At 42.0% G+C, this 60,948-nt stretch overlaps 1 long non-coding RNA gene across 1 annotated transcript; it reads left to right on the plus strand.

The window, feature by feature from the left end:
* The first annotated feature begins 33,280 nt into the window (after positions 1-33,280).
* On the plus strand, positions 33,281-40,470 carry LOC133556340 (uncharacterized). Its single transcript, XR_009807496.1, has 3 exons — positions 33,281-34,784; positions 39,103-39,320; positions 39,646-40,470. It is a non-coding gene; the product is annotated as an uncharacterized LOC133556340 (long non-coding RNA).
* Positions 40,471-60,948: the final 20,478 nt, after the last annotated feature.

The raw sequence follows: 60,948 nt of genomic DNA on the forward strand, positions 1-60,948 counted from the left end.
AGTGCACGGCTGAGAGTGGAGTCGGCTCTCTTGGTTGCTTTATTGGGTCTGCTCCTGTCTCTGGCCATGCTCCCTCCATCCCAGGAGACGATGGCGTGGAACACCATAGAGGCCACCACAGTGTATATGTTTCTTTTACTTTTTATTCATAGCTGTATGTGGAAGTGGCTGGTTGCATCAGCTTTGCTCTGCCTCCTACTCGGATGATGTCATTATCCAGAGTGATAGCTGGGCGGAGCATATGCAGAGGGTGGAGGCAGTGCTCCAGTCCCTGACGCAGTCGGTGCTCACCACCAACCCGGCGAAGTGCGCGGCTGGCTGGAGAAAGGTACAGTATCTGGGGTACCACTTGGGAAAAGGGCAGGTATGCCCATAGGTAGATAAAAGAGCAGCAACTGTGGCCTGCCCAACTCCCAAGACGAAAAAAGAGGTGAGGCAGTTTTTGGGACTGGCAGGTTACTACCGTAGGTTTATCCCCCGGTTTGCGGACCTGACTAGCCCACTGACTGACCTCACCCAAAAGGGTGCTCCAGATGGACGGACCACTGCAGGCGGACGCGTCGGGCAGAAGGCTGGGAGCTGTTTTGTCCCAGCAGGTGGGGGGCGTCAACCGCCCCATTCTTTACATTAGTCAGAAGCTCTCCGACCGGGAGGTGGGGTACAACACCGTAGAGAGGGAGTGCCCCAACATCTGGTGGCCGGTCGGTGCCCTCCGTTACAACATCCTGGGGCGCTCATTCGGCCTCTGCTTGGACCACAAACCCCTCTAGTGGCTCCACTGCATTCAGGATGCCCACGCGCGGATCACCCGTTGGTATCTAGCTTTACAACCCTACAACTTTAGAGTGATCCAGAGACCAGAGGCGCAGATGGCCGTGGCTGACTTCCTCTCCCATTCCCACACGGGTAGGCGCAGCCGGACGGCTTCCCGGCCTGAGTCTGGCGGTGGAGGTATGTGGAGGGTGGCGTGGCCTGCAGGCCTGCTGCAAAGCAGGGTGTGCCAGGGCCGGCTATGAAACACAGCTGACAGGTGATTAGATTGCCCAGCTGGGAATTGCTATCTAGTCACCTATTGCTGTTATTAGCAGCAGCCAGGCAAAGACACGTTGCTGGGAGTTGAAGTTACTGGTAAACGGACGCATGGACACACACACACTGGACAGACACGCAAGAGAGACTGGAAAGTCGCAGAGGAGGGTGCTGTTGCTGTGTGTAAGCAAAATGAAACAGTTGTCAAACCTGACTACCGGACTTACAAGAGGATCTGTCGTGATCAGGGGACCCCGCGTGAGGGCAACCTCCACACAGATTTTTTCACATTGATGTGAACAGTGCTATTCAGAATTTTTCATATCTGACCCAGGCTTCTTTTGTATGTGAAAATAAATTGGATATACAATACAGGCCAAAAGTCTGGACAAACCTTCTCATTCAATGTGTTTTCTTAATTTTCATGACTATTTACATTGTAGATTGTCACTGAAAGCATCAAAACTATGAATGAACACATAAATAAATGATAAATGGGTTGTACTTGTATAGCGCTTTTCTACCTTCAAGGTACTCAAAGCGCTTTGACACTACTTCCACATTTACCCATTCGCACACTGATGGAGGGAGCTGCCATGCAAGGCGCCAACCAGCACCCATCAGGAGCAAGGGTGAAGTGTCTTGCTCAGGACACAACGGACGTGACGAGGTTGGTACTAGGTGGGAATTGAACCAGGGACGCTCGGGTTGCGCACGGCCACTCTTCCACTGCGCCACGCCGTCCCACATGTGGAGTTATGTACTTTAGATGAAATAACTGAAAACGTGTTTTAGTTTCTTCAAAATAGCCACCCTTTGCCCTGATTACTGCTTTGCACGCTCTTGGCATTTTCACGATGAGCTTCAAGATGTAGTATCAGGGTTGATTAGTGGAATTACTTGCTTTATCAATAGGGTTGGGAACATCAGTTGTGTTGTGAATGAGAAACTGTGTCCAAACTTTTGGCCTGTACTGTGTATGCAATTCGTACTCAATGGCTCCGTTTACACTGCACACCAAGTCTAATTTTTTTTGCCCTCAAGTGACACAGATCTGATTTTTTTGCCAGTCTAAACGCTCCGAAGTGCTTCAAATTGGATCTTATTTGCATCAGATTCAGGCCATACCAAGAGGTAGTCAAAATCCGATTGGAATATGATTTTTTCAAATGTGACTTTAGTCTAAATGCAATGCAATGTGACTTTTTCGTCAGCTATGGGCGACCAAAAATTTGGTGCATCACTTGTCAATAGTGTACAAATAATAGGCAATATGTACTATATGAATATATATTTTGTTTACGAAGAAATAGCGATTGTTGAAAGACCGGAATTGATGTTGTGTTACATTTCTTTACCTGTGAGTTGAAAAATAAAGCTCCCTTAAATCCACGCTGATGTCTGCGGCTCCTCTGCTTAAAAAACAACCAAAAACCAACATTAAATGCCTGTGACCTTCAAGCCCTGAGGAACAATTCAGAAAACCACTGTCAGTAACTACAGTTAGTCGCTACATCTGTAAGTGCACATTTAAACTCGACTTTGAAAAGCGAAAGCCATTCATCAACAACACCCAGAAACGCCGCCGGCTTTGCTGGGCCCATGCTCATCTAAGATATACTGATGCAAAGTGGAAAAGTGTAGTCTGACGAGTCCACATTTCAAATTGTTTTTAGAAACTGTAGACGTTGTGTCTGCCGTACCAAAGAGGAAAAGAACCATCCGGACTGGTATAGGTGCAAAGTTCAAAACCCAGCATCTGTGATAGTATGGGGGTATATTAGTGCCCAAGCCATGGGTAACTTGCACATCTGTGAAGGCATATTCAATGCTGAAAGGTACATACAGGATTTGGCGCAACATATGTTGCCATCCAAGCAACGTCTTTTTCTTGGACGCCCCTACTTATTTCAGCAAGACAATGCCAAGTCACATTCTGTACGTGTTACAACAGGGTGGCTTCGTAATAAAAGAGTGTTGGTCATGCACCTGGGGATAGGTTGATTGGCAACACTAAATTGGCCCCAGTGTGTGAATGTGAGTGTGAATGTTGTCTGTCCATCTGTGTTGGCCCCGCGATGAGGTGGCGACTGGTCCAGGGTGTACCCCGCCTTCCGCCCGATTGTAGCTGAGATAGGCGCCAGCGCCCCCCGCGACCCCAAAAGGGAATAAGCGGTAGGAAATGGATGGATGGATGGATGGTCCTAGACAGGCCTGCCTGTCATCCAGACCTGTCTCCCATTGAAAATGTGTGGCGCATTATGTGCATTTTAGTTGTAGTTTTCAATGTCATATACAAAACATATAACATACAATAGGTCAGGAAAAAACAGGAATGAAAGTAACTAAGTTAGGATCTAAAAGAGTATCGGTAAAAGCAGTTCAGGTCAAATGTGGATTTATTCACTAATACTAATCCGCAGCATGTCCTAGACAAAAATATGTCAATTAAATATGGAGCCATTCTGTTTGTTCGAATGTTGTTGTTTTTTATCAGGCATGCCTGCTTTGTTGGCAAGGAAAATTATAGCATTACCTGTAGGCAGTGCGACTAAGTACGATCTGAGTGCTGCTTGAGTAGTTGTTACCCCACAAAGTGTTTGAGCCGGTCGAGTCTGCAACCAAACGTGACACTATATCAACAAAACAAAAACAAGTATCGAATGATATTGGCTTGCATCTAAAATCTCTGTTACCAGCAGTCCTTTTCTTTTAATTTAGTTTAGTAATTTACAAAAGGTAAATATGGTCGGCTGTAGGCAAATAGGAGCGAGCAGCTGCAAATCAGCTGAGTACACAACCGTGGACACATGTGTCCTATCATTCAACCTACTGCGTCATGATCTTAACTTAATGAACTATTTTAACCGTTTATTGTCACCAAAAAAAACCTAATAAACACTCCACTTGAAAAGCATTCACCTGAATAATAATAGGTTATTTGTGATATTATTTAAATATCATCGCCTGGCATTTGATTAATTTTTCTACAGTATGGCACAAACTAGCTTGTAATTATACAAAAAAACGTAAAGTTAGCTAAACAGTTAGCACTATAATCAGTGTTGGGACTAACGCGTTACAAAGTAACACATTTCTGTAACGCCGTTATTTTCGGCGGTTACTACTAGTCTAACGTGTTATGTTTTATATTCAGTAACTCAGTTACCATTACTACATCATACGTTACTTAAGCTACTGTAAGTTAACTTAAGTTAAAGTACCAATGATTGTCACACACACTAGGTGTGGTGAAATTTGTCCTCTGCATTTGACCCATCCCCCTGATCACCCCCTGGGAAGTGAGGGGAGCAGTGGGCAGCAGTGGTGCCGCACCCGGGAATCTGTGTATGTCATGTGTGCCTTCCTTGGGTGAAGTCAGCTTTACAGCTATGTTGTTATTATGCTGTTTGTTATTTGTGTTGCAGCTATTAAAAATATTTTTGTCAATTTCTTCCGGCCTGAAATAAATTGGTCCTTTGTAACATATCTTTGTCTTCGTGTGTTGTATGTAGACCATATTGCTTATCAGAGTTCAGTGATGCAAATGCATGTCAAGTTGATCAACAGATTGTATCATTCTCCAGTGCAACAACAGTACTGAAATGAAAGCTAAAAGGGCATTAATGGGGGCTTTAAAAAAAAAAAAAAAAAAAAAGTAAATAGTTACTTTTTGCAGTAACACATTACTTTTTGGTGTGAGTAACTGAGCAAGTAACTGAGTTACTTTTGAAATAAGGTAACTAGTAATTGTAACTAGTTACTGGTTTTCAGTAACTAATCCAACAGAGCGGTGACGTGCAGTGAGGTTTATAGCTGGTGAGGCACTGACATAAACAGAATCAGATTTACAAATATACAGTATGCGCTCTTGCACTTACAGATGTAGCGACAAACTGTATTTAGTGACAGTGGTTTTCTGAAGTGTTCCTGAGCCATGTGGTGATATCCTTTAGAGATTGATGTCAGTTTTTGATACAGTGCCGTCCGAGGGATCGAAGGTCACGGTTATTCAATGTTGGTTTCTGGCCATGCCGTTTACGTGGAGGGATTTCTCCAGATTCTCTGAACCTTTTGATGATATAATGGAGCGTAGATTTTGAAATCCCTAAATTTCTTGCAATTGCACTTTGAGAAACGTTGTTCTTAAACTGTTAGACTATTTGCTTATGCAGTTGTGGACAAAGGGGTGTACCTCGCCCCATCCTTTCTTGTGAAAGACTGAACATTTTTTTGGCAAGCTGTTTTTATACCCAATCATGGCACCCACCTGTTCCCAATTAGCCATCACACCTGGTGGAAAAAGTTTAGACACCCATGACCTAAAATATTAGAAGCTCTCAGAATTCAAATAAAATATACTTAAAATATAAACAATGATTAGTTAGTTAAAAATAAAATATTAACTTATGAATAAATATGAACAATTATTACAACCATAAGGCAGCACAATGGTAGAAGGGTTAGTGCATCTGCCTCAAAAGACGAAGGTCCTGAGTAGTCCTGGGTTCAATCCCGGGCTCAAGATCTTTCTGTGTGGAGTTTGCATGTTCTCCCCGTGACTGCATGGGTTCCCTCCAGGTACTCCGGTTTCCTGGAGACATGCACCTGGGGATAGGTTGATTGGCTACACTAAATTGACCCTAGTGTGTGAATGTGAGTGTGAATGTTGTCTGTTTATCTGTGTTGGCCCTGCGATGAGGTAGCGACTTGTCCAGGGTGTACCCCGCCTCCCGCCCAAATGCAGCTGAGTTAGGCTCCAGCGATCCCAAAAGGGACAAGCGGTAGAAAATGGATGGATGTATGGATTACAACCATAATAAATACCGTTAAATGTGTAATTGAACATTCATATTTTTGTAGAGGCAGAATTTTTTTTACACACTAAGTTACACAATCATATAATCAATATTTTCATTATATTTTTAAATGGGAAAAAAAGGACAGTAAAAATGTAACAAAAAGCAAAAAATCAGCATGTAATGAGAAAAAGTTGAAATGTTCTCACTTTTAATCTTTGATAATTCACTTATGTCTGTTTTAAGCATTTAATTTTTTATTTTTTTTAAATCAATACATCCGCTGAATACTATGACTTTTCAGTATGCGGCACTTGGTAGAAAAAAATTGGACACCCCTGAACTTAAGTATCAAAAGTATCGATATTTTTTTATTAGACAATTTTACAATAAAGCATAAAGACCTGCTATCGGCGGTATGTCTATTTTACCATCGATCCGCACATGACTGCTAGATACTAGATTCATCAAATACAGAGTTGAATATAAATGAGATAACGCCTTCATTTGTATTGTCCTGTGATTTTTATATCGTGTGAAGATGATTCCCTAAGAGCAGCAACATTTCAATTACACAACATAGTCCATCCTACGAGACCCATTGTGTATATTTGCACCAAGTATCATTAATGGTGATCTAACCCCCAATTCCAACCCTTGATTGCTGAGTGCCAAGTAGGGAGGCAATGGTTCCCATTATTATAGTCTTTGAACTCCCAACCTACCGATCTCAGGACGGACACTCTAACCACTGGTAGTGCCGCTGGTAACGCGAACGATCGCGCATTTTGTGATAAAAGCATGAAATTTGGCACACTTGTAGCCAAAGGCATTCTCAAAAGATTTGGAAATGGAGGCACCATGAATTTTCAAAATGGCGCCCATGGCAGCCATCTTTCAAAATGGCTGTCATAACAACTGTTCGCTTATGAATGATGGATATAATATGATGTTTCAGACTTAATATTTTCCATACATAGTACTTGGTAAATGTCTTTTGGATAATCTAAATGTGTCATTAAATATTCAAGATGGCTGACATCTTCAAGATTGCAGCCATCACTTTTATGACTGTCTGATATGGGTGATCTCGGTGTCAAACCAGTATTATTTTTTATTTCCTTTTCTTTGTGCATAATTCAAATTTGGAACTTTACAATTGGCCAGAAGTTTCCTTCTAACTCAGAAATGGTGACCACAATAGTCACACTTGATGACCACTGGTCACCTACAACAAGATGGCAGCCATATTTCTGAAATTAAATCACTATCATCTATTTTATTGTAATTAAAATGTTACCCAATGAAAAAAAAAAAAAAAAAAAGTAATAGAGTGGATGGTGAAGCACAACCAGGGCACAATGGTGACACCACTGCTGTGAAACTCAGCACGGGGTTCAGTGCCAGCTAAATACACTCCTCTTATGTGTTTCCCAAAGGAAAAAAGCATGGACTTAGCCTACGCACGTGCCCATGCATCACAATGGGCACAAAGCACGTGCATAGGCTAAGAACTTGCTTTTTTCCTTCGGGAAACCCATCCATTGCCCTTTTCTGTATTTAATGTGCTAGTTGTGGTGTAAGTTAAGTGGTAGTGTAGTTTAGTTTCCTAAATGCTATCTTAATTCTAGCCCCACATCTGTTTATCTTACAGAGTTAGATGTAGTTAGATAGCCGCACCTGAATGGACAGGATGTGCCAGCGCGGGAGAGCCGAGCCAAGGGTAACAGGGCTTTATATGATTTTCATTTAGTTACCCGGATGGTGTACAGATTGCACAGGAATTAAATGGTACTGGATGAACGATCGGGCTAGGTGTAGGGTAATGTTATCCGAACCTAGTTGTATCCCATACTTGAATGTGTTTCCCTGTAGTAAAAGGTGGTAAAAGGAAAACCCCTCGGCCTTTACTGCAGACATTGTTCTTCTTACCTGACAAAATGTCGAAGAAGTTCCAGCTTGTGAATTTTGATGGTCAGAGACCATCAACAGCTTGCACAGCCAAGACTGACTGGGATCTCTGCATTATATGCCAAGAGCACACAGCAGAGGCATTGAGATGTCCTTTGCAGTCCACGCGAGCAGACAAGAGGAGTGGATACACTTCACTTGCGGAGCAGTTAATCCAGTTTAATGAACTTGGTCAGCTCCCTTCAAAGTTGTCATCGATTGGAAGACTGGAAGAGGGCCATGCTATTGAAGCTGCCATGATTGCAAACAAAGCACAATTCCATCACACTTGCAGGCTGAATTAGAACAAAACCAAGTTGCAAAGAGCAAAAAAGCGAGCTTTGGGTGAATGTCCTGATCAACAGTCAGAATCGGAACTCAGAAGGTTCCAACCGAGCCGGACTCCTGAAATGAGACAGGAAGACATCTGTTTGGTTTTTTTTGTAAACAGCCTGTTGGCAATGTAGGCCTTCATGAGGCTGCAACCTTCCAATTGGACAATCGGGTGCGCGCTGCTGCAACACTACTCCAAGACATAGAATTGCTTGGACGACTCAGTGCTGGGGACATGGTGGCTATAGAAGCCAAGTATCATACCAGATGCCTAATAGGTCTCTATAATTTTGCAGGAGGGGCAAACTCAGAAAGTCTTCAAGGTAATGGCCAGGACATGCAGCGTCAACCTCTAGTGTTGTGTTTGCTCAGTTGGTGCTTTATATAGAAGAGACCAGACAGCAAGATATTTAAATTAGCTGAACTTGCCCAGCTCTACAAGTCACGGATGGAACAGCTAGGTGTAGAGGTTGATAACAGAGTTCACTCTACACGGCTGGAACAGAGACTTCTTGCAGAATTCCCCGATATGCGAGCTTACACCAAGGGGAGAGATGTCCTAATGGCCTTTGAATCTGACATTGGCACTGCTCTTGCCAAAGCCTGTGAGCAGGATAACAACGAAGATGCTATGAACATTGCACGTGCTGCACAGATTGTCCGACGTAACATCTTCGGTGAGGCCAAACCATTTAATGGTTTCCCTGGAAAATGCCAAGAGGACTCTGTGCCACAGCTGTTGCTTACCCTTATTAACATGATTTTAGAGGGACCTAGCATCAAAGACCAGATGGAAGAAGCAGCATCTTCTGCAGCACTTACTATTGCTCAGTTGCTGAAATTCAACAGTGTTAAGCACAAGCGGGCATCAAACACAGCAGCTTATGTCAGACACAATACTGCACAGGAGACACCAGCTCCATTATACATAGGACTGATGCTGCATGCCCACACATGTAAAAGGGAATTTGTAGATAAAATGGTCGTGATCACGTACGACCGCCAGACACTTCTGGATGTGGACATATCGGGCCGTTTTGGACTGATAGACGCGTGCGTGCTAGACTTGCTAACTAGCATGGGAATAATTCGGCGGCTACATCCAGCGGCCTGTGAAGCAGGGGAGTCTAGTAGCAGCAGGGGCCGTCTACGGAGCAGACGCCAGCGGTGTGATCGGAAACGCGGATGCCGAGCGGGGCTAAAAACAAAGCAGAAGGCTAATCCCCACAGGACACCACTTCCCTCCATCCTGCAGGCGGATTAAATGGAAAATGCGAGACTACTGGTCTGGGTAAGGAATCAGTTAAATTAGAACAAGTTAAGGAGTCAGTTAAATTAGAAAAAGTTTTTTCTGCTTCGAGTGTTTCAGAGTTGGACATGTGTTTTACTGAGGTGGCTAACTATGATGTGTGCAGTTTATCAAAGCAACAATCAAACAATCGGAAAATTCCCGTTACTGAGGTGGTTAACCATGATGCGTGCAGTTTATCAAAGCAACAATCAAACAATCGGAAAATTCCCGTCGTATCAATTCCTAGATATGGTCGTAATTATACTAAATGCACTGGGCATAATAAACACAACATTATTAATATTGCTACTACGGATAATTTGATCCAAAATTCCCTAAAACAGCCCACTACCTATAATATAGGTTTTTTTAAACATTAGATCATTGTCTCCCAAAACGTTGTTAGTTAATGATATCATCAGAGACAAAAATCTTAACGTCATCGGTCTCAGCGAAACCTGGCTTAAACCAAACGACTTTTTTGCGCTAAATGAGGCATGTCCTCCTAACTTTACACATGCGCATATTGTCCGTCCGCTTAAAAGGGGTGGGGGGGTCGCACTAATATACAACGAAAACTTTAACCTTAGTCCTAACATAAAGAATAAATATAAATCGTTTGAGGTGCTTACTATGAGGTCTGTCACACCGCTGCCTCTACACCTGGCTGTTATCTACCGCCCCCCAGGGCCCTATTCGGACTTTATCAATGAATTCTCAGAGTTTGTTGCTGATCTAGTGACACACGCCGATAATATAATCATAACGGGGGACTTTAATATCCAAATGAATACCCCATCGGACACACCGTGCGTAGCGCTCCAGACTATAATTGATAGCTGTGGTCTCACACAAATAATAAATGAACCCACGCATCGCAACGGTAATACGATAGACCTAGTGTTTGTCAGGGGTATCACCGTTTCCAAAGTTACGATTCTCCCGTATACTAAAGTATTGTCCGATCATTACCTTATAAAATTCGAGGTTCAGACGCATGTTCGTCAAACTAATAATAATAATAACTGCTATAGCAGCCGCGACATTAATACGGCCACAACGACAACTCTTGCTGACCTACTGCCCTCGGTAATGGCACCATTCCCAAAATATGTGGGCTCTATTGATAACCTCACTAACAACTTTAACGACGCCCTGCGCGAAACCATTGATAACATAGCACCGCTAAAGTTAAAAAAGGCTCCAAAAAAGCGCACCCCGTGGTTTACAGAAGAAACTAGAGCTCAGAAATTATTATGTAGAAAGCTGGAACGCAAATGGCGCACGACTAAACTTGAGGTGCACCATCAAGCATGGAGTGATGGTTTAATAACTTATAAACGCATGCTTACCTTAGCTAAAGCTAAATATTACTCAAATCTCATCCACCGTAATAAAAACGATCCTAAATTTTTGTTTAGTACGGTAGCATCGCTAACCCAACAAGGGACCCCTTCCAGTAGCTCCACCCACTCAGCTGATGACTTTATGCAATTCTTTAGTAAGAAAATTGAAGTCATTAGAAAGGAGATTAAAGACAATGCGTGCCAGCTACAACGGGGTTCTATTAACACTGATACGATGGTATATACGGCGGATACTGCCCTCCAAAATAGTTTCTCTCGTTTTGAGGAAATAACATTAGAGGAATTGTTACAACGTGTAAATGGAATAAAACAAACAACATGTTTACTTGACCCTCTTCCTGGGAAACTGATCAAGGAGCTCTTTGTATTATTAGGTCCATCAGTGCTAAATATTATAAACTTATCACTTTCCTCGGGCACTGTTCCCCTAGCATTCAAAAAAGCGGTTATTCATCCTCTTCTTAAAAGACCTAACCTCGATCCTGACCTCATGGTAAACTACCGACCGGTGTCTCACCTTCCCTTTATTTAAAAAAATCCTCGAAAAAATTGTTGCGGAGCAGTTAAATGAACACTTAGCGTCTAACAATCTATGTGAAACCTTTCAATCCGGTTTCAGGGCAAATCACTCCACGGAGACAGCCCTCGCAAAAATGACTAATGATCTATTGCTAACGATGGATTCTGATGCGTCATCTATGTTGCTGCTCTTCGATCTTAGCGCTGCTTTCGATACTGTCGATCATAATATTTTATTAGAACGTATCAAAACACGAATTGGTATGTCAGACTTAGCCCTGTCTTGGTTTAACTCTTATCTTACTGATAGGATGCAGTGTTTCTCCCATAACAATGTGACCTCGGACTACGTTAAGGTAACGTGTGGAGTTCCCCAGGGTTCGGTCCTTGGCCCTGCACTCTTCAGCATTAACATGCTGCCGCTAGGTGACATCATACGCAAATACGGTATTAGCTTTCACTGTTATGCTGATGACACCCAACTCTACATGCCCCTAAAGCTGACCAACATGCCGGATTGTAGTCAGCTGGAGGCGTGTCTTAATGAAATTAAACAATGGATGTCCGCTAACTTTTTGTAACTCAACGCCAAAAAAACGGAAATGCTGATTATCGGTCCTGCTAGACACTGAACTCTATTTAATAATACAACTCTAACATTTGACAACCAAACAATTAAACAAGGCGACACGGTAAAGAATCTGGGTATTATCTTCGACCAAACTCTCTCCTTTGAGGCACACATTAAAAGCGTTACTAAAACGGCCTTCTTTCATCTCCGTAATATCGCTAAAATTTGCTCCATTTTGTCCACTAAAGACGCTGAGATCATTATCCATGCGTTTGTTACGTCTCGCCTCGACTACTGTAACGTATTATTTTCGGGTCTTCCCATGTCTAGCATTAAAAGATTATAGTTGGTACAAAATGCGGCTGCTAAACTTTTGACAAGAACAAGAAAGTTTGATCACATTACGCCTGTACTGGCTCACCTGCACTGGCTTCCTGTGCACTTAAGATGTGACTTTAAGGTTTTACTACTTACGTATGAAATACTACACGGTCTAGCTCCATCCTATCTTGCCGATTGTATTGTACCATATGTCCCGGCAAGAAATCTGCGTTCAAAGGACTCCGGCTTATTAGTGATTCCCAAAGCCCAAAAAAAGTCTGCGGGCTATAGAGCGTTTTCCGTTCGGGCTCCAGTACTCTGGAATGCCCTCCCGGTAACAGTTCGAGATGCCACCTCAGTAGAAGCATTTAAGTCTCACCTTAAAACTAATTTGTATACTCTAGCCTTTAAATAGACTCCCTTTTTAGACCAGTTGATCTGCCGTTTTTTTTCTTTTTCTTCTATGTCCCACTCTCCCTTGTGGAGGGGGTCCGGTCCGATCCGGTGGCCATGTACTGCTCGCCTGTATATCGGCTGGGGACATCTCTGCGCTGCTGATCCGCCTCCGCTTGGGATGGTTTCCTGCTGGCTCCGCTGTGAACGGGACTCTCGCTGCTGTGTTGGATCCGCTTTGGACTGGACTCTCGCGACTGTGTTGGATCCATTATGGATTGAACTTTCACAGTATCATGTTGAACTTTCACAGTATCATGTTAGACCCGCTCGACATCCATTGCTTTCCTCCTCTCCAAGGTTCTCATAGTCATCATTGTCACCGACGTCCCACTGGGTCATTATTGTCACCGATGTCCCACTGGGTGTGAGTTTTCCTTGCCCTTATGTGGGCCTACCGAGGATGTCGTAGTGGTTTGTGCAGCCCTTTGAGACACTAGTGATTTAGGGCTATATAAGTAAACATTGATTGATTGATTGATCTGGGCTTGAGCGTATCCTAGGATCGTGTTTTACGGCTGTCAACTCAGATGGGGAACCATGTCTGCCAGCAGTTCCATAAAGAGCAAGTGGTATGCCCTCCACAGTTGTACAATCATGTGTTTTACCACTGCTGCTGTTTACAATATTGATCATAACCCCAGTTCAACAACAGCTAGGGATTATTTCCATGGCACGGCAATCTCTTTAATCCAGCTTCCGTCTTTTGTGGGTGAAGGAACTGACCGAAGCCTTGTTGTACTCGGTGGCCCTGATGGAGGATGTTCCAGGACCATTGACCGATAGCCAGCATACTACACTGAGGTTCCCCCTGTTGGTAGCAATATCAAGGTCTCACAGGTTCCAGAAATGAAGGTACAGTCACTCACTAGAGATGGCATCGGCTAGCATACCAAGGAAGAGTACCAGTGGTTGGATAATGCAACTGAGGTAATTGAAAAAAAGAGAACTGCACGTGATTCATTGGATACCTCTTGGGCTGCCTTCTATGCTAGCAGCCAGACACCAGGAGTTTGTGCCACATGTTCCACTGTTCTTCTTCCACTTTTTCAGGAAAGTGCTCATACTGTGGCTATGATCAAGCATTCACTTGATGTCATTAGTAAGTTGGTGGAACACTTGAATCCTGGCCAGAGTCCAGTCGTCACATTTGACCAACCATTATATGCCCTGGCAAAACAAATCCAGTTTAAATGGCCAGAGAAATATGGTGAAGATAAACTGGTGGTAATGTTTGGTGGACTACATATTGAGATGGCAGCTCTGACGAGGTTGGGGAACTGGTTGCAAGGAAGCGGTTGGGTTGTAGCACTAGTGCAAGCTGACATCTCATCTCCAGGCATAGTTGACTCCTTCCTCAAAGCAGCCCATGTATCACGCACCAGGAGAGCCCATCAAATTACAGCAGCATCTCTGAATGTTCTGCAGCACTGAGTTTATGACAACAATTGTGAAACTCAAACAGATCAAGTTCTTCTGACTTTTGAAGTTTGGTGCAGCCAGAGAGCAGAAAACATCCCACAGTATCAATACTGGTCTATTGTTCTTGAGCTAGAGCTACATGTCCTAGTATTTGTGCGATCATTGCGTGAGGCATCTTTCTCCATGTACCTCGATGCATTAACAGAACTAGCCAAGTGGTTTAATGCAATGGATCACACTCATTATGCAAGATGGTTTCCAGTTCACCTGAGAGACATGGCTGAACTACCAAGGACACACCCTAACGTAGCTCAGGTATTCAAGGCAGGCAAATTCACTGTCCAGAAGACCAAAAATGTGTTCTCTTCTATAGCCGTTGACCAGGCCCATGAGCAGATGAATGCTTGCAATAAAGGAGATGGTGGTGCTGTGGGCCCTACTGACAACCCATCTGCACTATTGCGATGGATGGTAGCAGGACCAGAAGTTGCACGATCCATACATGAGTTTGAGATTGATTCCAAGAAATCAGATAACACACGTCACCATGACCAAACAACAAGTGTCCAGGTCTCATTCATCAAAGATGTACAATATTTGGTCAGTGCAATGGAACACTTTGTAGATCCATTTGAAGAGGAAAGCAAAGACCTGTTCTCCAATCAAAGGAACTTGCTGGACCTTCAGCTGCTGAGGTAGTCAGAAAGGTGAAGCAGATAGGAGAGCAACAATTTGAAGCTTTCACCAAAGAACGCCTTGTTGAGAGTAAAAAGACAGTGGACAACACCATACCAAGAAATAAGCTTCTGGTGTTTGGCACTTCAACCGTGAGGAGAGTATCAAAACCGAAACAGAAATCGGTCTTTCTCAAACAGGACATGGAGCTCTTTTCAAGGTTATTCATTGCTTGCCAGACCCGAGATGGAAACCTAGAGGAGTTCTTTCGACACAAGAACCAACCATGTCCACCAGCGCTTTCTGACGGGGGAGGTCTCCGACTGGGGGTGAAGAGTGATCTGCTTCCATGCCTAGAACAAGTTCTCAGTGCATACTTTGACCGTCCAAAGGTTGCCTGCACCATTGTTGATGGGGCAGCCATCATCCAGATGCTGAAACCAAGATCAGTAAAAACCTTCAATGACTATGCCCATGTGATCTTCATTCCATATCTGACCAGAAAGTTTGAAACTGTATCCAGGCTTGATCTGATGTGGGACCGCTACATGTCTGACTCTCTGAAAGCTGCTACGAGAGCAAAGCGTGGCACTGGAATTCAGAGATGTGTGGTAGTTGATGCAGCCATTCCCAGGAACTGGCAAAACTTTCTTAGAGTTGACAGCAATGAGACTGAGTTGTTTGCCTTTCTCTCGGAGGCTCTGCTCAGATGGTTTGTGCAGGAGGATAAAAACTTGTCATCACAAGTGAAATGGATGTCTTTAGCAAGCCACCTCTCCCAGATAGGACATCGATTGCTCCTTGCACGCATGAGGAAGCGGATAGTCGCATGTTATTGCACGTAGCCCATGCAGCAAGAAACGGCCACCACAAAATCATGACTCAAACAGTTGATACTGATGTTGTGGTGCTGGCTGTGGCAGTGGTTCAGACTCTACTGTTACGTGGGGAACGCATGGCGATGCGCGGAGGTGTCGACCTCTCAATGGCAAAGGACCGGAGCAGGCAGGAGTGAAGGTAGGAGCAAGTTTTAATTATAAATACAACAAAAGAACACTAGTACAAAGGGGTAAAATTAAAGTGTGCCAATGCACGGATAGCAGGAAGTTAAAGTTAGCAAGGGTAGAGTTCACAAGTCCAAACAATAGCGCGAGCTGAGCGCGCGAAGCTAAGCTAAAACTTAGCAGAGTGCATACAAGGAGACATTACTCACGTAACTGTTGCATGAGCAAACAAACCAACCAGCCAGAACTCAGGTAGTAGGTGGGCTTGAATACAAATAATATAATTACAAACAGGTGTGTGAACAGAGTGCGCGCGGGAGGCGTAATTAAGTAGCCATGGTGACGAATGTAAACAAGGAAGTGCGCTAACAGAGGGATCGGCAGAGCAGAAGTAAACAAAACAGGATTTGACATGAACACAAGATGTGATCCGGAACCTGATCACAACATCTACAACCAGAGGATAAGCTTTGGTTGGCTTTTGGTACTGGTAAGAATTTTCGATATTTGGCAGCCCATGAAATTGCAGCAGGGCTCGTGCCCGAGAAAGCATGTGCACTACCATGCATTGACCGGTTGTGACACCGCGTCAAGCTTTGCTGGCCATGGGGAAAAAATGCATGAGCTGTATGGTCTGTGCTTCCAGAACTTACACATGCCCTGTTTAAAGTGTCTTCAGCCCCAGATGACATACCACAGGAGGTAATGGCCACAATTGAGACGTTTGTTATCTTAGTCTATGACCGAAACAGCGCATGTACAGAAATCAATACGGCAAGGAGGAAGTTATTTGCAAAGAGGCACAATGTGCAAACAATCTTTCTTACCAAGGCTGCCCTACAAGAGAATGTTAAAAGAGCTGTATACCAAGGAGGGCACGTGTGGGGTACAGTCCTGGGGTCAACACCAGAATTACCTTCACCGTGCGAATGGGGCTGGTCAAACTCCCCTGAGGGGAACTATGAACCCTTCTGGACATGCCTACCAGATGCAGGCCAGTCAAGTTATGAACTTGTCTCATGCAAATAGAATAGAATAGAATAGAATAGAATAGAATAGAATAGAAAGTACTTTATTGATCCCTGGGGGAAATTCAGCAACACAGTTCGCTCACAATAAACAATAATAATAATAAATAATATATGACATATATTATATATATATATATATATATATATATATATATATATATATATATATATATATATATATATATATATATATATATATATAATATATATGAATAATATAAATATATTCTACATATTTACTACAAATGCAAGAAGGGTTGTGTTGGGCAGTGTAAGTGCAAAAAATCCCACTTCAATGCACAACCCTTTGTGTCTGTGAAGGCGAGTGTGACTAGTCTTCCTTGTGATAGACCCTAGGTTTGCCTTGCTTAACATGAGTATTTTGAGAAAGAAAGAAGATTCTTAGAAATTCCAAAGTTCCCAATTCGAATTATGCATCAAGATAAATGTATAATTAAACATAGAGATCATCCATATCTAACCAGTTGGCGGCCATTTTGAATTTTCAATGAAAATGTTCCACTATCCAAAAGACATTTACCAAGTAGTATGAATGGTAAATAAGTCTGAAATATCATATTACAGCCATCATTCATAAGAAAACAGTTGTTGCTGGCGGACATTTTTAAAAAATGTTGAAAATTCATGATGGCGCCACATCCAAATCTTTTGAGAATGCCTTTGGCTATAAGTGTACCAAATTTCATGCTTTTATCACAAAATGCACAATTCCTTTATATCAGGTAGCCCGTAAGGACCAGATGAGTAGCCCGCTGGCCTGCTCTAAAAATAGCTCAAATAGCAGCACTTACCAGTGAGCTGCCTCTATTTTTTAAATTGTATTTATTTACTAGCAAGCTGGTCTCGCTTTGCTCGACATTTGTAATTCTAAGAGAGACAAAACTCAAATAAAATTTGAAAATCCAACAAAATATTTGAAAGACATGGGCTTCACTTGTTTAAATAAATTCATTTATTTCTTTACTTTGCTTTTTATAACTTTCAGAAAGACAATTTTAGAGAAAAAAATACAATTTTAAAAATCATTTTAGGATTTTTAAACACATAAACCTTTTTACCTTTTGAATTCCTTCCTCTTCTTTCCTGACAATTTAAATAATTGTTCAAGTAAATTTCTTTTTTTAATTGTAAAGAATAATAAATACATTTTAATTTAATTCTTCATTTTAGCGTCTGTTTTTTCGACGAAGAATATTTGTGAAATATTTCTTTAAACTTATTATGATTAAAATTCAAAATAATTATTCTGGCAAATATAGAAAATCTGTAAAATCATATTTAAATCTTATTTCAAAGTCTTTCAAATTTCTTTTAAAATTGTTGTTCTTGAAAATGTAGAAGAAATAATGATATGTCTTTGTTAGAAATATAGCTTGGTCCAATTTGTTATATATTCTAACAAAGTGCAGATTGGATATTAACCTATTTAAAGCGTCATCAAAATATCTAAAATTCCAAAAATTATTTTTTTAATTTTTTCAAAAAGATTCGAATTAGCTTGTTTTTCTCTTCATATTTTTCGGGTGAATTGTGAATTTTAAAGAGTCGAAATTGAAGATAAACTATGTTTCAAAATTTAATTTAAATTTTTTTCGTGTTGTCCCCTCTTTTAAACCGTTCAATTAGGTGTTTTTTTCATCATTTATTCTCTACAAAAAACCTTCCGTAAAAGGAAAAAAAATGTACGACGGAATGACGGACAGAAATACCCTTTATATATATATATATATATATATATATATATATATATATATATATATATATATATATATATATATATATATATATGTATACATATATATATATATATATATATATATATATGTATGTATATATATATATATATATATATATATATATATATATATATATATATATATATATATATATATATATATATATATATACTTATTTATTAAAGGTAAATTGAGCAAATTAGCTATTTCTGGCAATTTATTAAGTGTGTATCAAACTGGTTGGTAGCCTTTCGCATTAATCACTACCCAAGAAGTAGCTCTTGGTTTCAAAAAGATTGGGGACCCCTGCTTTATATTTTGGAACTAACCTCTTGTACTACAGGCCACTGCGTTATTTTCAGGGGGGTTTTTTATATAGTATCGGCCAAAAACAGAGAAGATCTGAGTATGTTTTACTCCGCTTAGTACTGCCTCTGCCTCTGCCTCTGTCAGTACATCTCTGAAGCACCCAGCCTTTTCCCACCCACAAAACCATCTGATTGGTTACACGCAGAGCGGTAACAGCCAATCAGCAGTGCGTATTCAGAACACATGTAACAAACTCATTTTGCGGTGTGTGTGTGTGTGCATGTGTGTGTGTGGGTGTGCTACGGACAGCAAAGCCCTGTCTGTCTGATTGAAAGACAAACGTTATTGGCCTATAGTTACAACTAAGTTATTTCACTTTACTATTTTTTGTGTTGATTGAGCTGTGTTAAAGCAGCAAAAAAGAACATTTTGTTAAATGAAGAGTTTCTGTAACTGACAGTTGATATAATAATGTAACTGCATCATAAAGCCTACATGAACTCCATGGTGTTCAGGAATAAATAGTCTCTCCTATTGCTATTGTACTATTTTTTCAGCTATAGTTACATTAATCATTAGTGATGTAGCAGCCTAGTTTTGAATGGCAGGGTCCCTGTGATCACATGTTGATAAAAAATATAACATTTACCTAATAAAAATCAACTACAGGCTTCCCAAATGCTGTAATAGATTAAGCATGATGAGTTGAGCATATGTCAGCATGTGGCCCCTCTTTTAACTTTTTTTTTTCAAAAGGCTTATTGAAAACGCTTACATACAGTAAGTCATTAATTTGACTTATTAACAGTGTTGGGACTAACGCGTTACAAAGTAACGAGTTACTGTAACGCCGTTATTTTCAGGGGTAACTAGTAGTCTAACGCGTTATTTTTTATATTCAGTAACTCAGTTACCTTTACTACATGATGCGTTTTTGCGTTATTTGACATTATTTTTGTATGCAGTATCGGCTAGAAACAGAAAAGATCTGAGTGTTTTATTGGAGAGCTGCAGTGTCGTACTTCTGAATTTTCGTGTGTCACAAGGGGGAGAAGAAAAGAAGCGCGTGGGGGGGCGGGGGGTCGTCTCTGCGTTTATTAACAAGACATCATTTCGGAGCCAAAGTCGAGTTTCTTAACATAGAGATATTCTCACTACTTTTCTTTTGTCGGGCACAAAGAAAATAACATTTTAGTTAATGTAAATTGTGTCTTGGATCAAATATCCTATCTACTGCCCAAAACAGCAGTTCAAATCTGCTTAAATAGCTACAAAAGCAACATGCTTCGACGAAGCTAGTAAAGACGGACACACTTCACCTCCACTTCCACCTAAGCAACAGTGGCTGGATTTTTCAAAGGGACTGTTGGCTCGGACAACATTGGTGGAGCAAGTGCTAAAAGACCCATCCATCCATCCCATCCATTTTCTATCGCTGAATCCCTTTTGGTGTTGCTGGGTGCGCTGGCGCCTATCTCAGTTACAATCGGGCGGAAGGCGGGGTACACCCTGGACAAGTCGCCACCTCATCGCAGGGCCAACACAGAGAGACAGACAACATTCACACTCACATTCACACACTAGGGCCAATTTAGTATTGGCAATCAACCTATCCCCAGGTGCATGTCTTTGGAAGTGGGAGGAAGCCGGAGTACCCGGAGGGAACCCACGCATTCACGGGGAGGACATGCAAACTCCACACAGAAAGATCCGGAGCCTGGGATTGAACCCAGGACTGCAGGACCTTCGTATTGTGAGGCAGACACACTAACCCATCTGCCACTGTGAAGCCCTAAGACATGCAGGCTATTTCTACAGTGGAGTCACCCGCTTTCAGGCAGCTAATTAACATGATACCGGGCGTCAAACGGTAAATGGCACCTGGACATTGAGTACATAAAAATGAAAAGCGAGCTAAAGAAAACACTCCAAACTCTGCCTCTGCTCATCATTCAGCACTAAGGGTACACACAATCTGTCGATCCTCTTATTTGCTGTTGCTCTTTCATTCTAGACTTCTAGAGTGTTTGATTATCACATCACTCTAAATAACTGATAAATGGGTTGTACTTGTATAGCGCTTTTCTACCTTCAAGGTACTCAAAGCGCTTTGACACTACTTCCACATTTACCCATTCACACACACATTCACACACTGATGGAGGGAGCTGCCATGCAAGGCGCTAACCAGCACCCATCAGGAGCAAGGGTGAAGTGTCTTGCTCAGGACACAACGGACGTGACGAGGTTGGTACTAGGTGGGGATTGAACCAGCGACCCTCGGGTTGCGCACGGCCACTCTTCCACTGCGCCACGCCGTCCCTAAATGTATACATTATAAAGTTTACAATCATATAGAGGGATCCTAGTGGGCCAGGCCAATCTTTCCTTATCTCTAAACTAAAACTGGGGAAATGCGTAGAGTGTTCTGGGCTTCAGTACAGTGTTGTTCTCTTGAGGACATGATTTTATTTCACAATTCCTTGAGATAAAAAAATGCCTGGTTAGGCTTTGTGTGTGTCATGTGTGCCTTCCTTTGGTGAAGCCAGCTTTACAGCTATGTTGTTAATATGCCGTTTGTTACTTGTGTTGCAGCTATTTCAAATAGTTTAGTCAATTTGTTCTGGCCTGAAATAAATTTTCCCTTAGTAACATGTCTTTGTCTTCGTGTGTTGCATGTTGACCACATTGCTTAGCAGAGTTCAGTGATGCAAACGCATTTCAAGTTGATCCACAGATTGTTTTATTCTCCAGTGCAATAACAGTACTGAAATGAAAGCTAAAAGGGCATTAATGGGGGCCTTATAAAAAATAAAAATAACTAAATAGTTACTTTTCGCAGCAACTATTGAGTTACTTTTGAAATAAGGTAACTAGTAATTGTAACTAGTTATTGGTTTTCAGTAACTAACCCAACAGAGCAGTGACGTGCGGTGAGATTTATAGCTGGTGAGGCACTGACATAATCAGAATCAGATTTACAAATATACAGTATGCGCTCTGCCATTTGATTGGCAGCAGTTTACGGGTTATGTTTAATTTCTGCATTCTTTACACATACACACTGTCGCCCACAAAATATTAAAAACGAAACAAAAATAATGTTATCGCCGTCTTACCTTTACTCATAAATGAAGTCCATGCGCCGGTCCTTCTGGGTAAAAATAGCCGTCACTTTCTGGTAAAAGTCCTCCTTCACTTCCTTCAGTTCTAAAAGTCTTTTAAGAGTTCAACATAGTTACCGCTATTAGCACAGCTCATACTCTCATCATTTCCACAAAATGATAGCTGCTGTTTGGCGAGGAAGCAGGTCGCATTAATGACATCTTTTAAAATCTCTCGGTTCTCTTTTACCTTAGCATTGTGGACACTGATGTTGAGTCACCGCTGTTCATCTAAAGCCAAGTCTATCCTCGTCATCCCCAAACGTTTTTTAGCGCAATCTGAATATGAGCGGCCGAACGCTCATGTTTGGTGAGGCTTCTTTGCAAATTCTTTAGGTCACAAAATCCCATTTGAGTCCACCCAGTTCCACAGTTTGAAAAAAGAAAGCAAGGAAAGCAGAAAAGGCGGTTTCTTGCATAACATCCACAAAGCCAGTCTTTTCACGTATACCACTCCGTTTGGAAAGAGCGAGTAACTTTCCGTCCTGCTGATTAAAACAAACCATTCAGCTCCGGCGTTGGTCTTCCTTTAGTAATTATCTCCTGCTTCGCTTGAAAGTCCACTTTAGAAAACAATTTAAGTGCGGAAATGTAGTCATCCATGTTGAAAGTCGGGGTTCACGAGATGGAAAAAATAAGTCGCTGCGGCACTTACCCGCTGAGGATAATGAGCGCCCCACCCTATCGTGAGGCAGGAGAACTCTTTGCCTCACCTCAGACTGCAAACTGTTGGTACATTATGGCTACGTTGACAGTTCAAAACGTTAAACACTGACATATTCATTCTATGATTAAAATATTTACACTTTTCAATGTCGGAGGTTGTTATAAAAAATTAGATGATAAGTCCGCTTGTACTCGACAAACGTCGTCAACGGGTACTACCAAGTTACATCGAAGCAACCACAGCGGTAACAAGATGGTAATCTGCTCTCAGCGCAGCGAGAAGTTTTACGAGCGCGTTGTGAATACGTCAAAAAAAATTTAAATATTTCTGTATAGTGTATATTTTTCTTTAAGAAAATAATACGTGATTTGATGTAACAGTCTCTAAATTTTTAAGGTATTGAGTCTACATTTCATGTGCAATCCGGAAGTGTGGAGACTTTTTCTCTTGGCATTGAGTTGCTTTGTTGTTGTCCGGCGAGCAGCACTGAGACTATTTTTTGAACTTATTTAATCAGAATCGGAGATCCACTGGAAGCTCTACTAGTGTGTCAACATGTATGTTATGTGTTTTTCTTGGGTTTCTTGTGTCCACCATGAAGGTAAACTAAGTATTTTCGACATAGTTCTGTAAGTTACACCTGCTAATGCTAAATAACCGAAATGCTAACACATTAAAGTAACTAAATTGAGATCTTGGCAAAAGCAAAAGCGATTTGTGGGAACTATATATACCATGAATTGATTAACATGGACCCCGACTTAAACAAGTTGAAAAACTTTTTCGGGTGTGACCATTTAGTGGTCAATTTTACAGAATATGTACTGTACTATGCAATCTACTAATAAAAGTTTCAAATCAATCAACTACTTTTTCTTCCGCCGAGGCAAGTGTGTATTGCTCTAGCGGCACGCTGCTGTGCTGAGTCATTCAGTCCGTCATATGTTAATTTAAGAAAAAAACTAGAATTAAAAATTAATCATTGATTTTTACAAAACAGCAAGTGTATGTATCATTTGATTGTTGACTATTTGGAGACTTGTGATGTGTGATACCATTGATCTTCTTTCCAATCCGATACCAAATAAAATTCAAACTGGTATTGGCTATACTGATCCAATACTGATACTTAGTGCAAATATACCTAACGTGCCTTCTAAAATTTAAAAAGTTGTGTATTTTCAAATAATATATCCATCCAAAAAAACAAACAACAGTAAACATGTAAGAAAAAAAATCTGCAAATAATTGGAATGTAATGCACATTTTAAACCAATAATTATTAACATACTTAGTCATCTGTAACACAAAGATGTGTCTTTAATTATGTATATCTGTTTTTAGCATTTTTTCTGAAATGAAAAAATATCAAAATAGTCCGTCATACAAACCCCGTTTCCATATGAGTTGGGAAATTGTGTTAGATGTAAATATAAATGGAATACAATTATGTGCAAATTCTTTTCCAACCCATATTCAATTGAATGCACTACAAAAACAAGATATTTGATGTTCAAATTCATAAACTTTATTTATTTTTTTGTGCAAATAATAATTAACCTAGAATTTCATGGCTGCAACACATGCCAAAGTAGTTGGGCATGTTCCCCACTGTGTCACATCACCTTTTCTTTTAACAACACTCGATAAACATTTGGGAACTGAGGAAACTAATTGTTGAATCTTTGAGAGTGGATTTCTTTCCCATTCTTGTTTTATGTAGAGCTTCAGTCGTTCAACAGTCCGGGGTCTCCGCTGTCGTATTTTACGCTTTATAATGCGCCACACATATTCAATGGGAGACAGGTCTGGACTACAGGCGGGCCAGGAAAGTACCAGCACTCTTTTTTTACGAAGTCATGCTGTTGTAACACGTCCTGAATGTGACTTGGCATTGTCTTGCTGAAATAAGCAGGGGCGTCCATGAAAAAGACGGCGCTTAGATGGTAGCATATGTTTTGATGATATTATGGACCGTAGATGTTGAAATCCCTAAAGTTCTTGCAATTGTACTTTGAGAAACGTTGTTCTTAAACTGTTTGACTATTTGCTTATGCAGTTGTGGACAAAGGGGTGTACCTCGCCCCATCCTTTCTTGTGAAAGACTGAGCTTTTTTTGGGAAGCTGTTTTTATACCCAATCTTGGCACCCACCTGTTCCCAAATAGCCTACACACCTGTGGGATGTTCCAAATAAGTGTTTGATGAGCATTCCTCAACTTTATCAGTATTTATTGCCACCTTTCCCAACTTCTTTGTCACCAAATTCTAAAGTTAATGATTATTTGCAAAAAAAAAAGTGTTGATCAATTTGAACATCAAACATGTTGTCTTTGTAGCATATTTAACTGAATATGGGTTGAACATGATTTGCAAATCATTGTATTCCGTTCATATATACATCCAACACAATTTCCCCAACTCATATGGAAATGGGGTTTGTACTTTGACTTTTCAGTATTGGTGGAAAAAAATTAGACACCCCTAACCTAAACAAGCTCTGAGAATTGAAATAAAATATACTTAAAACATAAACAATGATTAGTTAGTTAAAAAATATTAACTTATGAATAAATATGAACAATTAATACAACCATAGGGCAGCGCGGTGGTAGAGGGGTTAGTGCATCTGCCTCATAAGACGAAGGTCCTGAGTAGTCCTGGGTTCAATCATGGGCTCAAGATCTTTCTGTGTGGACTGCATGGGTTCCCTCCGGGTACTCCGGCTTCCTCCCACCTCCAAAGACATGCACCTGGGGATAGGTTGATTGGCAACGCTAAATTGGCCCTAGTGTGTGAATGTGAGTGTGAATGTTGTCCGTCTATCTGTGTTGGCCCTGCGATGAGGTGGCGACTTGTCCAGGGTGTACCCCGCCTACCACCCGAATGCAGCTGAGAAAGGCTCCAGCGACCCCAAAAGGGACAAGTGGTAGAAAAATGGATGGATCACAACCATAATAAATACCGTTAAATGTGTAAATGGACATTCATATTTTTGTAGAGGCAGAATTTTTTTGTACACATTAGGTTACACAATCATATAATCAATATTTTCATTCTATTTTTAAATGGGAAAAAAGGACAGTAAAAATATAAGAAAAAAGCAAAAAATCAGTATGTAATCAGAAAAAGTTGAAATGTTCTCAATTTTAATCTTTGATAATTTACTTACCGGCATGTCTGTTTTAAGGCAAGGCAACTGTATTTGTAGGCAGACTTAAAGTGCTTCACAGATAACAAAGTGAAATGAAAGAAAATAAAAGCAAAATTAAAATTCTGACAATAAGAATAAAAACAGTGTGGACGTTAAAAGATTAAAAGATTTAGCTGAAAGCTAAGGTGAACATAAAAGTTTTCAGTCTAGTTTTAAAAGTAGTCAGAGTTGGGGAAAGTCTGACATCTTCAGGAAGTTTATTCCAGCTACTTGTTGCGTAGTGACTGAATGATGCTCTCCCTTGATTTGAGTTTACTCTGGGAACCGCTAACAGATTGGTCTCAGAAGATTTTAGTGATCTAGAAGGCTTATATAGTGGGAGCATATCAGTGATATACTTTGGCCCTAGACCATGTAGTGATTTATATGTGAGCAGGAGGATTTTGAAATCAATTATCTGATGTACAGGGAGCCAATGTAAGGATTTAAGAATTGGTGTAATGTGCTCACATTTATTGGTCTTTGTTAGAACTCTAGCAGCAGCGTTCTGAACTAGCTGTAGCTACCTGACAGTTTTTTTGGGGAGACCTGCAAGGAGACCAATACAATAGTCTAGCCTATTGGTAATAAAGGGCAGTAGAAGTTTTTCTAAGTCTTGAGCTTACATGAGCCCTCTTAGTCTTGTTACATTTTTGAGTTGATAGTAGGCCGATTTTGTTACTTATTTGTAAATCAGAATCTAAAATAACCCCAGGATTTCTGGCTTTATTTGAGGTTTTCAGGGACAGTGATTGAAGGGACTTAAAACCTTTCTCTTTTAGCACCAAAAACAATTATCTCAGTTTTATCTTCATTTAGTTGTAGGAAATGTTGGCACATCCAGTGTTTGACTTGCTCAATGCACTGGCACAGATGATCTATGGGGCGATAGTCATTTGGTGATAGCGCTACATAGATTGGGTGTCATCGGCATAGCAATGATGGTCAATGTTATTATTTTGCATGATTTGTCCTCGTGGAAGCATTTAGATGTTAAATAAAGTCGGCCCCAAGATTGAACCTTGGGGGACTCCACACGTTATGTTGGTTGGTTCTGATACAAAGTCACCAACGGAAACAAAATAGTTCCTATCTTGTAGATATGACTTGAACCAGCTTAAAACTGTGCCTGAGATCCCCACCCAGTTTTCCAACCTGTCCAAGAGTATTGAGTGGTTGACAGTGTCAAATGCACCACTGAGGTCCAATAGCATTAATACTGAAAGGCCTACTAAAACCCACTACTACCGACCACGCAGTCTAATAGTTTATATATCAATGATGAAATGTTAACATTGCAACACATGCCAATACGGCCGGTTTAGTTTACTAAATTGCAATTTTAAATTTCCCGCGAGGTATCCTGTTGAAAACGTCGCGGAATAATGACGTTGTCGCGTGCTTGTGACGTTATTGGTTGGAGCGGACATTTCAGCCCAGCACCACTCACGGCTAAAAGTTGTCTCTTTTCATCGAATAATTACACAGTATTTTGGACATCTGTGTTGCTGAATCTTTTGCAATTTGTTCAATTAATAATGGAGACTATAAAGAAGAATGCTGTTGGTGGAAAGCGGTGGATTGCAGCTGCCATTAGCAAAACAAACACAGCCGGTGTTTCTTTGTTTGTTGTGAAGCTTTAACACAGAACGGTCAAGCAAACATGTTTCTCTACGTCAACCAGCAAGTTTTTGGAGGAAAAATTGTGATATTAAGTCGGGCTCTTACCGGAGACTTGAGCGGATTATGCGACCACCTCCTGCAGCTGTCAAAAAGGCAGCTGTGTTCTTGACTCCTCCATTGGCTTCTCTCAGAGACACTGGCGGTCACCACAGCCCTCCGACTTTCAGGTATGACTTAATAATCTCACTAAAACACTATTAACACAATAAGCAGATAAGGGAATTTCCAGAATTATTCTACTAAATATGTCTATTAACATCTTGTCGCCTGGAGCCGTCGCCTTTTTTTTAAAAAAAATGTTATGTTATATTTTTTCTAGTGCTTCACTCTAACTTTCCTCATCCACGAATATTTCATCCTCGCTCAAATTAATGGGGAAATCGTCGCTTTCTCGGAATCACTCTTGCTGGTGGTGGCTATGATTATAAACAATGTGAGAATATGAGGAGCCCTATAACCCGTGACGTCACGCGTACATCGTCTGCTACTTCCGGTACAGGCAAGGCTTTTTTTATTAGCGACCAAAAGTTGCCAACTTTATTGTTGATGTTCTCGGCTAAATCCTTTTAGCTAAAATATGGTGATATCGCGAAATGATCAAGTATGACACATAGAATGGACCTGCTATCCCCGTTTGAATAAGAAAATCTCATTTCAGTAGGCCTTGAAGTTTCGCCAGAGTTTGTGTTTAGACGGATGTCATTTATAACTTTAAGAAGGGCCGTCTCTGTGCTATGAAGAGGTCAAAATCCTGACTGGAAGTTGTTGTGACAGCCAGTAGAAGCCAAGAAGCATTAAAAAAAAAAAAAAAAATCACTACGTCCGCTGCATACTTTGACTTTTCAGTATGCGGCCCTTGGTAGAAAAAGTTTGGACACCCCTGAACTTAAGTATCAAAAGTATCGATATATTTTATTAGACAATTCTATTATAAAGCATAAAGACCTGGTATCGGCGGTATCGATATTTTACCATCGATCCGCACATGACTGCTATACTAGATTCATCAAATACAGAGTTGAATATAAACTACATAACGCCTTCATTTGTATCGTCCTGTGATTTTTATATCGTGTGAAGATGATTCCCTAAGAGCAGCAACACTTCAGTTACACAACTTAGTCCATCCTACCAGACACATTTTGTATATTTGCACCAAGTATCAAATCCGTATCGCTGATACCAGCCCAAATTTGACTCAGTAACTGATGGGAAAGAAAATCAGTGGTGTCACACATCACAAGTATATAGTACTGGTTTTACACAACACAATTTGTTAAAGCTGGGGTCAGCAACTCGCGGCTCTCGAGCCGCATGATGTGGCTCTTTAGTGCGGCTCTAGTGGCTCCCTGGACCTCTTTCAGAGATGTGTGGAAATGGAAAAATTTAAATAAAAAGTTTGTTTTAATATATTTTCAATAGGAGAACAAACATGACACAAACCTTCCTAATTGTTGGAAATCCCACTGTTTATGTTATACATGCTTCACTGATGAGAGAATTTGGCATGCATCGTTTTGTCCTACTAATTTTAGCAATCCTTGAACTCATCATAGTTTGTTTAGATGTAGAAATTTCTCCAAAGGTGCCACAGAAAGACGTGTTTTATGCCACTCCTTCTTTATCTCATTTTTTCCATCAAATGTGAATGCACAAAGATGAGCTTTGTGGATTTTATTGATTTGCTGGAGTGCTTATCAGGCATATTTGGTTAATCCATGACTGCAAGCTAATCAATGCTAACATGCTATTTAGGGTACCTGTATGTACATATTACATTATTATGCCTGGTTTGTAGGTATATTTGAGCTAGTTTGATTTCCTTTACTTATGTCCTCTGTGTATTTAGTTTATATTTGCATGTCTAATGACACATTATCTGTATGTAATATTGGCTGTATTTCTCATAGTTGTTTGTGTGCCATGTTGTTGCAGATCACAGCAAATGTTACAAAGCTTGCCAAGATTGTCATATATGCATTAGAAGAAGACAGCCTGCCATTTCCTTTAACTTGGACACACACATCTATACCTTTGGCCATTCTGAGCCAGTAATTTGCAGAAGTTATCTCATCCTGTGAGAAGCCTCCATTTTACCAATGGTTTCCAATTTTGCAAAAATGTGTAGAGTAAAAATTAAAATACATAATTTCTGTCAACGAAGATTTTTGTCAGCCTTTGATAGTAGGCTAATATAGACACTTACATCATGTGTTGCCTTCATTATAACACTTATATAAGGCTTTTAATTTTTTGCGGCTTCAAGCAGATTTTTTATTTTTATTTTTTTCGGTTCAATACGGCTCTTTCAGCATTTTGGGTGGCTGACCTCTGTGTTAAAGCATCTCCATGCTGGAAAATGTTGACTTGTGAGACTGCGGCCTTTTCTGGATTCTTCGCTCTTTTCCCCATCTTCCATCAAACCACTTTCTATTTTAGTTAACATAAAGAAAAACTAGTCACTTACAATTTAAAATAGAGAAAATAAATTGTCCAAAATACTGGGAAGCGAACTATACTTTGCTGATCACTAACAAAAGTTTTTGCTTCTTAGGTCAGGGGTCAAATACCAGCTGTGGTTGCCAGTTGCTGTGTTTGTGGGTCTCCCATACTACATCTCCCTGGCTGTGCAGTGGATACATGGCTGGCCCAACACGCCTGGTTATTGGAAGTACATAGAAGCTGTAAAACCAAGGTCAGCTTTTATGGCATATAAAAAGTTTGATTCCATCTGACATCTCATTTTTTTCCTGTGTCAACCAAACGGATTTACTGCATTGCCAGAACCGTGTTGGAGTCGTTAAAATGCCTGCAATATGTGAGACTTTACCTGCAGTCGGCATCATTGTACACTAATATTGAGAACCGGAATTCATTATTTTCAGGTGAGGTTACGGAATTCTTTTCTTTTTACAGTTTTGTTGAGTTTTGTGATAATTCAGTGCTTTACTTGGCTACCAGCAGCGTTGTACACTCAGTGAGTGTCAATTAGTTTTAGAAACCAAATAAGTCTCAAATTAAATAGCCCTAACTTCTCACAGAAAGCAGGTGTGTGGATCAGTGCTCAGAGAAAGATGCAAAGTGGTTACGGAAAAACAGTAACACCACAGGAAGTACCACCAAAATACACACACACGACACGAACTAAAGCACCAAACACCGGAGAAAACTCAAACTGAAAATATGTCACAGACTGTGACACCAAGCTGCCGTTCTTAAGTCCAATGTTTTCCTTTTTTTTAGTGTCGATAAATATTGATTTTCATTTTAATATGATGTTAGATCGATCGATACCTGTCTTCCAGAAAGCCAACTTGCCGATCACAGATCAAATGTACCCTAAATTCCAGACTATAAGCCGCTACTTTTTTCTTACACATGGAACTCAGGGGCTCATAAAATGGTGTGGCTAATTTATAGATTTTTCTTTGCTGACGGCCATCTTGCAAAAAGTAAAAAAATAAAAATAAATCAAGCAGACACTCATAAGCTGCATTGTTTATTGTTTGTTCTATGGCGCCATCTTTTGGACGAGATCAGCATGTGCTGCAGTGCCCTTCTGTTTAGTGCTTTCAACCCGAAATACAAATGCCGTTCCGCCTTCTAGTCATCCATGGCGTTTTTACTCGCATGGATTCTTCATTTATCACTCCAAGCAACATTTGAGAGTTTTACATTTAACTTAAACTATTTATACTTACTAAACCGTCCCATGTGTAATGTCTGCAGGAGGGTTTTCTTGCATATTTGTATGTGCTATTGTAATGTAATGAAGCTAACCACATTAGCATTAGCTAAAATGCTTAAAAGTGTTCTTGTAAGTAATATTGACTTACAATGGCGTTCTTTTTGTTTTTTTTCCGTTTCGTAAATTCACCAAAACATTACCGTGGAGTTATTGAGTCTGTTTAGCTGATTGGTGAGCTAACTTCCACAGCTAGCGGGATCATGACGATGACTTTTGTTTTGTTTGATCAGCCGCCTTTTTTTTTTAACAATATGTAAATTAATATTGACAAAATCATTCCGTGTAAATAAATCGTTTTCACAACGGTGCGGCTAATATATGAATAACAAACTTCTAAAATTTAGTGGGTGCAACTTATATATTTTATTTGGTACATTGTGAAATAATAAGTGTGACCAGTAGATGGCAGTCACACATAAGCGATACGTGTAGACTGCAATATGATGGCAGTCATACATAAGAGATATGTGTAGACTGCAATATTACTTAAGTAAGCAAGACCAAAATTGTATATATGTAGCCGAGCTAAATTATATTTTATTTGATTTTAATTTTGGTCATTTATTCATATCATTTTTTGTTCTGAACTTCCCCAAAAGTGCCTCTTATTGTTACTAGGTTCCACTCAATTATTTTCCGTTACATACCTTTTTGTTTACCTGGGGGGTGATTTGGCGTTGCACCTGGAGCTGGTAACTCACGTTTATGTTTCGCTCCCTTTATTTCTTTATAAACTTTTTGGTTGTCACTGTTAAAGTGTTTTATAAGAATGCACACTGTCTTGTGGCGTGCTGTAAAGAATAAGGGTTGAATTCCCGAACTTTCTTTTTATTAAAGTGTTGTAAAAACCGGACTTTTGTATGCTAAAGGATGTGTGGATTAGCTTAATGCTAGCGGCAGTTACTACAGGGTTTCCTGGCCCCCTAAATTAGCACACGGGTCAAAAACTCTGCTGCGTGTCTGTGTGGACATCTTGTGTGCCGCTGTGGTATTAATGTGAGTGTTTATTTTTTTTTCTTTCTTTATTCTGTAGTGGAGAGATATACTGTGAACTGTGTGCGACGCCCTATTCTTTTTTTCGAATGAAAAAAATATGTCATATTGGGGGGTTTGCAGCTTGCTGCGGGGTCGTTCACACAGGAAGCCAGACGGACATGGCGTTTGGGTAACAACATGATTTAATTTTAACTAAAAAAAGGTACAAACAAAAAGCGCTCACAGCGGAGGCACAACTTGGCTAAGGAACAAAACTAACACATAAACAGATTATGAACATGAATCAAAAAACACTTACTATGGCTTGACAAGAGCAGCATGGACTTTGGCATGAAAAAAACTGTCGTGGACAGAGCATGAAAACACAATGACGCCAGACCGACTGACCGGCAATGGCAGGCTTAAATAATGCCTCTGAATAGTGCTCGGGTAGCAGGTGAGCGGCCGGACGCTAATCAGAGACGGGTGAATGTAATTTGCAACCATGGCAACAAAACAAGAGAGTGAAAAAAAACCGGGAACTTAAAGAGTTCAAAGCTCAACAGAACATAGCCAAACAAGACATGATCAAAAGACATGACAAAAGGTATGTCTGTTAATGATTTTTTGGCATAGTTTATTGTAGAAAAAATATAAAATGAGTTGATGTGAGTGAGGAAGAAATTAGGTAAATTGCTGCACATGTTTGACCCTTTTTCCTAATTTATATTTTTGTTGTCTGCTGATGTATATATTTTACATACTGTTTTTTATTCAATTAATTTGTTTGAGACTATTTTATGCTTTGTTTGCCTTTTTATTATTGTTATTATTTCATTATTATTATAATTATTATTGTTTCTACATGTAAGCATATATTGAGTTTGAGTTTGAGTGAGCGCTGACTCCTGGAGTTGTGGAGATAGATAACGTGGACTGTGTGTGACGCCCTGTTCTTTTTGTTCCTATGAAAAAAAAAGGTGAATAAATCCTCCACAACTCAACTCCTGTGTGCCTCACGACAAAAGACAAAACGCAGAACAGTGACTCTTACAAAAATGGTGCCGTGAACCTGATTCTTCAGATCAGCTGCTACAGATCGCCGAGGTTATGCTGTGAGCAAGTAAGCGTATAGTACAGCAATCAGAAAGGATCCGTTGATCATTGAGACCTTCTACTTCCGGACGCCGAGATGAGCATTCGCATTTTCTTTTGCTCCCCCTCGGGAATAAAATCAACCGCTCGGATGATCCCACACTTCCTCATTTTTCTACTGTGGATCACGGATTTATATTTGAAACCACCACGGATACAATACCCTCTTGAAAGTGAAAGTCGTGAACTGGAAATGGACAATCACTGCAACTTCTACCTCCTTTGTATTTCATCGGCGAAGCACCTGGGCTTCGGAGATAATGTGATCCACTCATGCCTCACAGCGAATCGGAACAGAAGAAACAAGCCCCTGACTGGTAGGATAGACCGAAGATCTACAATTTTACTGTTACTTCTTCTCTCGGGAGACACTGAACTGTGGGACGGCGTGGCGCAGTGGAAGAGTGGTCGTGCGCAACCCGAGGGTCCCTGGTTCAATCCCCACCTAGTATCAACCTCGTCACGTCTGTTGTGTCCTGAGCAAGACACTTCACCCTTGCTCCTGATGGGTGCTGGTTAGCGCCTTGCATGACAGCTCCCTCCATCAGGGTGGGAATTTGTGTGTGAATGGGTAAATGTGGAAGTAGTGTCAAAGCGCTTTGAGTACCTCGAAGGTAGAAAAGCGCTATACAAGTACAACCCATTTAACTAAACCCTGGACCAATAACCACCCGGTTAATGTTGTCTCGCCTGGCAAAGCCTAGCAATGTTGTTGCTAACGAATCCGGGGAAGCTAGCTTAGCTGTCGGAGCTATGCTAAAAACATTACCTCTCCACCTACGCCAGCTCTCACTGTTCATCACCACACAAGCTCACCTGCGTTCCAGCAGTCGGCGGCACGACAGAGGACTTCACCCCGATCATCGGTGCGGCTGGCGGCCCGGAGACGGAGGAAGACAGCTCAGACACCGGTGAGGACAACAGCTCGGCGGCGGGCGGTGTAATGGCTTTTGACGACACCCTGGTCGCCATTAAAGTCGGCAGTGCGGAGGTCCTCCTAACCTCTCCCGAAACCCTGAGGGTCATCACCGCGTCACCTGGACCCCCCACGGCCTACAAAGGTTTCAGGGGACTCTTCGTAAATCCCTGGTCATTGTTCTCAACATCACAAAAACCCGCGAAAACCACGTCAACCCCCACCACTCCTACCTGGCCCACCCTCCCCCTCTTCAACTCCGCCCCTCCCCCAAGTCTTGCCACACAAACTTCAATAACAACCAACATCCCTCCATCTTCTGGACAGTACCTCTCCCCAACGGATTTTGATGTTCTTTTTGGTTCCGGCGGGCTACACATCATCCATCTTAATGTGAACAGCCTCTCTGGAAATAAAGTCGACCAAATCAGAGAAATGTTCCACAACAATAAGGTGAAAATCATGTGTTCCTCTAAAACTAAATTAGATGAAAGTGTTTCTGACTCAGAGATAGAGATAGAAAACTTCTCGGTCATCAGAAAGAACAGGAATAAACATGGTAGTGGTGTTTCTATGTATATTCACCAGGATATTAAATACAGAACTCGCTCTGATCTTAACCACAATACCCTTGAATCTGTGTGGGCAGAAATCAAATTCACAAACGCTACTGATAGGGACTGTATATAGACCCCCTAATCAGAGTGATTTCTATGGTACTCTTGAAGAGTGCTTAGCTGGTGTAGACAACGTGGAGAAAATTATAACTGGAGATCTTAACACAGATATTCAACGCAGAGATGCGCCGGTCTTCAAATCTTACAGCAAGTTCTGTAATGTGCACGCCCTCTCCCAGCTAATAACACTCCCCACACGGGTGTGTGATTCCACCCAATCAACCATAGATCTCATCCTCACATCAGACCGGCATAACATAAAAAATAGTGGGGTCATAATCTGTGGTCTTAGCGACCACTATATAACCTTTTGCATGCGCAAAATAACCAAACCCAAAGCCAATGGCCACATAACAGCTCAATCCAGATCCCTTAAAACATACTCCAGTGATCATTTCAACCTTAAATTAGGTGAGTGGGACTGGTCCCCTGTTCTCACCAGCAACCTGGTTGAAGATGCTTGGGATCGCTTCAAAACAGCGTTCCTAGTGATACTAAATCATATGGCTCCCGTGAAAACAGTCAGGATCAAAGCCTGCTCCGAACCATGGATCAATCCAGACCTACTAGCTGCCATAAAAGACAGAGACAAAAAATACTTCGAAAACCAAAAGTGAAAAACCGAAGTAGATAAACAACCCAATAATAATAACCTCAAATCACTCCTTTTTACACTCAAAAAGCAATGCAATAAATTAAGAAATAAGACAAACAACCTGACTAAATCCTTAAAAAAAATTACATCAACGACAAAATAGAGGAAAACACAAATAAGCCACGTGAGCTCTGGAAAATTCTCAACAACCAGCTTCCTGGATGCAGCTGGAAACTTAAAACCAGACTCACCAACATCAACATCAAGGAGGGTGACTCCCTCATTACAGACAAAATGGAGGTAGCAAGCAGACTTAACACCTTTTTCACCAGCATAGCCACAACTCTCGTCAACAAGCTGTCCCATCACGCTGGTCGCTTTGGTGTAGAACACATTAAAGCCTTCTACAGAAAGCTAGGAGTAATCAACAACAATTTCAAATTAGAAATGGTCTCAGCTGACGAGGTGACAATATTCCCTCCAGATTCCTCATGGACAATAATCACACATATAATAAACCTCTCAATCAAACAAGGCCAAGTACCCAAGGATTTCAAGATAGCAAGAGTAAACCCCCTTTATAAAAAAAAGGAAGCAAATCAGAACCTGGTAACTACCGACCTGTTTCTATTCTCAGTTTCATTTCGAAAGTAATGGAAAAAATTGTTTATGAACGGGCCGATAGATACCTTGCTACTAATAAACTAATGTACAAATTCCAATCCGGCTTCATAACTAACCACTCCACTGACACATGCCTTCTCTATCTGACCGACCACATCAAACATGAGGTGGACGCGGGCAAATACTGCGGCATGGTCATGCTGGACATTCAGAAGGCCTTTGACACCGTTAACCACACTATACTGTTGGATAAGCTCAGAGCAATTGGATTCGATAAAACCTCATCGAGCTGGATGCAATCTTACTTGCAGGGGAGGAAACAGGTGGTAGACGTGAACGGCACTGTGTCCCCTCCCCTCTCAGTAAGCTGTGGAGTCCCCCAAGGCGGTATACTAGGACCTTTACTGTTCCTAATATACATAAATGACATTCCATCAGTATGTGACTGTGAATTGTTCCTGTTTGCGGATGACTCGGCCCTGCTGGTATCCGGCAAGGACAAGTCACAGGTGGAACAAATCCTCAATGCTGAACTCCTTAGTATTTGCACCTGGCTCGCTGACAACAAGCTATCCATACACTTAGGTTAAACGGAATCCATCCTATTTGGGTCCCATATCAACCTTAAGAAAGTCAGTGACTTCACTATAAAAGTGGGTGACATTGTTATCACCAGGGAAGATGAGATCACCTACCTTGGTTCCATTCTAGAGGCCAATCTTTCCTGTGATAAAATGCCAACCAAGGTAATCAAAAAGGTCAACCAAAGAACGAGATTCCTCTACAGAATCTCATCTCTGGTCAGCAAAAGCACCTTCAAGATTCTAGCGGGAACTCTTATTCAACCCAGCACCCCAGCACCTCCAAAACTCTCAAATCTAGACTCCAAACATCCCAGAACAAGCTAGTCCGGTTACTTTTAGACCTCCACCCCATATCACACCTCACTCCTACACTCTTCTCCGAAGTGGGCTGAATCAGGGTGGAGGACAGAGTAAAACAACTTGCACTGAGCTTAGTCTATAAAATCCGCTACACCTCCCTGATACCGAAGTACATGTCAAACTACTTCCTTAACGTAAATGACCGCCATAACCATAACACCAAGGGGAGCTCCACAAACCACGTTAAACCCAGATTCCGATCTAACAAAGGTCTTAACTTATTATTTTTCTATGCCACCAACAGGTGTAAAAGTAACTGCATCTCTATCCTCCTTCAAAACCGCTCTAAAACAATACCTCCAGGCAACTTCAACCCTTTAATAATACCCTCCTCCATTCACATCCCATCTCCCCTGATTGTAAATAACTTAATGTAAATAATCAGATTTATTTCTAATGTATATACTCGTTCTTATGCTATCTGAACTCACTATCTTCTCTGCTCGCTGTACATATCCTACCAAGTGCTTCAATGTCCATTTCTTTGTTGATGCAATTGTTGATGACTGAAGTACTGATATCAACCAAAGCTCCTCATCCCACCCCCCGGATTGTAAATAATGTAAATAATTCAACGTATATACTATTATGATTAACTTATGTGATGACTGTATTATGCTGATAGTATATATTTGTACCATGAATTAACGTGGACCCCGACTTAAACAAGTTGAAAAACTTTTTCGGGTGTTACCATTTAGTGGTCAATTGTACAGAATATGTACTGAACTATCCAATCTACTAATGAAAGTTTCAATCAATCAATCATTCAATTTATAAAAGGGATTTTGTTTTGCTGTGGCTGTGTTTTTCCACAATTTATCCTTACGTTTCCTCACGTACAGTATCTCTATACCACATGTCCCTGTATAGATAAAGGCCTACTGAAATGAGATTTTCTTATTCAAACGGGGATAGCAGGTCCATTCTATGTGTCATACTTGATCATTTTGCGATATTGCCATATTTTTGCTGAAAGGATTTAGTAGAGAACATCGACGAAAAAGTTCGCAACTTTTGGTCGCTAATAAAAAAGCCTTGCCTGTACCGGAAGTAGCAGACGATGTGCGCGTGACTTCACCGGTTGTAGAGCTCCTCACATCCGCACATTATTTACAATCATGGACACCAGCAGCGAGAGCGATTCGGACCGAGAAAGCGACAATTTCCCCATCAAATGGAGCGAGGTGAAAGATTCGTGGATGAGGAAAGTGACAGTGAAGGACTAGAGGCCAGTGGGAGTGATTCACATAGGGAAGATGCTGTGAGAGGCGCCGTGGCAGCCGTGGGGGTGGCAGGACTACTCGGCCACCCCCAACAAGGGATAGAGCCATACCGTTTTGAACGCGACGCTGACAGTGACGGTCAAGAGGACGCTGATTATATTGATGCTGGAGTAGCACACGACATAGATCGCCTTCAGAATACAGAATGGTAAAATGTTATTTATTTATAGACTAGTTTTAGCTTGTGGCCTAGTCTTGCACTGTTACTGTTAGTGTTACAACTTACACCCCAGGCACAGGCCTATCTATAGACTACGTATCTATCATTGACACAATGTCAAAACTAATTATCCATCCATCCATTCATCCATCTTCTTCCGCTTATCCGAAGTTGGGTTGCGGGGGCAGCAGCCTAAGCAGGGAAGCCCAGACTTCCCTCTCCCCAGCCACTTCGTCTAGCTCTTCCTGGGGGATCCCGAGGCGTTCCCACGCCAGCCGGGAGACATTATTCCTATGGGCCACAGCTCCATATACCGGCAATACTAAAAATATGCATGTAAAAAAAAAAAGATATATATATATGCATGTAGATTAATAAGATCCACAAAAAGACATTGATAATATTAATTATTGCACATGTATATTGATTGCAGGTGTCAATTATATGATTTGATTTACAAATATTAAGAATATTTATATTTCCAGGTGAACATGTCACAACTGTGTGAACATGGAGACAGTGGCTGAGTGTGCCTGCTATCATGAGATACAGGCAGTGGTCAGAACCATGGAGCAGGAAAGGGTGGAGACGTGCATCATAGATCACCCTGGCTTTCAATCTGTGTGTCTGGATGAATGGGTGCTGCAGACAGCCTATACGCCTACAAACAGCAATATGGCGTGCTGCAGCAACAGCAAAATGAGTGAGGCACTAATAAGTTTAAATAATTATTTATTCCATCAACTTTTGTAAGATATGTCAGAATGAGCAATAAGCACTTTCTTATCTTATTCTTATTCTGTGAAATATACTGTGCTACAATGTACATGACATTATATATCATAGAAGTATTACATACATGGACCGTAGATGTCAACAATATTTACGATTTACTGCAACAGTAAATGACAAATGAATAGAATGCATGACAATGTCTTTTGCATCTCAGAGAACAGTGAGTGACTGTGTATCCACGTCTGGATAATAACAGTTGCCATAATTTGCTATCAACTCTTTTGTACTTGCAGGTGGAGACAATACACGATATATCGACAGTTTGTCCGCTTCTGCTGAGGATATCTGGGAAAGGAGATAAGGGTGGCACTACCAGCTTGTGTAGTACATAAGATTAGAACAACATTTCCATCGAAGGACTACACGGGTTTCCAAGACGTGCAGTGACTGCAACAGAGTCCACGTGGCCACTGTAGTTAATGCTTAGCGAAGCGACTCCTGTGCTTGGCGATGGCTTCCTCCTTGTCTGGCTTCTTCAGTTCATCCCAGAGGAAGGGAGGCACATCCACGGTGATGCTGACTGGTGTTCTCTCGTCAGGGGTCTGTCTGCAGCCAGCAAAAACTTCCCTGGTCAAGTCATCTACGTAGCCTGCAAAATACAATTGTACATTTTCCTGCTCACAACATAAGAAACTCATGGAGAGTGAAACCTGACACTATTATTATCATGGTACAAAGTGTCGAGTGTTTACATGTTTTGGGTTTTCTACACTTACATACCGGTATGTTGGCTCTGTCGCGATTTTCTTGACCACATGGCCCCCTGCTTTTTACTTCGGGTAGCGTACTGCATAGCGCTCAGCACCCGCTTTTGTAGTGGCTATAGGGCGGCTCGAGTTTTCATTCCAGTGCAGCCCAGCAAGCAGGTTCCTAGGTGTGGTAATAGAAAATGTATTAATTAGACATCGTGTACTTTACTCAGCAGGGAGCACAGATACATTTGAACGTGTATGTTTAATAGAGTCATATATCCATCCATCCATTCATCCATCCATTTCCTACCGCTTATTCCCTTTGGGATAGCGGGGGGTGCTGGTGCCTATCTCAGCTACAATGGGGCGGAAGGCGGGGTATACCCTGGACAAGTCGCCCACCTCATCGCAGGGCCAATACAGATAGACAGACAACATTCACACTCACATTCACACACTAGGGACCATTTAGTGTTGCCAATCAATCTATTATATGCAAAAGTAAGACATACATTTTCGGTGCGAACTGTGTAAGATAAAAGACACTTTATTTAGTCATGCTATCAAGACTGGTTGGCATATTGTTGCCGGACTTGTTCCCCCGTGGATGCGTCGACAAGAACACAGTGAAGGTAAGATTAAATGATTTATTTAAGTCACAAAAGAACAAAAACACTGGAGCTAAGCAAAAGGCAAACAAAAGCGCTAGCATCAAAGGCTAGGAAGACAAACAGATAAACTAAACTTGGCACGAAGGCAAGAAAAAGGAAAACAAAACATTTAGCATGAGAGCTAAAATAAACAGAACGCAGCGCGAGGGCTAGCGAGTAGAAATGTGGTCAGTCAGTCATAAATAGTTGCGTGAAAGCAAACTAGGATCCCAGGAAGAATAATGAAGAGAGGCAGGGTTATATATGGCAGTAATTAAATGTAACAGGTGTGCGGGAACCGAGAGTAGCAGCTGAAACTAATAAGAAACCATGGAAACAGACTAAACAGGAACTAAGTCGTCAAATGACGGATTGTGATACAAAACTAGAGAACAAAACAACAAACTGTGAAGATCCGAGCAACGGATCGCAACAGGATCCCCCCCAAAAGGACAGATCCCAGATGTCCCAAAAACAACAAAGAAAACTTGAACCCCCTCCCCACAACAAGAAAGTCCACAAACGAAGGGAGGGCTGAGGGAGGCCATGGTGGAAGGTCGCCCGGTTGCTTGTCCCCGAATCCACAGAGGACAAGTCAGGTGGCGGAGGTGGATGGAACGCCGCTGCCGCGAAAGTTTTGGTGGGTGACCTGGAAAAGGCCACATCGGTGGCCGTTGAGAAGGTGTGCGTTTCCTCCCCTCTAGTTGTGAAAAAAGTTCTTTTGAAAAAGGAGAAAAACCCATAGATTTGGGCTGGGCTTGAGACCTTGGGGGCGGAGACAAAAAAGTAGGTGAATATTGTTAACTAAATTTACATCTAGCCAAAACGTCTTGATAGAATTTTACTTTATCAATCATGTCCAAATCATTAACAACTGACTGAGAGTTTGAATGTTTAAAAAAAAAATGATTCAGTGATGTCACCGGGGGGGCGTTACCGAAATGACGTAACTGCTGCAGTCCGTGAGAGGGATAGATCAGCCGGAGAGAAGTTTGGGGAAACAAACAAAAGGATTACCAGGCATGTGAGGGTAATCCTGGATGGGTAGAAGCGGGCTGTGCTCTGGGGATGAACGTCGTGGAATGAGAGCGTCACTGCCGCGAGGCGGGGCCCTCCTCTGGGTCCTCCGCCTACGCTGGGCCTTGCGAGCGGCTTGAGAGGGAACGTCTCCATACCAGAGAGAATTTAGCAGGACCAGAAACCCACTTGGTCCCCGCATATTGTCCTCACCTTGCCCGCAGTGGAGTGTCTCCGGCTCCCATGCTCGGGGCCTCATCCATGTGCCTTCATCGAAGGCTTCCTCGAAGCTGCCAGACGAAAAGGAACTTCTTTTCTTTGCTGGGATCCTACTCTTAAGACTGGTTGGCAAATTGTTGCCGGACTTGTTCCCCCGTCGATGCATCGACAAGAACTAAGTGAAGGTAAGATTAAATGATTTATTTAAGTCACAAAAGGGAGCTAAAACACAAAAACACTGGAGCTAAGCAAAAAGGCATTGAAGGCTAAGAAGACAAACAGATAAACTAAACTTGGCACGAAGGCACGAAAAAGGAAAACAAAATATTTAGCATGAGAGCTAAAATAAACAGAATGCAGCGCGAGGGCTAGCGAGTAGAAATGTGCTGAGTCAGTCATAAATAGTTGCGTGAAAGCAAACTAGGATCCCAAGGAACAATAACGAAAAGAGGCAGGCTTATATATGGCAGTAATCAAATGTAACAGATGTGCGGGAACCGAGAGTAGCAGCTGAAACTAATAAGAAACCATGGACACAGACTAAACAGGAACTAAACCGTCAAATGACGGAGAGTGATAGAAAACAAGAAAACAAAACAACAAACTGTGAAGATCCGAGCAGCGGATCGCAACAAATGCGTCCATACAATGTGTGTGTACATTTATAAATTATTAGTAAATTTGAATACAAATGTTTGTGTATTAAACTGTTTATAGTCAGCTATTAAAGATTGATCTCCTGCAATAATGAAGCTGTTTTGTAGCAACAATTCAAAAATCCTTTATAAATACATTTATTGAATAATACTTCAACAAAATATGAATGTAAGAAATTTAACAATGCAATATTCAATGTTGACAGCTGGATTTTTTTGTGGACATCTTCCATAAATATTGATGTTAAAGATTTCTTTTTTGTGAAGAAATGTTTAGAATTAAGTTCATGAATCCAGATGGATCTCTATTACAATCCCCAAAAAGGGCACTTTAAGTTGGTGATTACTTCTATGTTTAGAAATCTTTATTGTCACGCCTATAGATCATGTTTTGTTTTGGTCATGTTATGTTTTTTGGACACTTGTTTCCTGTTTTGAACTTCCTGGTTTGTTTTTGTTTCCATAGTAACTTATTACTTTCCACCTTGTCTCCAAGTCACGCCCCGGTCCTCAGTTCTCACACCTGTTAATCATTATCACAGTCATTATTTAAGCTATTCTGTTTCTCTCTTCGTCCTGGCAACTTCCCACATTTCCCAACTCCTTTCATGCCAGAGACCATGCTCTTCATTTTGTCCACGCCACGTAAGTTTTTGTTGTTTATGCCACAGTACAAGTTTTTGTTTCATGTTTATAGTCCAGGGCTAGCACCAAGTCCAAGTCCAGCACCAAGTCCAAGTTCAGCACCAAGTCCAAGTCCATGGCTAGCTCCATGTCAATGGCTAGCACCAAGTCCAAGTCTACGGCTAGCACCAAGTCCAAGTCCACGGCTAGCACCAAGTCCACATCGGGCCCCAGTGCCTGCACAACGCCAAGCTCCAGTCTCTCCTCCACGTCGGGCCCCAGTGCCTGCGCCACAAGAGGTACCATTGCTTGCACCACGTTGGGTCACAGTGCCTGCACCACGTCAAGCTCTAGTGCTGGCACCACGTCAAGCTCCATTGCCTGCAACACGCCAGGCCCCAGTGCCTGCACCACAAGAGGTACCAGTGCCAGCACCATGTCGGGCTCCATTGCCTGCACCACGCCAGGCCCCAGTGCCTGCACCACAAGATGTACCAGTGCCTGCACCACGACAAGCTCCAGTGCCTGCACCACGCCGAGCCCCAGCGCCTGCACCACTACAGGTATCAGTGCATGCTCCACGCCAAGCTTTAGTGCCTGCACCACGCCAAGCTCCAGCGCCTCCAGTAACAGCACCCCGCCAAGCTTTTCCGCCTGCCACGATGACGCCACCTGACTCTGCCCCGGGGGATACGGGGACACGTGGTCTGGCGACCCACCGCCATGTCCCCCTCCCGCCCACCCATGACTATTGATCATAGTTTTGTTTTTTGTTTTTGTTTTTTACATCTGGGAGCTGTCCTTAACAGGGGGGGCTCGAAGAAAACCAAAGTCCAAGTCCAAGTGTGACAGAAGTTGCCAGCAGAAGTTTCTTCGCAGACAATTTGGACGAGGCTTCTTTGGCGGTCCTGCGCGCGATAGAAGAGGAAACTCTGCGTTATTCCTCCGAGGAGCGCACAGATCTCTTGTGGGGTCCAACCGGCAAACTAGGGCCGATCATCGCCGTGTCACCGCGCTCCCGGAAGCACAGCTCCCGATGAAGGACTTCAGGGAGGGCTTCCGCGAGTGGATTGGACGTGTCGTCTCCGCAAGCTACTCCCCCTCCGGGCGGAAGTGAGCCACGTACTGCTCGGCTTTCCCAGGACAACGTCACGCCACCGTCAACAGATGACATCACAGACGAAGATTTTGTTTTTCTCAACTCTCTTTTTTGTCAGCCGCTCCCAACTAAAGACTCTATGTCCATATCAAAACTCTATCAGAACATGTTTTTGAACTCTTTATCAAAACAGTCACAGCCATCTAAATTTCATGCCAGTGCCTGCACCACTACAGGTACCAGTTTATGCTCCACGCCAAGCTTCTCTGCCTGCACCACGCCAAGCTCCAGCGCCGCCAGTAGCAGCACCCCGCCAAGCTTCGCCGCCTGCCACGATGATGCCACGTCAGGTACAGCGACCTTCTACGCGTCGTCGCCACCTGACTCTGCCATGGTGGATCCAGGGACACGTGGTCTGGTTTTTCGGGCACTTGTTTCCTTGTTTTGCACTTCTTGGTTTGTTTTTGTTGCCATAGTAACTCATTAGTCTCCACCTGGTCTCCAAGTCCTCAGTTCTCACACCTGTTAATCATTATCATAGTCATTATTTAAGCCATTCTGTTTCTGTCTTTGTCCTGGCAACTTCCCAACGTTCCCAACTCCTTTCATGCCAAAGACCATGCTCTTCATTTTTTTTTGTCCATTTTGTTGTTTATGCCACAGTGCAAGTTTTTGTTTCATGTTTATAGTTATAGCCTCTGTGCTAGTCTTTTGTTTTTTTCATTAGCCAAGTTTGTTTTCCGCCCTCGTGTGCGCCCTTTGTTTGCCTTTTGTTGTAGTCTACTTGTTTAATAATAAATCAACATGTACTCACATTCACGTCTGGCTCGTGCAAACCATCCTGTGCGTCGAAGAAACAACCAAAGTCCATGTGTGACATTTATTTAGAAATGAATAACTAGTTATTTTTATATCTTTTTTTTCCCAAATAGTTCAAGAAAGACCACTACAAATGAACAACATTTTGCATTGTTATACAATTTAATAAATCAGAAACTGATGACATAGTGCTGTATTTTACTTCTTTATTTATTTTTTTCAACCAAAAATGATTTGCTCTGATTAGGGGGTACTTGAATTAAAAAAATGTTCACAGGGGGTACATCACTGAAAAAAAGTTGAGAACCACTGCTGTAGTATTTTTCTACCTGGCCCCCAAAGTCCTAGTGGCAGGTGGTAACCACCGACGCCACCGACAGGCGATCAGCCTAATTCTTACCTGTATGATTAGGCTATCGAACGCCTCCACCATAATACACTGTACTTTATGTGTGTGGTCCAATCCAACCGTGTTCGCTTCTTCTTAGTAGTTCCCTATATTAATTGAACAAATTGTAAAAGATTCAGCAACACAGATGTCCGGAATACTGTGTACTTATGCGATTAAGCAGACGACTTTTGGCCGTGATTGGTGCTGGAAGAACATGTCCGCTACAACCGTTGACTTCACGCTCACGCGTCATCATATGCGTCATCATTCCGCGACGTTTTCAACAGGATACTTCGCGGGAAATTTAAAATTGTAATTTAGTAAACTAAACCGGCCGTATTGGCATGTGTTGCAATCATTGATATATAAACTATCAGACTACGTGGTCGGTAGTAGTGGGTTTCAGTAGGCCTTTAAATTTTATTTCAACGTCATATTCCCACTGTTAAATTCATTGTGTTTGAAATATATCGGATTTTACACCATTTGGGAGGGGTCAAGGGTGGATGCAAGCAGGTACTGGAGCGCAAGCTAGGCAGCCAGCCTTTAGCAGCCCTGATCGTACCCCTGTAGCAAGGCAAATGTTTTCCACTCCCATCGCTGTTAATAATGACACCCGCGCATAATTGCGTGACCTTTTAGGGGAGTTGGGAACCCACATTGGTGACACTGTTGTTAGCCGCATATTAGCCAACCAAACACCTCCCCCCACACTTAGTTGCCCACACCCATGACTCCACCCCTGCTCGAGCCAATGCCCTCCCCAGTTGATTTGTCTCGACTGAACATTATGGTAAAAGCAGCTGTCAAAGAACCAGTGATGTATAGGGGGGATGGCTCAGACAAATACACCGTACAAGAGTGGATAGATATTAATGGACGCTTACCTACAAAAAAATAATTGTCCGACTACAGAGCAGGCGGATGAAATCCTCAGTCATCTTTTAGGACGAGCTAAAAATATTGTTAAAGTGGGGCTGAAGAGTAGTGCTGATATGAACACACACCCTGAAGTGGTATACAACTCAGAAGATACTTCAGTTACTCTCCCATGTCTGGCTTACCGATGGCTGATTTCTATTCTACATAGCCTGACGCAAATGTGGGTTCGGCTCAATACAGCAGCCAAGCACGCTGACCAACATCAGTGGAAAAATGGAGAAAAGATGGAGAACATGTCAGCGCAAATTGCTATAAAGTTCATCAGGTACTGGCCCAACCCCAAACTCTCCAGTGTGTTCCGATGGTCAGCCGTGGAGGTACAAGAACCTTTCGACGAGCACCAGAGGTAGCATCAGGCAAGGAAGGGGGCAGAGAAGTACCTGTCAACCTGTAGTTGAGGAGCTGACTGCAATAAGAGCGGGTGTTCAGGAACCTTCTACACAGACAAAGGTGACTGCAGTCACCACTTTAGAAGCAAGGGCTTTAGAACAAGTCCCAAGCATGCTAGAGGGCGTTTTGGCCAGATCAGCCTCCCCAGTCCAACAACCGACCCGACACGCCCCACTTTTCTTGTGTATGTGGTGACAAAACTCACATCACACGTGAACACTGCATGAAAGAGAAGAGGTGCTTTGGGTGCCTGGAACCTGGCCACACAAGGAGAGATGGCCACACAGGCCGCTCCATGCCAAACCCAAGAAGAGAACCACACACCCAACCAGGGAAACTGAAGAAGACCTACATGCAATATATGAGGAGAGCTGCAAGACTACACCGAATGGTAGTGTCATGAGTTTCCAGAATATACACAAGCTTGAGAAAGCAAATGATCTATTCTACACTGATGTGCTGGTGAATGACCAAATTGCACTGTATGCCATGCTAGACCCTGGTTCAATGGCTTGTACGATGAGTGAAGAAGCAGAAGAGGAGCTCCATAAGGCAGGGTTGCTGTCACAGGGTGCCCAGTCCACCAAATACATTTTTCTGGTGGGTTGTGGTGGTGTGCATGTGCGACCCAAGTGCATTCACCAGTTAAAGTTGAAAATCTACGGCCAAGAAGCAGTCGTGCCCACATTAGTCGTGCCAGGCCATCGTGACCAAATGATAGTAAGTATCAATTTGCTGAAACACTTGCTACGCCAATTCAAACAAGATCCTAGCTATTGGCGTGTGATGAGTAAAGCCGACTCTACTGGTGAACCAGGCATCGAGCAGTTCTTGAGCATGCTCTCGGCAAAACAAGATGGAAAGGTGACATTATCCCAGACGTCATTGGAACTGTGAAGCTTACTAATGCTGTGCCACTGGTACCAAAACAGGAGCACGTAGTGTGGGGAAAGCTTCCTGGAAAGGCTCCTATCTGTGAGGGAAGTACCATACTGGTAGAACCGGCAAAATCCCACTCCAACCTGAAGAGCGTCATGGTAGGAAGAACTGTGGCATCAATGAGCGGAGACAGGTGGGTTCCTGTGAAGGTCGTGAACCCAAGTGACAAGCATGTAACACTGAGGAGGAACATAAAGTTAACTGATGTTTCACCATATGTGGCACTTGAAGATTTTGATCTTGGAGTGGACTATGTCGCCAACACAGGGCTAAAAGCACAAGGCCAAAGCGTAAGAGCAAACACTGACCATGTGCCTGACATCTCTGTAAATCTCGCCCTTCAGGATAAGCTTGCTGATCTTGGGTTGGACGACATAGACATCCACTCATGTGAAGTGTCCCCTTATTGGAAGAGTCAGCTTGTGGAACTCATACAGAGGCATGATGATGTGTTCTCCAAGAACAAGCTGGACTGTGACCAAAGACTTTGTCCACAGGATCCATCTGACTGATGAGCGCCCCTTCCGACTAGCATACCGCTGTGTCCCACCAAGTCAATTCCAGAAACTAAGAGAGGTCCATTCTGAGATGGAGAAGAACAACATCATACGCAAGTCATCAAGTGAGTGAGCCTCGCCATTAGTACTGGTTTGGAAAAAGAATGGCGAACTACGCATCTGTGTAGACTACCGGTGACTTAATGCACGCACCGTGAAGGATGCCCTTCCAGTACCTCACCAAGCTGACTGTTTGGCTGCGCTAGGGGGAAATGCCATATTCAGCGCCATGGACTTGACATCGGGGTTCTACATGTCCCCATGCACGAACAGGACAAGAAGTTTACTGCCTTCACTACACCAGTAGGCCTCCATGAGTTTAACTGACTACCCCAAGGCCTGTGCAACAGCCCGGCAAGTTTCACGCGCCTCATGATGAGTGTCTTCGGCGACCAAAACTTCTTGACCTTGCTGTGCTACCTCGACAATGTTTTGGTCTTTGCCCCAAATGAAGAGGAAGCCCTCAAAAGACTCGAAATGGTCTTTAAGCGGTTGAAATGACATAGGTTTAAGTTGGCCCAGAAGAAGTGTAATTTCCTCCGGCGAAGTGTCAAGTTCTTGGGCCCTATCATTGATGAGAATGGGGTTTCCACTGATTCTGAAAAGATACAAGTTATCACAGATATGAGTAAAGCGGACTTGATGATGGCGGATGGAGTCACACCTTCAGCAAAAAAGATTAAGTCTTTTCTTAGTATGGTAATATATTACCAGAGATTCATATAAAACTGTTCCAGTATGGCAAAGCCCCTGTTCTCTCTGACCACCGCTGCGACTGGAAAGGCCAACACAAAATGAGCTTCTCACTGAGCCCAAAAACTCAGCCCAGGTGATTGTGCTCATGAACAGAGGGACACATTCAACCGACTAAAGGCTGCTCTGTTGAACTCAGTTGTGTTGGCCAATCCGGACTTTGGTAGCTCTTTCATCCTCTCAACCGACGCTTCATTGGACGGATTGTGCGCTGTCCTCTCTCAAGTCCCTGAAGGAGGGAGCAAAGCACGTCCCATCGCCGTTGCAAGCAAAGCCCTGAGTCTTTCACTAACCAAGTATCCAGCCCATCGTTTGGAGTTCCTCGCTCTCAAGTGGTCAGTGTGTGACAAATTCAGCCATTGGCTGAAAGGACACTCCTTCACTGCTTGGACTGATAATAACCTGCTAACCTAAATCCTGACAAAGCCAAAGTTGGATGCTTGTGAACAGCGTTGGGTGTCAAAGTTGGCTCCATACGACTTCAGTATCCAATATATCCCAGGCAGTAAGAACATTGTTGCAGATGCCATGAGCAGGCAACCCTACATCAAGCCACAGGTCAGCGAGAGACTTATAGCAGAGCCATATGAGGCTCTGCTCGAGGAAGCGCAACATATCCGGGATGACAGGATACAGCTGCTAGCGGGGTGTATAAAATAGTCAGGGGTGTCATGAATACAAAGGATTCTGGGTATTTGTTGTGTTGCGTTTATGTTGTGTTACTGTGAGGATGTTCTCCCGAAATGTGTTTGCCGTTCTTAATTAGTGTGGCTTCACAGCGTGGCGTATATTACTAAGAGTGTTAAAATTGTTTATCTCACAACCATTAGTGTACTCTGTGTCACCCAGTATGCCTTGCAGTCATGTGTGTGTTGCCACGGAGGCCACACACAACATGTTGCTGGACTGACAAGCAGATCGTACATGCTGTAGAAGGCGACAAAGCCAATGGCTTCATAGCATGCCCTAATACTTATTATCTGGGTGACTGTCGGCAGTCATTCAAGAGAATAATAGCGTCCCTTATTGTCTTCTTCGCTTTATGACACGGGTCTTAAATGGCTTTTTGAATGGCAAAAGATACCGATCCTAGAACCATGAATATCAAATATTTCCGGATGGTTCAACCGCTACCCGCCCGAATCTAATTAAAATCTATTTTTTCCTCATGTCAACCGCCCGACCCGCGGTTTATCCGCGGACTCCGTGGATGAGACCGCAAACCGCGCATCTCTACTGTGGATGTCCTGGTCGTCACTGACCACTTCACAAAAATGGCTCAGGCTGTACAACCATGTCATGATCAGTCAGCAAAGCAGGTTGCTCTTCAACTCTGGGATCGATACTTTTGTGTCTAAGGCTTTCCAGAGAGAATTCATTCTGACCAAGGAGCCAACTTTGAGAGCCAGTTGATCCGAGAGTTGCTGCTGATCTCCGCGGTAAAGAAGTCGAGGACAACGGCTTATCACCCCATAGGAAACAGTGTGGTTGAACGCTTTAACCCGACTTTGGTAAGTTTGATCAGAGCTCTCCCTCCAAGAGCCAAGCAAAAATGGCCCCAAATGTTGCAGACGTTGAATTTCGCCTACAACTGCACCGCCCATTCGTTGACGGACTATGCCCCATTTTATCTAATGTACGGGAGAATCCATAGACTCCCAGTTGACGTAATGTTCCACAATGTGGATAGGGACTGTGACAGGACTATGATAAATATGTCCTCAAACTGAGGGAGGAGCTAAAAGAGGCATTATCATCTGCCCAGGCCAATGCTGTCACCAGTCAGCGTCATCAGACTGAACTGTACAACCAAAGGACCAAAGGTCATGACATCGCTGAGGGAGACCAAGTACTGTTGTCTAACAAATGGGAAAGAGGACTCAAGAAGTTGTCGGACAAATGGGAGTCCGTCCCGTATGTGGTTGTCTCAAGAGACCCGATGTGTCATACCTACCGGATTAGGAACACTTGAGAAGGTTGTCCATCGCAACCGCCTCTTGTGTGCCAACTTTTTCCCGCTTGAGTTGGAGATTAAAGAGAATGTTGAATCATCATTCACTTAGTCACCAACGTCAAGCCATGATGAGACACAAAGTTGGGTTTCGGATGTGGTGACGGGACAAGTCACAGAAGACCAAACAGCCAGTTGGGTTGTAGACAGTGCTTTTGCCAATTCGCCATCAGAATGTCTGGATGCTGATACGGAGCTTGAAGACCCTGATTTGGATGTAAGTGCCAGCCAGAGGCCAAGGAGTGTGTCAAGTGTATTTGATGGGACAGGCCATGGCGACAACCCCCCAAGCACAGCGGTCAGTGTTGTCTCCCGTAAGAACGAGGGTGGGTAGCCTGGTGAAACCTAATTCAGAACATGACTAAGAAGAAAATATCTGTTTCAGTTACAAACCTCTGTAAACCATCAAGTATAGTTGTGTATTCCAATGTTTGGGTTGAACATGTATTACAGTAGCATTGATCAATATTAGGTACTCCTTGTCTTGTGAAAGGTATATATTTTTATTACCTTTGTAAAGTCATTTGTAAGGTGGTGTAAAAGGCACCTCTTTTTTTGCAAATGCACCCAGGAGGGTTGCGCAGCCCTCCTCTGCCCTTTTCTCAGTGATGTGAGTAACTAATAAGTTGCATAACATGAATGTATTGGATTACTCTGCTAAGTCTTGAAGTATTTTGGTGAAGTTTAGAGGGGAGTATGTAGCCGAGCTAAATTTGATTTGATTTGATTTTCATTTTGGTCATTTTATTCACATAATTATTTTTGGGGGGAACCTCCCCAAAAGTGTCTCTTATTGTAAATAGGTTCCACTCTATACTGTCCGTTACATACCTTTGTGTTTCCCTGGGGGGTGATTTGGCGTTGCACCTGTGTGAGCAGCTTCAGTGAGCACTGACTCCTGGAGCTGGTAAGTCACGTTTATGTCTCTCTCCCTTTATTTTTTTATAAACTTTTTGGTTGTCACTCTTAAAGTGTTTTATAAGAATGCACACTATCTTGTGGCGTGCTGTTAAGCATGCGGCAGTTACTACGGGGTTTCCTGGTCTCGTGAGTTTACGCACGGGTCAAGAACTCCGCTGCGTGTCTGTGTGGACATCTGTGGTATTACTGTGAGTGCGTATTTTTTTTCTTTCTTTATTCTGTAGTGGAGAGAGATACTGTGGACTGTGTGTGACGCCCTGCTCTTTTGTTCCTATGAAAAAAAGGTATGTCTGTTAATGATTTTTTGGCATAGTTTATTGTAGAAAAAATATCAAATGAGTTGATGTGAGTGGGGAAACAAATTGGTAAATTGCTGCACATATCAAGGACCCTTTTTCATAATGTATATTTTTGTTGTCTGCTGATGTATATATATACTTTATGTACTGTTTTTTATTCAATACATTTGTTGGGGACTATTTTATGCTTTGTTTGCCTTTTTATTATTGTTATTATTATTTTTTTATTATTATTGTTTCCACGTGTAAGCATAAATTTAGTTTGAGTTTGAGTGAGCACTGACTCTTGGAGCTGTGGAGAGAGATATTGTAGACTGTGTGTTCTTTTTGTTCCTATAAAAAAAAAGGTTAATAAATCCTCCACAACTCAACTCCTGTGTGTGCCTCACGACAAAAGACACAACGCAGAACAGTGACTGTTACATATGGTCTATTCAAAATTACACACGGCTCTCAGAAATCTATAAATGTTTTAGTCCGACTTTGGTAAGCTATGAAGCTGCACCGCTCGATGGATTGTACTGTGCTTCAACATACTTAGACATAGACTTGAGTATTATTATGGAATGTCTATAAGGTAAGACATATTATCTGTCGTTTTGTTTCGTAATATTATGCAAAAGAAACTTTTTTTACCTTCTGGTACCTGCTGATCTGTATTTGGGATCTGCGTAAGTCCTGAAAATGTGCATGCTTCCGCCTTCGTAGTCCGTACCGACACCGCGGTCGATAAGTTTCTTCTTTTTCTCTATCTTCTTGTTATGGGATATGCTGTTGCCTTTTATACAAACCCCATTTCCATATGAGTTGGGAAATTGTGTTAGATGTAAATATAAACTGAATACAATGATTTGCAAATCATTTTCAACCCATATTCAGTTGAATATGCTACAAAGACAACGTATTTGAATTTTTAACTGATAAACTTTTTTTTTTTGCAAATAATCATTAACTTTAAAATTTGATGCCAGCAACACGTGACAAAGAAGTTGGGAAAGGTGGCAATAAATACTGATAAAGTTGAGGAAAACTCATCAAACACTTATTTGGAACATTCCACAGGTGTGCAGGCTAATTGGGAACAGGTGGGTGCCATGATTGGGTATAAAAACAGTTTCCCAGAAAATGCTCAGTCTTTCACAAGAAAGGATGGGGCGAGGTACACCCCTTTGTCCACAACTGCGTGAGCAAATAGTCAAACAGTTTAAGAACAACAGAGATATAAAGACTACACCTTTTGTAAAAAAAATATTTATGGGTTCAAAGGTCAAGGGGGTGGGGCTTAACCCAGAAATGGGTGGGGCTTAACCTGGAAATGGGTGGAATTGAATCCGGAAGTGGGCGGGGGGTTACCCGGAAGGGGTGTGGTTAAGACCGGAAGAGGGTGTGGTTTAACCAAAAGAGGGTGGAGTTTAACCAGGAAGAGGGTGGAGCTTTGACCAGGAAGAGGGTGAAGCTTTAACCAGGAAGATGGTGTTGTTAAGACCAGAAGAGGGTGTGGTTTAACCAGGAAGAGGGTGGAGTTTAACCAGGAAGGACCTAAGACCGGAAGAGGGAGTGGTTAAGAGGGAACAAAGGAGGGTTTAGTGTGATAGCCATTTGTTTGACCCGGGGTCAATTTTGTGGAATGGTGTATTGATGGATGGGAATGTTACGTGTGGTAAAATGTGGGAAAAATGTGGATTGAATGGATGAGGTCAGCCATCTGTTTGACCTTGGTTAAATTTTGTGGAATGGTGTATTGATGGATAGGAATGGTATGTGTGGTAAAATGTGGGGAAAATGCGAAGGAGGCTATGATGAGGGGTGTGAGTTACAAAGTGAGTCGGAATTTGGAAAATGAATATATCTGAGCGCCATCGGTCCTTTGAGCCAACCAACGCACACACTCACACACAAACACACTCACACGCTCACACACATGCACAGGTGATTTACAAAGGGAGGTGGAAGGGTTAGCCGTTATTTGGAGCTTTATACGTTACAGTAAAGACTTTGTTCGATTCGGCCATGATCAGCGAAACGCCTGTTTTGATCTATAGAAATAATAAAACTTACTTTGACACTCCGCAGAAAAGTGGAGTGTTTCTGAGCCGTATTCAGATGCCTCTGACCGAGTCTTTGCGTGAAAAATGGTGCTTGGAAGCTTACGGGATGGACGGATCTTTTGGATATGTTTTCAGATAAATGGGGGATATCTGCTTATTCCAGCTAAAAGAAAGAAGAGACGGAAGCCCTTTCTCGATCGTTTCATCGCTATCTACCGTGGATTGGGATGTGTTAAGTCTGACAATGCCTGATTTCCTGTGGCGTGATCCTTCACAGGTGGATAAACGCGTAAAATGAAAGCTTGTTTACTTACCCGACGATTGATGAGTTGAGTGAGAGAAGAATTCTGTTCAGCGCTACTTGGGAAACGAAATCTTCGACCTCGGGTCGTTCGTTTTTCCGTGCCATCTCTGTGCTCCAAAAATCACCAATACCTATCTGGCTCAGTGGACTGAGCCCGACGTCTTTTCCCTGGAGTCTTTCAACTCTGAATGTGGGGTGTTTACACCGGTGGTGGTCGTACCCATCGTGGCATGGCGAGAGCAAATGGTGCAGATGAAGGAGAAAATAAGTGACTTGTTCCGAAGCAGTCGTCAATGAAAATGCATGTTGAAGATGAGAAAAAGGTTGTCCTTTGAGACCACACCCCCGATGGAGGACAAAAGGACCTCCCCCACTTCAGCTTCGACCAATAACCTTTAAGGAAACACCCCCACCGCCGCCTTGCCCATTACCCTTTGAAAACAACCCCTCCCGGTACTTTGATTGGTCGAGACTTTTTTCTTGACCCTCCCCTATAAAAACAACCCCACCCTGCAATTTTTTTATTTCGGTTCCCTTTATGAATGCACGGATCTCTCAAACAAGAAAATGGCAAACAAGACAATCAGACGTGTAAAGACCCTTCTTATACCACAGGACGATTTCAAACACGGCTGATGAAGCAACCATGACCGCAATTTTTAACCCTCCTAAAAGGACGGTCGGATCGGAGGAGGCGAGCAACGAAGAGACGTTTTCAATCTCGCCGTGTCGCCTCAGCAGATGCTTCTGCAGACGGGGGATGAAAACCGGCAACGCTACGCAGTTTTTGCCAGACGATGATACGGAGAAGGAGGAAACGGAGAATGGCCTGGTCATCATAACTCCTCCACCGTCCCCGCCACCATCCCCGTCACTCTTGGACCCCCCATTGCACATCAACGATGAAACCGATGGGGGGAAGTGGTTGTTTTTCACCAGCACGGTGAAAACGGCCATGTATCATCTCCTCAACGAGGCCATCTTCAAGTTCAGGCACAGTGAGTGTTGTACAGGAATTTCTCCTGTACAACTACAACGGGCTCATCAAGACTCTGTGTACGTCTAAAATCATTCAAGCCATTCAACGCTTGATGATGCTTCGTCGCATCGAGGCTGAAGATTCAAGAGTTGAAACCTATGCCGACTCTCTGCTGTCTCAACTGAAATCTGAGAGAAATGTCTGGGGGGCCATAGATGAAGTGTACACCGAGATGGTACGGGGTGATGAACACATTTTGAGACATCTGGATAAGGTGACAGAGTGTTGGAATAATTACAAAAAAGATGGGTAATTATTGGACAAAACTTGTAAACTTTGTCGAGAACCACGCTGTTATTTACCCGTTGATTGACGCGGTGGAAGCGTTCGTTCTAAAACGAGACGAACCTCAAAAACTACAAATCATTCTTGATTATGCCCGCTCTAAACCTACCTGGGAAGCTACCTGTGAAGTAGTTGTCTTTCATTATTTTGACTTTGACATTTTTTAAATCATTTTGATGGAATGGTCAAAAGAAAAGTCTATTCAACCTTCTCCTTATTACGTGTTCATTTTATATGCTCTGTTCATATGTCGATGTATCGTCTGCGATGTGACATCGCCGTCAACGTTTTGTTTGAACTACAAAAACTGCACGAAGCGATTAAATTTAGCTATGGTATACCTGTTTTACATCAAACCTTGATTATAGTTTATAGAAAAATTGTTTTAGATACACTGCGTTGTTTCTCATGATTGAATTATAAAAAACCTGGTTAGATACACTGTGTTGTTTCTCATGAATAAATAAAAAAAAAATGTGTACCAAGTAACCCGAGGTCATTTCTCTGTGTCTTTCCACAATGAAGAAAGGTATGGAAAAAGCATACTATACACTCGCACACCCGGGTAGTTTCGGAGGGGTAGATCGACTCCGTAGAGCTGTACAGGATGAAACGGGGCGACGTGTCACAAGAGAAAACGGTCAAGAATATTTAACGGGACAGGATGCCTATACACTCCATAAACCGGTTCGCATCCATTTTCCAAGAAACAGAGTCTTTGTACCTCGACCTTTAAACCAATTTTAAGCCGACCTCTGCGACATGCAGGCCTTGGCTGAAAATAACGACGGTTTTAATTATTTAATAACGGTCATCGATGTATTTTCCAAGAAGGCTTATGTGAGGGTTTTGAAGAGAAAGACCGCCGAGGACCAGCCCCTTGTCCCCACTCTCAATGTCATCAAGCTTTCTGTCTTCTGTTTTCAAGTCCTCACTTAGTTTTGGTAGTTCACTTGAAGATGCTTTCTGGCTTGATCCCACTGTTACAAACAAAATTAAAGCTGCAAGCAGCGTTGGTCTGGTCCGCCTTTGGCCGCTGCCGAGCTCTGGTCTGAGTCAGACCTACATAGAGGTCTTTGTTTCATGTCTCTACGACATTCCTAACAGAAGTTACGAGCAGTTTTGTCTGGGTTTTTTCCTAGGGGACGCTGGAGCACAATTTTGACTTTTGGGGTTTGGTTTTTTATTAGATGGCAATTTTCGCCAGTCCTGATGTGTGTGTAAAATTTGGTGAGTTTTGAAGCATGTTAAGGGGGTCAAATTACAGATCAGCGTTTCTGGATGTTGTTGATAAAAGGCTTTCGCTTGGCATAGTAGAGCTTTAAATTGCACTTTGAAGCATTTTAAGGGGGTCAAATTACAGTTTAAAGAGGCAAAAATGACATTTTTTAGGAAACTTTGCATAGGGGTTTTTTGAAGGCGCGTAAAATCAAAACCGGAGAACTTATCAAAACTTTGATCTATACTTTTAATCAGAAGGGTCCAAACTCTCTCCTGTGCGAGTTTGAAGCCGAAACGACAAACGCGCTCAGAGGAGATAACTTTTGAAAAAAGGTGACGGTTGTTTACAAAACTTTTATTTTGAAGGGATAATTTTGAACTTCCTGTTGATTTTTGCCGAAGGATGTCAATTATCTAAATGTAGGTCTAAGTGAGACCTACATAGAAGTTTTTCTTTCATGTCTTTCCGGCATTCCTACCGGAAGTTACAAGCAGTTTTGTCCGTGTTTTCTTCCTGGAAGCAGTTTTTTCTTAGTTTTTTTCAAAAATTGCGCTAGAGCGCAATTTTGAGTTTTATTAATTTTTTTTTCATTAGATCGCAATTTCTGCCAGTCCCGATGTGTGTGCCAAGTTTGGTGAGTTTTGAAGCATTTTAAGGGGGTCAAATTGCAGCTCAAAGAGGCAAAAATAGCATTTTTTGCGAAAATTTTGCTTTGAATGAGTTTTTGCAAAATTTCTGTTGATTTTGGGTATAGACGTTCTTTATTGGAAATGTAGGTCTAAGTCAGACCTACACAGAGGTTTTTGTTTCATGTCTCTACGACTTTCCTAACGGAAGTTACAGGCAGTCTGTTTTTTGTTTTTTTCATAGGGGGCGCTAACGCGCAATTTTGGTTTTTGGGGTTTGGTTGCTTAATAAGTTCGTCTGCCGGACCATACCGATGTGTGTGTCAAATTTGGTGAGTTTTTAATTATGTTAAGGGGGTGAAGTTGCAGCGCGTAGGTGCGGAATAAAGAATAATTAAAGCTGCAAGCAGCGTTGGTCGCCGCCGCCGCCGTGTCCCGAGTCCCGATCTTAGTCAGACCTCCATAGAAGTTTTTGTTTCATCACTCTACGACATTCCTAACAGAATTTACAAGCAGTTTTATCAGTTTATTTTCCTAGTGGGCGCTAGAGCACAATTTTCATTTTTGGGGTTTGGTTTTTTAATTGGATGGCAATTTTCACCAGTCCTGATGTGTGTGTAAAATTTGGTGAGTTTTGAAGCATGTTAAGGGGGTCAAATTATAGATTTGCGTTTCTGGATGTTGTTGATAAATGGCTTTCGCTTGGCATTGTATAGCTTTAACTTACACTTTGAAGCATTTTAAGGGGGTCAAATTTCAGTTCAAAGAGGCAAAAAAGGCATATTTTGCGAAAAATTTGTTTTGAAGGGGTTTTTGCCAACTTCCTGTTGATTTTAGGTATAGAAGTGTTTATTGGAAATGTAGGTCTAAGTCAGACCTACATAGAGGTTGTTTGTTTCATGTCTCTACGACATTCCTAACGGAAGTTACAAGCAGTCTGTTTTTTGTCTCTTAATTGGGGGCGCTAGCGCGCAATTTTCATTTTCAGGGTTTGGTTGCTCAATAAGTTTGTCTGCCGCTCCATACCAATGTGTGTGTCAAATTTGGTGAGTTTTGAAGCATGTTAAGGGGGTCAAATTAGGGTGCGAAGGTGCGAGCGTGCCTCTGTTTCCTCTTCCTAGGAGCAGTTTTTTCTGTGTTTTATTCAAAAATTGCAATAGAGCGCAATTTTGAGTTTTAAGGTTTGTTTTTTTCACTAGATCGCAATTTCTGCCAGTCCTGATGTGTGTGCCAAGTTTGGTGAGTTTTGAAGCATTTTAAGGGGGTCAAATTACAGCTCAAAGAGGCAAAAATAGCGTTTTTTGCGAAAATGTTGCTTTGAATGAGTTTTTGCAAAATTTCTGTTGATTTTGGGTATAGACGTTTTTAATTGGAAATGTAAGTCTTAGTCAGACCTACACAGAGGTTTTTGTTTCATGTCTCTACGACATTCCTAACGGAAATTACAAGCAGTCTGTTTTTTGTCTCTTCCTAGGGGGCGCTAGCTTGCAATTTAAATTTTTGGGGTTTGGTTGCTTAATAAGTTGGTCTGCCGCTCCATACCGATGTGTGTGTCAATTTTGGTGAGTTTTGAAGCAAGTTAATGGGGTCAAATTAGGGTGCGAAGGTGCGAGCGCGCCTTGGGTTGCTGTCCCCGAGCCCCACGGCAGGAGAAGCCTTGCTGCCACTATTTAATGCATTGTGAAAGTAATGCAGTTGTTGTATTGAAGTGAAAATATCAAGCTCCCTGTTGATTTTTGCCAAAGTATGTTGATTATTCAAATGTAGGTCTAAGTCAGACCTACATAGTGGTTTTTGTTTCATGTCTCTACGACATTCCTACCGGAAGTTACAAGCAGTTTTGTCTTTGTTTTCTTCCTAGGAGTAGTTTGTCTGTGTTGTATTCCTAGGGGGCGCTAGAGCACAATTTTGAGTTTTGGGGTTTGGTTTTTTTATCAGCTCGCAATTGTTGCCAATCCTGATGTGTGTGCCAAGTTTGGTGAGTTTTGAAGCATTTTAAGGGGGTCAAATTACAGCTCAAAGAGGCGAAAATGAAATTTTTTAGGAAACTTTGCGCAGAGGATCTTTGAAGGCGCGTAAAATCAAACCCTTAAAACTTATCAAAATTTTGATCTATACTTTTAATCAGAAGGGTTCAAACTCTCTCCTGTGCGAGTTTGAAGGCGAAACGACAAACTCGCTCAGAGGAGATAACTTTTGAAAAAAGGTGACGGGTTTTCACAAAACTTTTATTTTGAAGGGGTAATTGCCAACTTCCTGTTGATTTTTTCTGTTAGCTGTCAATTATTAAAATGTAGGTCTGAGTGAGACCTACATAGAAGTTTTTGTTTCATGTCTTTCCGACATTCCTACCGGAAGTTACAAGCAGTTTTGTCTGTGTTTTCTTCCTAGAAGCAGTTTTTTCTGTGTTTCATTCAAAAAATTTTGTAGAGCGCAATTTTGAGGCAGGGCGGACCCTAAAAAACAACACATTCACAGCAGTGTTTCATGGGTTCTATGTATGACAGGAGCATTATTTGTAATGGACAAAATATTACAAATCTTTTTCAGTTTGTACCAAGCTGTTAGGTCACCCTCACACTTAAAACATAAGCTAGAAAATAAAAAATGTGAGTGACAAAGAGATGCAGACATACAGTATTTAGGGTTAAAGCACTAGTCAAACATGAAAATGTAAACCAAAAAAAAAATACATGTTTAAAAAAAAAAAAGTTTTGTAAATAACTACAGATTTTATATAAGCGCAGATAAATTATGGAAATAAAGGAAATAAGTGATTTTTATCCAGATGTCACATTAGCGCCAAGCTGATGTTCACTATTGACGAAAACAAAACTATAGGTTTACGAGCTGAAGATGTCGAAAAAGCTTGACAGGCTACTATCACACAGCATAATGCGGAGATGAGAAAGAACTTCAAATACTGTTTTGTCGCTTCCATGCTAATGAGTGTTTCTTATGTTTATGTAATTTTTATTCAAAATAAAATAAACTATCCAAAACTTTCCACTTTGTGTTTAACCCTGTCCAAGA

The sequence above is a fragment of the Nerophis ophidion genome, linkage group LG07 (assembly GCF_033978795.1).
Source record: "Nerophis ophidion isolate RoL-2023_Sa linkage group LG07, RoL_Noph_v1.0, whole genome shotgun sequence".
Taxonomy (NCBI): Eukaryota; Metazoa; Chordata; class Actinopteri; order Syngnathiformes; family Syngnathidae; genus Nerophis; species Nerophis ophidion.